This window comes from Anomaloglossus baeobatrachus, chromosome 9 (genome assembly GCF_048569485.1).
Source record: "Anomaloglossus baeobatrachus isolate aAnoBae1 chromosome 9, aAnoBae1.hap1, whole genome shotgun sequence".
NCBI lineage: Eukaryota > Metazoa > Chordata > Amphibia > Anura > Aromobatidae > Anomaloglossus > Anomaloglossus baeobatrachus.
Window position 1 is genome coordinate 21,282,570 of NC_134361.1, and position 65,155 is coordinate 21,347,724.

Genomic DNA, 65,155 nt, shown 5'->3' on the forward strand with positions numbered 1-65,155 from the left:
GTGGTGGGAGATATATGGAGAAGGGCAGTGAGGGGGGATATTATAGAGCCGAGCAGTGTGGAGGATATTATGGAGAGGAACAGTGTCGGGATATGGTGAAGGGCAGTTGGATATTATGCAGAGGGGCAGTGTGCGGGCATATTATGGAGTTGGGCTGTGTGGTGGATATTATGGAAAAGGGCAGTGTATGGGATATGCAGAGAAGAGGGGCAGTGTGGGGGGAGATATAAAGAGAGGTAGTGTGGGTGGGATATGATTTGGGGCAGTGTCTATGGAGAGGGGCATCACAACCCCAGATCAAACCTCGAGAGGGCTTTACAATCCCAGAACTTGTAGGGGCATCACACCCATGGACCAGACCTTATGGGGATATCACAACCCAGGATCACACCTCATGGGGGCATCACAACCCAGGACCAGATCTCGTGGGGGCATGATAACCCAGAACTATACCTCGTAGGGGCAGGACAATCCGGGACCACATCATGTGGGGGGATCACAACCCCGGTTCAGACCTTATGTGGGCATCACAACCCGGGACCAGACCTTGTAAGGGCATCATAACCCCTTATCCAACCTAGGACATTACAACCCCAGACCTCATGGGGGCATGCAACACGACCTCAGTCCAGACCTCTTACGGGCATCTCCATCTCAGACCAGACCTCATGGGGGCATCACAACCCCAGACCACAATCAGTGAACAATAACATTTTACACTCCTTATCTATGACCTGCACTATTTATGTCAAGGGAGGAATTTGCGTTGAAGACTGCTAATGGAGTCCTCATTTGGGATATCCAGAGACGGTGCCATATTAGCTGTATATCAGTGCCAATATATATATATATCAATATATATATATAAAACAAAGAACACAGACATGCTCTCTTTTCAGCCAGCGTAACTAACTGAACTAGTTTAATAAGATAGATCCAATTATACCGTAAGCATGAATAACCTTGAAGCTAACAAAGAGTGCTTTTCACTCCCCATTTTCTCACATTACATTGCCTGCCTCCCGTACATTCCTTCTATGTGAACATTACTGATAACACTTCTTACAGCTTTACATTTTGGCTTCATCATCTTTGGTTAACTCTTTCATGATTATACAACTTTGAATTATACTATAGGTTTGTGTAATGGCTACATAGACAGACAGATAATTATACAACTACATCTACATTTTGATTATTTATATACACAGATATTCTTATTACGTTTAAACAAACATACTACAGCTCATGTGACCTCCACATTTACTGCCAAAACTGTTTCTCTTCCCAGAATGATGTTAGTTCTGCTTCACATCACTTGCCTTAATTCACTATTCCTATATCCTGTTATATGTGACTCGTCAGATATTGTTTTATTATGCCTGATAAAAAGACTGGAATAGTCTTCAAAGCTGTGATTTGTTACCCAATTTACTGTCAGCCATTGAAAGATATCAACTGCTGAAGATTCTCAATTTTGAGTACTTTTCGATTAGCGTTCAGTCTTCATTGTAGTAGCTCAGAATCTGGACGATTGCGAGAGCATCTCCTGTGTACCGCACCCTGATCAGATCACCTGCAGATTTTCAATTGGATTCAGGTCTTAGCTCTAGCTAGGCCATTCCAGAATTTTAATCTTCTGGTGAAGCCTTCCTTTTGGTGTTTTTTAAGTCGCTTAGGGTCACTATTGTACTGAAAGGTGAAATTCCTCTTTGTCTTCAGCTTTTTCAGCAGAGGACTGAAGGTTGCAAAATTGACTGATATTTTAAACTGTTCTTAGTCCCCTTCTCTCCACCTTAACTAAAGCTCCAGTTACAACTATCAAAAAAATTGCTCCAAAACACAATGCTGCCCCCAAAATGCCTCACTGTGGTAATGATGTACTTCTGGTGATGCAGTATTGACTTTGCGCCAAACATACAGTACCTTTTGGAATTATGGCCAAAATGTTCAACCTTGGTCTCATCAGACCATAACACGTTTCTCCTCATTCGTTTGGCAGACTTGCTGTAGGTAGAAGTCTTTGCCGATGACACCAAACTATATAGGATATTAAAAACTGACCTGCATAGTACAATATTACAAAAAGATCTGGATAAGATGTCAGAATGGGCAGATACTTGGCAAATGAGATTTAATGTTGATAAATGTAAAGTAATGCACCTAGGACGGAGTAATCCTATAGCTGCGTATACATTAAATGGAAGTAAACTCGGGACTACAGAACAGGAGAAGGACTTGGGTATTCTCATTACAAATAAGCTGAGCAGCAGCACTCAATGTCAGGCAGCAGCTGCAAAAGCAAACAAGATTCTAGGGTGTATAAAAAGAGAGATTAGATCCCGTGATCCCAACGTATTGTTACCCCTCTATAAATCACTTGTAAGGCCACATCTGGAATATGGGATCCAGTTTTAGGCTCCACATTTTAAAAAGGACATTCAGAAGTTAGAGTCAGTTCAAAGGCGGGCAACTAGTGGGTAAAGAGGGAGGAAAGACATTGCATATAACGCACAACCCACAATGAAATATACAAGAACCTTTATTAGCAGTACAAAAATACAATTTAAAAACAATTAAAACATGTAGAAAAAACAAGATCCTGTACCCACAAGTGTATAATAATTATCATAATTCAACAGAGTACACTAGTGAAGCCAAGCCACAAATAGGAAATAAATTGCGAACTGGTAGAATATATATATACAAAAGGCCAAAAGACCAGGAGTATCACATGCAGTCAGGATGAAAAATGACTACAATCAGTCCTGGAAACAATAGCCAGAAACCATGCAATTTAAATAGCTCTATATAAGGCTAAATCACCTATAATACCTCTGGACCTGCAGAATAAATCATTGTATGAGCATAAGGGCATCATAGCCCTGCTGGGCAAGAAGCACAGGGCCCACAAGTTCCTGGCAATCCAGGGTTGAAACCTGTTCCCTGGGAAGGGAGGGAGGAGGGTTCACCTAAATAAAGCCCAAGGGAGTAAGAAGTGGAAAAACCTGTGCATGCCAATGGAGCAGCATAAAAGTATAGAAGATTGCTGCAGAGTCCAGTGGAGGAGAGCATAAACAGTGTGGCAAGGCACACAAGGGGTACAGGGATCACCCCACGCGTATCGCCGCCGCTGCGGCTTCGTCAGGGAAGGCGGGCAACTAGACTATTACAAGGAATGGAAGGCCTCCCATACGATGACAGGTTGAAAAAGTTAGATATGTTTAGCTTAGAAAAAAGACGTCTCAGAGGAGATCTCATTTATATGTATAAATACATGTGTGGTCAATATAAAGGACTGGCACATGACTTATTTCTTCCAAAGACAGTACTAAGGACCAGGGGGCACTCACTGCGAGTGGAAGAAAAGCGATTCCGACACCTAAATAGGAAAGGGTTCTTTACAGTTAGAGCGGTCAGACTGTGGAATACACTACCACAAGAGGTAGTAATGGCAGATATTATAACAGCTTTTAAAAAAGGGCTGGATGATTTCCTCAGTACACAAAACATTGTTGGTTATAAATGACTTAGTGACTAAATGTAGAACTGGTGGAGGAAGGTTGAACTAGATGGACCTAGGTCTTTTTTCAACCTAAGTAACTATGTAACTATGTAACTATGTTTTGGCAAAACAGCTTGGATGATTACGCAAGATTATTGTCACATGCCGTATACAACCACCACTTATCAGACACTCCTGCAGCTCCTTTTATTTTGCTGTACACCTCTTGACAGTTCTAGGGAATGTCACTGATGTGTCACATTTAAGCCACTTCTTGACAATGTCTTCACAGTGTTCCATGTATACCTAATACTTTGAAAGTTTTTTGTTCCCGTCTCCTGATAACTTTCAAAAATGAGATCCCTTTGCTGTTTTGTCAGCTGTTTACTGACCTAAACTTTTTCTGCTAAAATGCAACTAAGAAAATGGCAAGACAAGTCTCCTAGAGGAGTGAAACTTTCTACAGTGCTGGCCAAAAGTATTGGCACCCCTGCAATTCTTTCAGAGAATACTCAGTTTCTTCCTGAAAATGAATGCAATCACAAATTCTTTGGTATTATCTTCATTTAATTTGTCTTCAATGAAGAAAAAAAATAAATAAATTGTCATAAAGCCAAATTGGATATAATTCCACACCAAACATAAAAAAGGAGGTGGACAAAAGTATTGGCACTGTTTGAAAAATCATGTGATGCTTCTGTAATTTGTGTAATTAACAGCCCCTGTAACTTACCTGTGGCACCTAACAGGTGTTGGCAATAACTAAATCACACTTGCAGCAGGTGACATGGATTAAAGTTGACTCAACCTCTGTCCTGTGTCCTTGTGTGCACCACATTGAGCATGGAGAAAAGAAAGAAGACCAAAGAACTGTCTGAGGACTTGAGAATCCAAATTGTGAGGAAGCATGAGCAATCTCAAGGCTACAAGTCCATTTCCAAAGACCTGAAAGTTCCTGTGTCTACAGTGCGCAGTGTCATCAAGAAGTTTAAAGCCCATGGCACTGTGGCTAACCTCCCTAGATGTGGAAGGAAAAGAAAAATTAACGAGAGATTTCAACGCAAGATTGTGTGGATAGTGGATAAAGAACCTCGACTAACATCCAAACAAGTTCAAGCTGCCCTGCAGTCCGAGGGTACAGCAGTGTCAACCCGTACTATCCGTCGGCGTCTGAATGAAAAGGGTCTGTATGGTAGGATACCCAGGAAGACCCCACTTCTTACCCCAAGACATAAAAAAGCCAGGCTGGAGTTGGCCAAAACTTACCTGAGAAAGCCTAAAACGTTTTGGAAGAATGTTCTCTGGTCAGATGAGACAAAAGTAGAGCTTTTTGGGAAAAGCCATCAACATAGAGTTTACAGGAAAAAAAAAGAGGTATTCAAAGAAAAGAACACGGTCCCTACAGTCAAACATGGCGGAGGTTCCCTGATATTTTGGGGTTGCTTTGCTGCCTCTGGCACTGGACTGCTTGACCGTGTGCATGGCATTATGAAGTCTGAAGACTACCAACAAATTCTGCAGCATAATGCAGGGCCCAGTGTGAGAAAGCTGGGTCTCCCTCAGAGGTCATGGGTCTTCCAGCAGGACAATGAGCCAAAACACACTTCAAAAAGCACTAGAAAATGGTTTGAGAGAAAGCACTGGAGACTACTAAAGTGGCCAGCAATGAGTCCAGACCTGAACCCCATAGAACACCTGTGGAGAGATCTCAAAATGGCAGTTTGGAGAAGGCGCCCTTCAAATCTCAGGGACCTGGAGCAGTTTGCCAAAGAAGAATGGTCTAAAATTCCTGCAGAGCATTGTAAGAAACTCCTTGATTGTTACCGGAAGCGGTTGTTCACCGTTATTTTGGCTAAAGGTTGTGCAACCAAGTATTAGGCTAAGGGTGCCAATACTTTTGTCTGGCCCATTTTGGAGTTTTGTGTGAAATGATCAATGATTTGATTTTTGTTTCATTCTCTTTTGTGTTTTTTCATTGCAAGCAAAATAAATTAAGATAATCATACCAAAGAATTTGTGATTGCAATCATTTTCAGGAAGAAACAGAGTATTATCTGACAGAATTGCAGGGGTGCCAATACTTTTGGCCAGCACTGTAAATAAAAGAAAAATGACATGTTTGGTGTCTGTGATCTCGTACTGAGGAATCATAATGCCGGGGCAGCTGCACCATATAGAGAACATGGTAAGTAAATAAATAACTATTGTGGAATTGCACTTTTTTTTTTTTTTTTTTGCAATTTCACTACACATGGAATTTTATCCCAGTTTCTAGTAGAATATATAATAAAATTAATGTTTAATGCAAAAGTACAACTCATCCTGCAAAAAAAAATCAAGCCTCATGTGTCCGTGTTGACAGAGAAATAAAGTTATGCCTCTTGAAAATGAAAAATGAAAACTCCCCAGGAGGTGAAAAGGCTGAAATAACTGCGTTTTTAGTTTTCATGGCCCAATGTTATAAGATTGTGGACTTTGTGGTTATAAATGCTCCTCACCCCGGAGGAATTCATTATGGGGTTTAATTTGCCAAATCCAGTCATGTGGGGTTTCTGCTGTTTTGGCTCCTCGGGGCCCCTGTAGATGCAGCGCGGGGGCCACATCTGCGCTGCAGTAATTATATGTGCTCTTTGCTTTCTGAGTTTTGCCCTCTGCACATACCCCAATATGTGGTCAGATACTAATGTATCGCTGAGTGCAGGAGAAATTGCACAATGATGTGGGCTCCATTGTCTCTGCCTGTGCCTTGTATGGCCCTGTGCACACTGCATTTTTTTTTTTGCTGCATTTTTTTTTTTTTGCTGTATTTTTTTGCTGTAGAATTGGTGCAGTTTGTGGTCATGCATTCCTTCCCCAGCAAAGTCTATGAAAATTCAGAAAGGCTGTAGTTTTGGGTGCAGAAAAAAGCCGTGTGTCACTTCTTTTATGTGTTTTGCCATTGACAACGTAAAAAAAAATGCAGGGGCAATAACACGGTAAAAATGCATGGTTTGGGTTTTTTTTGGGTGCATTTTTTTGCTGGAGAAACAAATCTGCAGGGTGCGCACACAGACTAAAGGTGAAAAAAATTTGCCTAAACAACATTTTATAATAAATATTACTATTTTCGTCTTCTCTTTGCACTTTGCATTAATTCCTGTATGGCACCTGAAGAGTTAACACTTTCCTGACCGCCGTCTTCAAGTGTCTGAGGGGTGCGGGAAACTGGTGTCACTTTTGGGGCAGTTTCGAGTATATTGGCCCCTCACCGTTTACATCTGATCATCCCTAAAGAAACAGGATTTGTGAATTTATTTTTTATAAAAGAGAAATTGTTGCTGAATGTTTCATCCTTCTGTGGTAAAAGGATCATTTTTTTGTGTCCATTTGTGAAAATATCGTCCTAAATTTACCGCTGACATGAAGCGCAATGTGTCACGAGAAAAGTGAAATATTTGGCTCTAGAGTTATCACCACATGAAGTGACTGCGGTCAGATTTCTGAAATTGGTAATGGTCAGTAAGGGGTTAATGGCAGCCGGGATCGTCTCCCCATACAAGACTTGTATTTAGTGTTTATCACATGAAATCCCAATAATCTGTCTCTGGTGTAAGATGAGCGGATGTGGAGGAGCTCCGGGGTGTGAATACTTTCTCCAGGGTCTGTGCATTGTGTGAAACGTGTCCTGTGTTGTCTGCAGGTTTCCATTCCTTCCAGAGCATGTACGGCTGTGAGCGGAGAGAGGACGGATCCATCACAGGGTACGATCAGTACGGATATGACGGGAGAGAGTTCATGGCTCTGGACACACAGAACGGCATCTACATCCCCACCATGGCGCAGATCACCACACAGAGATGGAACAGTCCGGAAGTACAAGCGGAGGAAAGAGACAAGAATTATCTGGAGAATGAATGTATCGAGTATCTGCAGAAACATGTGGAGAACGGGAGAGAAGATCTGGAGCGGAGAGGTGAGCGCTCAGCACCGCAACCGCCGTCTACTGCCGACACCGGCCGCTCTGGGGGCAGCTGTAGAGGGAGACACCGCACACCGGGGAGAAGGAGGAGGGGCAGCTGTAGAGGGCGACACCGCACACTGGGGAGAAGGGGGGGGCCGCTGTAGAGGGAGACACCGCACACCGGGGAGAAGGGGGGGGGCAGCTGTAGAGGGAGACACCGCACACCGGGGAGAAGGGGGGGCAGCTGTAGAGGGCGACACCGCACACCGGGGAGAAGGGGGAGGGGCAGCTGTAGAGGGAGACACCGCACACCGGGGAGAAGGGGGGGCAGCTGTAGAGAGCGACACCGCACACCGGGGAGAAGGGGGAGGGGCAGCTGTAGAGGGAGACACCGCACACCGGGGAGAAGGGGGGGCAGCTGTAGAGGGAGACACCGCACACTGGGGAGAAGGGGGGGCAGCTGTAGAGGGAGACACCGCACACCAGGGAGGAGGAGGAGGGGCAGCTGTAGAGGGAGACACCGCACACCGGGGAGAAGGGGGGGCAGCTGTAGAGGGAGACACCGCACACTGGGGAGAAGGAGGAGGGGCAGCTGTAGAGGGAGACACCGCACACCAGGGAGGAGGAGGAGGGGCAGCTGTAGAGGGAGACACCGCACACCGGGGAGAAGGGGGGGGGCAGCTGTAGAGGGAGACACCGCACACCGGGGAGAAGGGGGGGCAGCTGTAGAGAGCGACACCGCACACCGGGGAGAAGGGGGAGGGGCAGCTGTAGAGGGAGACACCGCACACCGGGGAGAAGGGGGGGCAGCTGTAGAGGGAGACACCGCACACTGGGGAGAAGGGGGGGCAGCTGTAGAGGGAGACACCGCACACCAGGGAGGAGGAGGAGGGGCAGCTGTAGAGGGAGACACCGCACACCGGGGAGAAGGGGGGGCAGCTGTAGAGGGAGACACCGCACACTGGGGAGAAGGAGGAGGGGCAGCTGTAGAGGGAGACACCGCACACCAGGGAGGAGGAGGAGGGGCAGCTGTAGAGGGAGACACCGCACACCGGGGAGAAGGGGGGGGCAGCTGTAGAGGGAGACACCGCACACTGGGGAGAAGGGGGGGGGCAGCTGTAGAGGGAGACACCGCACACCAGGGAGGAGGAGGGGCATCTGTAGAGGGAGACACCGCACACCAGGGAGGAGGAGGGGCATCTGTAGAGGGAGACACCGCACACCGGGGAGAAGGGGGGATCAGCCGCCTAGTGCGCAGTCCAACATCGGAGGGGAGGGTAACTTGTTAAAACAAAGCAGATGCCCTGTGGTGGCTGTACTGCCAGCTGTGAATGACCAATCAGTGCTGCTCTATCGGATTGATCTAAGCACTCAGTGGTCACTCATTTGAGGGGGCGGTGGCTGCTGGGAGATGATAGGACCTCGCAGTCTGGGCAGTCAGTCTCCGCCTCCTGCAGGGTGAGATCTCCTCTCTGTGCTGTGGGAGGAGCTACAGCTACACAGTCATAGGGAGAGATAAAAAAAGGAGTAAAATGTCACCTATCAGTGAGCGCAGTTATTACAGTGATCGCTCTGTGTCCAGCAGTAAACTTCTCGTCCTATTCGCCGATCCTTCTATTTGGCTGGAGATAGTTACACCGGCCCCAGGCTCTGTTCTGCTGACGCGGCTGAACTTGGCTTCTTATTCCCCATTTTTTTTCCTGTTCTTCACAGGTTTAATAACAAGAATAAAAAATCCCAATAATAAGATACAAGTGCGGAGCCCTGATGTGATCACAGCTAAAGACAGCTTCAAAAGATATAAAACTGCACAAAATTAGGCATCAAAGAGTGAATGGAAAGGGTTAGATAACGTTGGGTCCCGGATCTTGCCACCAATACACAGATAGTGACGCCCCAGATCTAATCCCGGCCCCTCCAGCCGGGACCACACTGGCTCTGGGCATCAGTACTGGCCCCAATGTGTGAAAATAGTGACTGTCACAGATCTGAAGAAGTGACTGATTATAAAGGAGGGATATTCCCCTCTGATGCCCAGAACCGGGTTGGAGGGGCCTGATTTTTCTGCGGGCGTCACTATCTGTGCACTGGTGGTGAGTTCAGGGGCCCATCGTCATTTAACCCCTTCATGCCATGGACATTTTTTGTTTTTTCCTCTTTTTCCAAGAGCCATAACTTTTTTATTTTTCTGTCACTATAGCCATATCAGGGCTCGTTTTTTTTGGAGATGATTTATCTTTTGAATGACATCTGTCGCGGGCGGCGGGGCGCTGCGCTCGTTAACGCTCGAGTCCGGTGCTTCTGCTGGGCTGCTCGGTGGCTCGAGCGGTGGGCCGGATCCGGGGACTCGAGCAGCGCTCCTCGCCCGTGAGTGAAAAAGGGGATGGTTTATTGGTTTTACGGATTGTTAGTTCATGACGCCACCCACGGGTCATGGTGATAGTGGGCACCATCGCTGCTTGGTGACGGGGATCCCGGGAGCGATGGCAGGGAGCAGCTGGGATGGAGATTCCCCCTCCGTGGGTAGGGGTTGGTGATCCCGGGGCCCGGTGATGATACGGGGAGGCAGGGTAGCTGGGGTGCAGGGTTGCAGGGACAGCGCGGCGCGGTGCCGGATGGCACTGTTGTACTCACTCAGATACAAAGGCACGAAAATCATCGGTAAACCAAACGGCTGGATGGACGGGTCCCGCAGCCGGCTGCTGCGTTTGTGTTCTCCCTGGACAGGTGGTGGCGGCTGTCTTTCCCTGCACCCTGAAACTGACTTGACTATGATGGTTTCCCAACGGTAGTCCACTCCCTGGTGTATAAGCCCTAGGAAGCTCTCGTTGCCCGCAGGCACTGGCCCTTTGGATCTCTAGCCCTTGGCGGTGGCTCTTTATCCTGACTGGTTGGGCGGTGGCCTTTTGACGGGACTTGGTAGTTAGGGAACCCTGGGGGTTACGGTCACACTCGGATTTACTCTTTGCCGGCGGCTTCTAGCCTGATCGGGGTCCGATGGCCCTGCCCTTTTGTGCTGATGCAGGTTCTGCTTCCCGGCTCGGTACCGGCGGGTCACCGCCCGTCTCCGGTCCTTTGGTTTCACCGACCTGCACCTACTCCTACAGACGGCCACCACCGTCTGCCGACCTTGTGCGCCGTGCCTCGGCTCCTTCCCAGACACTAGCAGTGTCTCTCCTCTCCTCTTCCCTACTCCTCTCCACTTCAACACCCTGACAGTCACTGACTCTGACTCCAACTCTCTCTCCTTTTCCCGCCTCCAGGACTGTGAACTCCTCGGTGGGCGGGGACAACCGCCTGGCTCCACCCCACCTGGTGTGGACATCAGCCCCTGAAGGGGGGCAACAAGGATTTTAGTTTGACTGATGGACCTGTCTAGGGGAGGGGGTGTGGGCGGTGTCCTGCCTGTGACTACCTGGCTAGTCCAGGGCGTCACACATCCTTCATTTTACCATATAGTGCACTGGAAAATGGGAAGAAAATTCCAAGTGCAGTGAAAATGAATAAAAAGTGAAATTCTACAATGGTTTTTGAGGGGTTATTTACCTCCTCGCTATTATAGTCTATAAAACATTTTGCTTGTGTCACTATTTTAGAGAACTGTAATGTTATAATTTTTCGGACTCTGAGCCTATATGACATCTTGTTTTTTGCGCCCTGAGCTGATATTTTGGTAAATACCATTTTAGGACAGATACAAAGCTTTGATCGCTCTTTTATTGTACTAGCTGTACTACCCGGCATTGCCCGGGTTAATAACTGTTGTTAACAAAATAGAATGTACTAACATTCCCGGGATAGAATGTATAAATAGAATGTATTAACGTCCCTGTCTCTGTCTATCTATCGCTTTCCTTGACTGTCTATCACTGTCACTTTTCCTGTCTGTCTCTTTCCCTGTCTGTCACTTTTCCTGTCTGTCTCTTTCCCTGTCTGTCTCTTTCCCTGTCTGTCTCTTTCCCTCTCTTTCCCTCTCTTTCTCTGTCTGTCTCTTTCCCTCTTTCCCTGTCTGTCTCTTTTCCTCTGTCTCTTTCCCTGTGTCTGTCTCTTTGTCTGTCTCTTTACCTGTCTTTGTCTGTCTCTTACCCTGTCTGTCTCTTTCCCTCTCTTTCCCTGTCTGTCTATTTCCCTGTCTGTCTCTGTCTCTTTGTCTGTCTGTCTCTTTACCTGTCTGTGTCTGTCTCTAAACCTGTCTCTCTCTTTCCCTCTCTTTCCCTGTCAGACTGTCTCTTTGTCTGTGTCTGTCTCTTTGTGTTTGTCTCTTACCCTGTCTATGTCTGTTTCTTACCTTGTCTGTGTCTGCCTCTTTCCCTGTCTGTGTTTGTCTCTTTCCCTGGCTGCATTATGACATGCCAACATTCCATATAAAGGCGTGACTGCGCATTCTTTCTGAAGTTCTGGCTGCATTGTGGCTCCCAGCTCCATTCGCTTTAATGGAGGCAGGTTTTTTGGTGAATAACTGTAAAGAGCGGGGTTACAATTTTCCCTCAAAACATAGCCTATGATGCTCTCGGGGTCCAGAAGTGTGAGTGTGCAAAATTTTGTTGCTGTAGCTGCGACGGTGCAGATGCCAATCTCGGACACACACACACACACACACACACACATACATAGATACATACACACACACACACATATATACACACATTCAGCTTTATATATTAGATTCCGGCAAAACCCCTCATAATTCTGGCGCTTCAATTTATTTCTCATTACGCCATTAACTGATCGGATTATTTTATTTTATATTTTGATACATTGGACTTTTCTGATCGCACGGTACCACATATGTGTATTTTTATTATTTTACTTTTCATGTGGCAAAAAGAGGGGGATTTTCAATTTTTGTGAGGTTTTTTTTATTTTTTTTTTCCATACTGTTAAAAAAAGTTTAACTGTATTGTCACCAGGATTTTCCCTTATGAGCTGCAGCCACCACCAGTGAGTCCTTATATACAGCATTCCAGAATACTGCATATAAGAGCCCAGGCCGCGCTGTATAACATAAAAATCACCTTTATTATTATACTCATGAAGTGACCGGTGGTAGGGCCGCGGGTGTGTGTGTATGCTCTATTCCAACAAAATCCCCATACTCAGATTTTACCGGTAGTAACATTTCTTTACTAGGAAACATATTTATAATACAATCAACCGAACTATCTGCGCACATGTGTATAGTGGAGTCCCCGGATCTTCACTCCTTCCGGGTACGCAGCAAGAAGAAAGGAAAAAAAAACAACAAAGAAATGGCGGCAACTTTCCCTAACTTTCCCTACAATCACGTACCAGTCTATCCCGGAAGAAGATGCCGCTCCCACGTCGCAGGCCTGGAGTCTCACGATGATGGGTCCCGGTGCAGCGCTGAAGGGATGCAGCTCCTCGGTCTTTTCCCTTAATCTTCTCCCGCTGGTAACGGATTCTAGTCAGTCTTTTAGTCCCGGGGCACGCCGAGCAGAAGAAGGGAGGTCACAGCCCCTGCACTTGCACTCAGGGTGCGATGCTCTGCAGTCCGGTTAGATCCTTGGTGAAAACAAAGTCCTGCAGACCGGGAATGGCAGAAACCACTTCCACAGGGTGATTCCTCCAAGAATCCGGTGGCAAAAGAGCCCTCTGTTCAGGGAGAACACACGCAGCTCTCTCCTGGCTGAGCTCCGGGGCTGAACCACCTTCCCGCACTTTCTCTTCCTGGTTAGAACACACAAGCTGCAGCAGGGGATTTCCCACCTCTGTGTTTGTGATTGCACAGTCTGACACTGCCCCCTTGTGGGCAAGTGCTGAAGCAATATTCAAATCCATTTCTACATTAATGATGCAGTCTGAATTGTTGATCCCATTACACTCACCTAGGGGCGGTCCGGTTGATGGCTGTCGCTGCTCTCTCCTCCATCTTGTGCAATTGCCATTCTGCTTCTCAGGCCCGTGTGGATGACAAGTCCTAGGTCATCCACACAGGCCTCCATTGTAGTCCTGTACACGTTCACTTTGGTCTGACCAGCATGGGACATGACATGCTTACTCTGCAGGGTGGGGGGAAGGTATTCAGGGGTGCACCTTTTCTGTGAGCCAGAGAACACTGGGAGCAGAGGTTCCAGTGACTCGCCGGCACCTGCACAGAAGCAACGTAAAGCCGGAGCAGGGGCGGACACTGACTGTGGAGGGCCCCTGTGCAGGACTTGTGTCTGGGCCCCTCCTCTCCCCCATCAAGGTCCAGTCTGTGAATTACAGCTAAAGCGGGGAGGAGACACAGGGGAGTCCCCCAATGTCAGAGAAGGAAAATCTACATAGCAAGAAAGTGTAACCATCACCTGTAGTGCAAATGGCCCCCCTACCTCCTGGAGCCCCCTACAGGGTCCATGTACAGCTGAACCTTGTCCACCTCTGTCCTATATATATATATATATATATATATATATATATATATATATATATATATATATATGTATATATATATGTGTGTTTATTCGTCCTTTCTGCAGTCAGCAAACTACAATCCACGACTGCTATTGTGTGGTGGGAGCCGTCGACAACCGTGCGACTGACATCCTGGCGTGTGCAAGATGGAGGAAACAAGGGATGACATTGTTTTTAAACACATACATATATTGTATATAGCGATAATACGTAGTAAACAGTATTAAAAAACATAATAAATGCAGGATCAAGAAAGAATATAGTTGACAAAACAAGTGAAAATCCTCTTTATAAATATATACTGTATTTATTACTAATATTAAAAGAAAACCAATAGTGACACCATGAAAACACTAATAAATGAAGTGTTAGGAAGGGTTGGATTAGATGTGATACCGGCCGATAGTGTGCAAGGAGCAAATCACAAAAAGGGCATTAAAATAGTAAAATAGTGCGGCCCAAAATTATTATTTTATTATTATTATTATTTATTTATAGAGCACCATTAGTTCCATGGTGCTGTACATGAGAAGGGGGTTACATACAAAATACATATACAAGTTACAGTAGACAGACTAGTACAGAGGGAAGAGGGCCCTGCCCTTGCGGGCTTACATTCTATAGGATTATGGGGAGGAGACAGTAGGTGGGGTGTAGATGGGGCGGCAGCTCCGCACGGTGGTGGGGCGGCAGCTCCGCACGGTGGTGGGGCGGCAGCTCCGCACAGTGGTGTGCGGCAGCTCCGCACGGTGGTGGGGCGGCAGCTCCACACGGTGGTGAAGCAGTGAGGTCATTGAAGGTTATAGGCATTTCTGAACAGAAGAGTCTTTAGGTTCCGTTTGAAGTTTGCAAGTGTAGTAGATAGTCTGATGTGTTGAGGCAGTGAGTTCCAGAAGACTGGGGATGTTCGGGAGAAGTCTTGGAGGCGATTGCATGAGGAGCGAATGAGAGAGGAGGAGAGAAGGAGATCTTGGGAGGACCGGATATTACGTTTTGGAGTGTAGCGAGATATTAGTTCAGAGATATATGGAGGAGACAATTTGTGGATGGCTTTGTAAGTCAGTATTAGTAGTTTGAATTGGATACGATGGAAGATTGGGAGCCAGTGGAGGGACATGCAGAGAGGAGAAGCGGGGTGGTAGTGAGGCGAGAGGTGGATCAGTCGGGCAGCAGCATTAAGGATGGACTGAAGAGGGGCGAGCGTGTTAGCAGGGAGACCACATAGGAGGATGTTGCAGTAGTCGAGGCGGGAGATTATGAGAGCATGCACTAGCATTTTTGTAGATTGAGAATTGATGAAGGGGCGGATTCTGGAAATATTTTTGAGTTGAAGAGTGAGGGATTGAATGTGTGGTATGAAGGACAAGGCAGAGTCAAAGGTCACTCCGAGGCACCGAACTTTGGGTGCTGGGGAGAGCGTGATGTTATTTATTGTAATAGATAGGTCAGGTAGAGAGTGTAGGTGAGATGGAGGAAAGATGATCAGCTCAGTTTTGGCCACATTGAGCTTTAGGAAGCGAGAGGAGAAGAAGGAAGATATAGAAGATAGGCACTCTGGGATTCTGGACAGCAGAGATATGACATCTGGACCAGAGAGGTAGATCTGAGTGTCATCGGCATATAAGTGGTACTGGAAGCCATGGGACTTTATGAGTTGTCCCAGGCCAAATGTATAGATAGAAAAAAGTAATGGTCCCAGGACAGAGCCTTGAGGGACACCAACAGAGAGAGGACGAGATGAAGAGGTTGTGTGGGAGTGGGAGACACTAAAAGTGCGGTTGGAGAGGTATGAAGAGATCCAAGAGAGGGCGAGGTCTCTGACACCAAGGGAAGAGAGGATCTGTAGGATCAAAAGAACCAAATGGCCCCACACACCCTATAATAATAATTGTTAGTTATATTCCGCAGCGCTTTACAATTCAGAGGGGCCCTATAGCGGTGCCTACATGACAGCGGAGGGTATGACACCCTGATGTTAATTGTCGCCCCCACTCCCCATCATCTGACCCCAGATACCTAGACCCTCTCTATAAGCCCCACAAATGCTGATACACTAAGGCTAAGACCCCACTTTGCGTCGTCCTACTTGCAGTTTAGAACGCACGTTTTTGCCTTTAATTGATTTAGCCAAAGTTTCCTTTTTCAGAAATTTAGTGCTAAAAAGGCATGTGTATTTGCCGTGTATTTGATGCGTTTTCAGCGCTTTTTACCTGCGTTTTCACCTGTATTCTGATAGATGCGTTTTGAACATAAAGACACTGCTTAATAAAGTTTAAATAGTCAAACTCATTGAAAAAATGTGAAAAAAATAAACTATATTTTTAGGAGAATTCATGGAATTATATTTTTTTCATTAAATTATTGCGGTAATATGAGTCCAAAATGGCCGCCGATGCAGGAGGATGTATCTGACAGAGCTCTGAGACATCCAGAGACATCTGAGCCCCTGCCCGACTTAGATCCATCTGAAGCCTCCATATACCGTCCCTGAAAGCCAGCGGACCCCAGGAGACGAGTATTGTGGGACAGGACCCTACCTGAATCCCAGCAGACATCATTCTCAAGGGAGGCCTGGGACCACGCTGCAGACGCTGAGACCAGGAGCCTGGTGGAGGGAGAAGTGAAGTGACAGGCGAACGGCAAGAGAGAGGAGGCTGGTGAGTGGAAATCCCCCGTGCATAGGGGCGACAACCAGCCGGGTAACTGGCTGGTCCTAGGACGCATACACCCCCTGGCTCTAAAGCCAGTGCTACGCACTAGAGCACCATTACCCACTAGGGCTGTAAATTAACCCTCACCCCCGCAACACGAGTCGCATTGCTTTGATAAGAAGCACAGGGGTGACACACGGGTGTGGAGGAGTCTGAGGCTGGTTTCCCTGGAGGGGAGGGGGAAGAGGGAAAGCTAAGACCTCCAGAGAAGAAAGTAAGCCCTGAGATCTGATAACATCCAGTGCTCTTATAACATCTGAAGAGTTAACCCCTGACTCAAGTCTGATCCTGTGGCAGTACAGGGAGAGGGGTGCTATGGTTCCCTCTTCCATGATATAAGTAAAGAAGGGAGAAGGAAGAAAATTCGGGGCAGTGCTGCAGAATTGTCTTTTCAGAGCCCGCCTTTTCTCTATATAGAAAAATCCCTCACTTTCTGCACTGTACTCTGCTGCCATCTTGTGGACATTGGAATAATAGCTTGCTGCAAAGAGATTTTCTTGGAACGGAGCCATGAAAGAGATGTACACCCCTGTATAATGTCTGAGTAGAGGGGGGCTTGTCTTACCGCCCAGATAGAGGACATAAGTGAACAACTATAACTTTAACGGTCTTACATCTTTAAACAATATTGAAAGGTGACATAATATATTGTACAGACCAGGTGACGATCTGGCTGGGGTGAGGAGGAGAAGAGGTCCAAGCTGGTCATATAGATTGAAAGGGGGGCAGTCGTTTGTAACCCCTCTAGACAAGTTTCTTACTAAAAGAGACTGTGCTGTGAGTGACCCCATGCCACCAAAGTCACGACAACAATCAACCCATAAAAGCAATCAAGCGAAAAATAAAACTACGCGGTTGGGTTCCGTGGATATGGACCTAGACTCTACGCCTTCGCTGTCTGCTTTGGTGTCTCAACAGGAAGACGGAGGAGGGTCACGCGACTCCCCATCAGAATCTGAGCCGGGAGACATGGAACACCATTTTGACCACAGAAAATTAAAAAAGTACCTGGATCTCCTTCCTACCAAGGAAGACTTCAGATCCCTGATCTCGGAAGTAAAAGAAACCTGTAAGTCAGAGATTAACTCAATCCGCCAAGATGTTGGGCTACTAGCAGATAGAGTGGACTCGGTGGAAAGGGATCACGATAACACTAGACAGTACATCATCATATTACAAAAGAACGTGACCTCTTATGCTCGGGCTCTGAGTGAAACTAACAAACATCTGGAGGACCTAGACAACAGAGGGCGCCGTAATAATATCCGAGTGAGAGGCGTCCCTGAGGCTACAGGTAATGAAGACGTCCATGCCATACTTGAAACCATATTCAACACTGTACTGGAGCGCCCTACAACTCAAAGGATAAAATTGGACAGAGCACATAGAGCATTACGCCCCAGGGGGCCTCAAAATTACTCTCGTGACATTATTTGCTGTGTCCATGACTTCCAACTAAAAGAGTCTATCATGGCCAAAGCCCGCACTTCGGAGGGAATTGAATATAAAGGGACTCGGATCCAATTATTCCCTGATCTATCTTGGATCACCTTACAGAAAAGGAGACATCTGCAGCCACTACTGGCATCCCTAAAAGATAAGGGCATCCGATACCGCTGGGGGTTCCCGTTTGCCCTCATAGCCTCAAAAGATGGTCGTACGGCTGTGCTACGCTCTACTCAGGACCTCCCAGCCTTCTGCACTGACCTGGGAATCCCTTCGCCCTCCCTGGTAGACTGGGAATTAGAGATGCCATCCAATCCACCCCGTCTGATCTGGCAACAAGTGGACTCTAAGGGGGGTTCTCCCTCATCACGGCCTAAGGCACGACCGGCTCCGACCTGAGACGACAATTTTATTTTTTCTTTCTTCTAGGAACAGGAGCCTTGAGTTTGAGTCTCTGGTTTCAGGCTGTAGTCCCCCCCTTGGGGGGTGGCTTCATGCCCTCCCTGATTTATTATAAGGACTTTGGTTGGTCTTTTCTTTCATAACTAGTTGTTCACTTTCTTTTTTCTTTTCTGATATTGATATATCTGGTTACGATTCCTCATATCATTTGCATTGGTTTGCTACTAGGGCGGTGAGAACCGAATGCTCCCCTCTCTTAGATGTTTAGAATCTAGCTTTAGACACTGACTGTGATAGCAGTGTGTCCATAGCTACAAACTCCCTTTAAGGGTTAGAGTTACCCTGGTTCCTCCTACGGAAGAGTTGGTATAGGAGGTTAGGGTTTAGATATTGGTAAAGTTTTAAATTATGCCAATTTTTTCTTCTTTGACCCTGACCGGGGAGGACGGAAGCGGAGGTGAAGGCTTTTGCCTGCGGCTTCACTCCTCACCGGTAACATTTATGACATGTAAATGTTATGCTTTATATGTTATGTGTTTTGTCATTGTCTTTTACCATTCCTTATGTGTTTACCCTGATTGTGGTGAGGGAATCTTTTGTACCCCATTGAGAGCCATCCATCATGGGCCGTCAGGCAAGTTTGAGATGGGCAATACCCGGTTAGCCTTTGTATGTAATGCTAATTTTGCTTTATACCACTATAACTTAAAATATGGTTAAAATTTTAACACTAAATGTTAAGGGTTTAAACTCAAACATTAAGAGGCGAATGGCATTAGGTGAGATGCGGACCCAGCGAGCTGATGTGGTTTTCTTGCAGGAAACGCACTTGAATCTCAACGGGAACTGCAATTTCGCCAAACACCTTTACCCTACGATTTTTTTAGCCTCTCAGGAAAGGAAAAAAGCCGGTGTGGCGATCTTGATATCAAGGACCTGTCCCATTCAAGTTACTACCTCCCTGGCAGACCCACAGGGTAGATACCTTATCCTACAAGGGACATATAAGGAAGTTCCAATCCTTTTGTGTAACATTTATGCCCCTAACACCTCCCAGATCCTTTTTTTGAACCGTGTATTCCTCAAATTAACACGCCTTCCCCCCTCAGTGTGGATAGTGGGTGGAGATTTTAACACTATTTTCTCTGACTCTGTAGACAGGTTGACCATTAACAATCAATTGTCGAGCCCGTCTCAACGTAAATTGACAGCTGCCTTTCGAAGACTGATCCGCAGGTTTGCCTTATTTGATTTGTGGCGAGTTAAACATCCCTCAGAAAAAACCTTTACCTTCTACTCTCCCCCTCATGGTACACACACCAGGATCGATTTCTTCTTTGGCAACATTCAGGCCCTTAGATGGACGAGCAAAGTAGATATTGGTGCAATAACGTGGTCAGACCACGCGCCAATGACTCTCACCCTAGATCAGACAACCCAACGTACAAGAGTCTGCCACTGGAGGCTCAATGAGTCCCTTCTCAAGAGAACTTCCTACAGAGACAAACTGGAAGCAGGATTGATGGAATACTTTGAGAACAATGAGGGGTCAGTGCCCAATTTTTCTACTGTTTGGGAAGCCCATAAGGCCGTCTTTAGAGGGCAATGCATAGCTTTAAGCTCCCGCATCAAAAAAGATAGACTATATCAGAGAGATCAGCTCCTTAAAAGTCTCAGAGACTTAAGGCCCCGTCACACTAAGCAACATCGCTAGCAACATCTCTGCTAACGAACAACTTTTGTGACGTTGCTAGCGATGTTGCTGTGTGTGACATCCAGCAACAACCTGGCCCCTGCTGTGAGGTCGTTGGTTGTTGCTGAATGTCCTGGGCCATTTTTTAGTTGTTGCTGTCCTGCTGTGAAGCACAGATCGCTGTGTGTGACAGCGAGACAGCAACAACTAAATGTGCAGGCAGCAGGAGCCGGCTTCTGCGGAGGCTGGTAACCAATGTAAACATCGAGTAACCAAGAAGCCCTGTCCTTGGTTACCCGATATTTACCTTTGTTACCAGCCTCCTCCGCTCTCACTGTCAGTGCCGGCTCCTGCTCTGTGCACATGTAGCTGCAGCACACATCGGGTTAATTAACCCGATGTGTGCTGTAACTAGGAGAGCAAGGAGCCAGCGCTAAGCATTGTGCGCTGCTCCCTGCTCTGTGCACATTTAGCTGCAGCACACATCGGGTTAATTAACCCGATATGTGCTGTAACTAGGAGAGCAAGGAGCCAGCGCTAAGCATTGTGCGCTGCTCCCTGCTCTGTGCACATTTAGCTGCAGCACACATCGGGTAATTAACCCGATGTGTGCTGTAACTAGGAGAGCAAGGAGCCAGCGCTCAGTGTGCGCTGCTCCCTGCTCTCTGCACGTGTAGCTCCGTGCGGTGGTAACCAAGGTAAATATCGGGTTGGTTACCCGATATTTACCTTAGTTACCAAGCGCAGCATCTTCCACGCTGCGCTGGGGGCTGGTCACTGGTTGCTGGTGAGCTCACCAGCAACTTGTGTAGCGACGCTCCAGCGATCCCTGCCAGGTCAGGTTGCTGGTGGGATCGCTGGAGCGTCGCAGTGTGACATCTCACCAGCAACCTCCTAGCAACTTACCAGCGATCCCTATCGTTGTTGGGATCGCTGGTAAGTTGCTTAGTGTGACTGGACCATTAGAAAATAGGATGACCCTTAACCCATCAATACGTACCCTTAGAGGTATAGTAAAGACTCGTGCCCAACTGAAGGACCTAGAGGTCAATATAACAGAAAAATTACTACTCTATAGCAGGCATAAATACTATGACAAAGGAAATAAATCTCACTCTCTTTTAGCCCGCCAACTTAGGGAGGAGAGGGGGAACTCATCCGTTTATGCCTTGAGAGATTCGGGAGGGAATACGTTATATGACCCCACTAAAGTTGCAAAGATTTTTCAGGATTATTTGTCAAGATTGTATTCTTTGCCCAGCACCCTTCCTACAGACCCAGGAAAACAGAGGGAGCTAATCCACTCCTTTCTTGAGCAGTGTAAGCTGCCTACCCTTACTAAGAATGCTTTAAACACACTGAATAAAGAAATCACGTGTGAAGAGGTAGGAGAGGTGCTTAAATTACTTCCTAATGGAAAATCACCGGGTCCAGACGGCCTGACATACTTCTACTACAAGGCATTTGCGGATCGACTTACCCCCTATTTAGTTAAATTATTTAATACCTTCCTCACGGGCTCCCCTATACCCACAAGTATGTTACATTCATATATTACGCTTATACCCAAACCTGGGAAGGATGCTATGGAATGTGCCAACTATAGGCCCATAGCACTCCTTAATGCTGATTTGAAAATCTTCACTAAACTACTAGCTCTACGCCTTTCAGTTCTACTTCCTCACCTAATACATAAAGACCAGGTGGGTTTTGTCCCATGTAGACAGGGAGGGGACAATACCAGGAAGATCATTGACTTAGTAGAGGTTGTTAATAAGACAGAGAGTGAAGCACTCCTTCTTAGTTTGGATGCGGAGAAGGCGTTTGACCGTCTGGGGTGGCCATTCATGTTCAAAACATTGCATCACTTTGGAATTTCAGGTCCATTTATTACTGCCCTGAAAAGTCTATATTCATGCCCCTCAGCTTCGGTCAAGCTTCCTTATGCCACATCTCAACCCTTTCAAATACACAACGGCACTCGTCAGGGATGCCCTTTGTCCCCCCTTCTCTTTGTCATGTGTATTGAACCATTGGCTGCTGCTATTCGCAATGACCCTAATATACATGGAGTAATGGTACGAGATAAGGAATTTAAGCTATCTCTATATGCGGATGATGTCCTATTGATCTTGTCCCAACCACATATCACCCTCCCGAATTTGCATTCCTTGTTACTACAATTTGGAAGGTTGTCAGGGTATAAGGTCAATCAGAATAAAACGGAAGCTCTGCCTCTTAATATTCCACAGGTGCGGGTCTCCTCCTTACAGGAAAACTACAATTATAAATGGAAAAACATATCCTTGACATACCTTGGGATACAATTAACATCTAAGTATAAGCTCTTGTACCAGCAGCACTATCCTAGTTTATTTACTGAGATAAAAAGGCTCCTGCTCAATTGGAATAAGCTCCCATTGTCTCTGTTTGGAAGAATCTCTGCAATCAAAATGTCTGTTCTGCCAAAGCTCCTTTACCTGTTTGAGACCCTTCCGGTGTGTGTACCATACAAAGAATTGCGCAACATTCAGTCTAGTATACTTCAATTTGTTTGGGCCCATAAGAGACATAGAATCAAGAAAACAACATTATTTGACAGTAAACTGAGAGGAGGCCTGGGGGTCCCTGATATTACTAAGTACAATTGGGCAGCACACTTACGCCACATCCCTGCATGGTCTAATCGCTGTGCCTTCTCTAGATGGATGGAAATAGAGAAGTTATGGCTTGCCCCAATACACCCTAACTCCTACCTTTGGGGCACCTCATCTAATAAGCCTGACCCAAATACTCTGGGCCCGATAGCCTTCACGAAGAGGATATGGGACTGTTGTGTCAAGAAGTTTCCACTTAAATCTGAACACTCTCCATTGACTTCTTTTCTTTTTAATCCCAGAATGCCAGACGGTATGCAGGGTACAGCGACTAAAACGTGGTTTGACAGGAAACTCTTTTGCTTTGCTGACATAGTAGACGCACACTCCAGAGTCCTTCTCCCCTACGCCACCATAGCTGATAAATTTAATCTCCCAGGCAATTCCCAATATCGGTATTTACAAGTTAGACACCTGATGCATTCCCTTTTTACCTCATTAGAAGTCTCTATCCCTACACTTTTTGAGAGATTGTGCAGAGCTGGGGCCTCTACTAAAGGCCTCATCTCCGATATATATCGTATTTTAATGGCTCCGTGCCCAGAAGACAAGCCAAAGCATACATATATGAGGAAATGGGAAGATTTCCTTGGTGAGTCCATTCCCTTGTGTATGTGGAAGCGGATCTGGGATACGGCCTCTAAGACATCGTCATGCTATGTCTATAAGGAAAATAAGTATAAATTACTTATGTATTGGTATCACACCCCATCACTACTACATAAACTAAACCCAGCTATACCTGACAATTGTTGGAGGTGTGGAGCCACAGGAGGAGACATACCGCACATATTCTGGGTGTGCCCCAATATCCAGTGTTTCTGGAGGTTGGTGCAATCTCTTATTTATAAAGTAACTAACCTTCAGATTCCCCTGGATCCTAAATTCTATTTATTAAATATACCACTTGCTCAGCTGGGGAAAAGAGTGAAGCGGTTACTATTACACATGACCACAGCAGCTAGATGTCTAATTGCCCGTAACTGGAGGTTGGCCCATCCACCCTCACTTACAGATCTCCAATCTCGGATCCAAGATGTGAGGATGGAGTATTTATCTGCCCTGTCAAATAACACAGTAGATCTTTTTGAGAGTGTTTGGTCACTTTGGGATACTTATTGGGCCAACAAAGAATAACAGTGAAGTACGGCCTTGATGGAAGCCTGATATGCTCACCCTCCCCAATCCATCCCCCCTCCCTTATGTTTCCCTGTCTAGTATTGTATTGTTCGTCTTGTCATATTCCCTGTTTTCAGTGTATTAGTGGATAATATGGATACGGATTTCTGGTTTACAGTTATTAACAAGCTTGTGAGACATATCCATACATCCATGTATTTTTTTTGTATCTGTTCTAAAAACTTAATAAAACATTCAGTTATAAAAAATTATTGCGGTAATATGATATTTTATGGAAAAATACAATAAAGTCATACATTTATTTTAATTGTCGGACTATGTGTGTGTGTAAAGGGACATATGAAATCATTATTTTGATGTGTAGAAAGCATGCGTTTTTGAAGTCCAAAACGCATGTTTTCTGCACCTAAAAAGCAGGTAAAACGCTGGAATTTTGAAGATTCTTGGTTTTTGCCATTTTTCATTGACTTCAATGTTAACAAAATGCACCCAAAATGGGAAAAACAATTGACATGCTGCTTCTTTGAACGCATGTTTTTTGCCACAAAATATGCAAATTAAACGCTGCGTTTAGAAACGCAATGTGGGGTCGGAAAAATCACATTTGCGATTGATTTTGATGTGAAATGAAAACGCAAGCATTTTGGCAGGAAAAAGGTGCTTCTGAAAACGGACCTAAAAAGCACCTGAAACGCAGGTGGGAACGCAAAGTGGGGTCTTAGCCTTAGGGCTGCTTCTCACTTGCGAGTTTCTCGCAGTAGAGCAATGCGAGAAAATCTCGCATTGGAATCGGACACATGTTAGTGAATGATTCAGCTCTCATCTGCGATTTTTTTCTCAGTCCAAATCGGACTGAGAAAAAAATCGCAGCATGCTGCTTTTTTGCGAGTTTCTACTGCGAGTCTCTCCAATGCAAGTCTATGGGAGCGTGTAAATAATCGGATGTCACAGGACGGCACTCACACCATCCTAGTGACATCCGATTTTCTAAATACATTTCTCGCATGTTTCCTAAAACACTGGAAACGAGTGATGTCTCACAATGTCTATCAATCTCTATTCTGTCAGTCGGTCTCTCTCTCTCTCGGTCTCTATTCTCTCTCTGTCAGTCGGTCTCTTCCTCTCGGTCTCTATTCTCTCTCTGTCGGTCCGTCACTATCTCTGTCCCTCTCTCACAGTCTGTCGGTCATTTTCCCCTCCTCTCTCATACTCACCGTTCCCCGATCCCCGGCGCGGCGCTGCACGGCATTCACACTGCTCCGGCGGCTTTTACTATTTTGAAAAAGCCGGACGCTCATTAAACAATCTCGTATTCCCTGCTTTCCCCGCCCACAGGCGCCTATGATTGGTTGCAGTGAGACACGCCCCCACGCTGAGTGACAGGTGTCTCACTGCACCCAATCACAGCAGCCGGTGGGCGGGTCTATACTGTACAGCGAAATAAATAATTAAATAATTAAAAAAAACGGCGTGCGGTCCCCCCCATTTTAATACCAGCCAGATAAAGCCATACGGCTGAAGGCTGGTATTCTCAGGATGGGGAGCTCCACGTTATGGGGAGCCCCCCAGCCTAACAATATCAGTCAGCTGCCGCCCAGAATTGCCGCATACATTAGATGCGACAGTTCTGGGACTGTACCTGGCTCTTCCCGATTTGCCCTGGTGCGTTGGCAAATCGGGGTAATAAGGAGTTAATGGCAGCCCATAGCTGCCACTAAATCCTAGATTAATCATGTTAGGCGTCTCCCCGAGATACCTTCCATGATTAATCTGTAAATTACAGTAAATAAACACACAACGAAAAATCATTTATTAGAAATAAAAAACACTAACAAATTCCCTGGTTCACCAATTTAATAAGCCCCAAAAAGCCCTCCATGTCCGGTGTAATCCAGGATGGTCCAGCGTCGCTTCCAGCTCTGCTGCATGAAGGTGACAGGAGCAGCAGAAGACACCGCCGCTCCTGTCATCTCCACGCAGCAAATGAAGACAGCCGCGCGATCAGCTGAGTTGTCACTGAGGTTACCCGCGGCCACCGCTGGATCCAGTGACAGCGGGTAACCTCAGTGACAGCTCAGCTGATTGCGCTACTCACCTCAGTTGCTGCGTGGAGCTGACAGGAGCGGCGGTGTCTGCTGCAGCTCCGGTCACTTTCATGCAGCAGAGCTGGAAGCGACGCTGGACCATCCTGGATTACGCCGGACATGGAGGGCTTTTTGGGGCTTATTAAATTGGTGAACCAGGGAATTTGTTAGTGTTTTTTATTTCTAATAAAGGATTTTTCGGCTGTGTGTGTTTATTTACTGTAACTTACAGATTAATCATGGAAGGTATCTCGGGGAGACGCCTGACATGATTAATGTAGGATTTAGTGGCAGCTATGGGCTGCCATTAACAGCTTATTACCCCGATTTGCCAACGCACCAGGGCAAATCGGGAAGAGCCGGGTACAGTCCCAGAACTGTCGCATCTAATGTATGCAGCAATTCTGGGCGGCTGCTGACTGATATTGTTAGGCTGAGGGGCTCCCCATAACGTGGAGCTCCCCATCCTGAGAATACCAGCCTTCAGCCGTATGGCTTTATCTGGCTGGTATTAAAATTGGGGGGACCGCACGCCGTTTTTTTTAATTATTTAATTATTTATTTCACTGCACAGTATAGACCCGCCCACCGGCTGCTGTGATTGGGTGCAGTGAGACACCTGTCACTCAGCGCGGGGGCGTGTCTCACTGCAACCAATCATAGGCGCCTGTGGGCGGAGAAAGCAGGGAATACGAGATTGTTTAATGAGCGGCCGGGTTTTTCAAAATAGTAAAAGCCGCCGAAGCAGTGTGAACGCCGTGCAGCGCCGCGCCGGGGATCGGGGATCGGTGAGTATGAGAGAGGGCTGCTAACTTCAGTCACTCAGGGGATTAGTGGTCACCGGTGAATCCTGCACAGGTGACCGCTAATCAGGACGCGGCACAGACAGAGCCGCAGCATGACAATGAGGTCGGGTGAAGTTCACCCTAGTTCATTCTGACAGTGCGGCTCTGTCTGTGTCTGCTGTCATCTGCCATTCAGCTCTGCTGCATGGCTGTCTGTGTCTGCTGTCAGCGGCCATGTAGCAGAGCTGAATGGCAGATGACAGTAAAAAATACGCATTACACACGCATTACACACGCATTACACACGCTAGTAAAATCATTAATTTATTCAGAAAAAGCATCGCACTTGCGTTGCACTCGGACCTAACGTGAACTAAAATCAGCCGAGTTTTTTTCAGCCCAGTTGGACCGATTTTACTTGCATAGATGTGTTTCCAGCCTTATACTGCAACAAGCAGATTATTCCTGCAAACAGTCACTAACGTGAGAGGGAAAAGCAATCTACACTTATCAGTTATTCCAGATCCCCCTCCGGTTATAAACAGATACAGTGCAGGGTGCAAACCATTATAATAAAGTGCAGAGTATAATGGCCTCAATGTAACAGTTTGCACATAGGAAAAAGAACCCTCTTAATGGGTGTAAAGCCCCCACCCAATACCAAGATAACAGACCCACATAGAGGGCAATTAGTCCAATCACATGTGAAACTATTAAGCCGGCTTAATTCAAAGCTATAAGCAATAAACATGATAGACTATTGTAGATTGCCCAGTACAGATAGAGTAGAGACACTGCGCTGTAGAAGGTGCAGAACGGCTGGGTACTGTACAATAGTCTGTTATAATAATCTTTATCAGCAGAGTAACAGCCCCGCTCACTCCTCTCGTTCATATTAAGATGAGAGGAGTGTGCAGGCTGTGAAATCTTCTCTACGGCTCACAGCACACCTCCTCCCTCCCCCGCAGGCTGTGCCGTGTTACCTGTATCATCACTAGAGGAGTGGATGGAGGCCGCCTCCAGCGTCTTTTGCAAAGCAGCCGCCCCCTCTGTCTGCTATGACTCCGGTTTACTTAGTGTAAATGCTGCCTCTAGCTTTGTGATAGATTAGAGATTTTACCAGTCGTTCGGGCCCCCTACCCTTTGGGGCCATGGTGCATCTTCACCAGCGGTATGTCCATCCCTGAGCCAATGCCCAGAGAATAGTGATGAGCAATGGCGCTGGCGATGTGCAGGGGCGAGATCAGAAGACGAAAGCCCAATGTTTCAGGACACAGTGACGCGGTGCGAGGCGATACATCAGATATTAAGACATGGAGGCAGCAATATCTTCCAAGCAGCGTCCTCCCCATAGCCAGGAAGACCTCATTTACAAAGTGATGAAAGATGATTTATCCACAACAAGCATCTGATATGAGGCAGACAGGTAGGAGTTTTATCAGCACCATAACCTGTATGCCCAGATTCATAGGCTACATAGCTGAGGAGCGGAGACAGATTCCCTTATACCTGTTCACAACAGGAGAAAAAAGTGTTGAATAAGAACCATCCTCGGCCTCGTGCTTCGCTGTCAGGTATTTTCTATAAAACAATCACTGATCTCTGGGAGACCAGCCGGAGAAAACACTGCCGGCAGCCAGCAAAGGCACTCAACACAGTGAAATCCTAGGTGCATTGCCCCCTAGGAAGTATGCAAATCAAAAAAGGTCCCTGGAGCCTCTGTTAGGAATCTTGACACAGAAAATGTCTCGATACAGAATCCTAGGGGGCAATGCACCTAGGATTGCACTGTGTTGAGCGCCCTCGTTGGCTGCTGGCAGTGTTTTCTCTGGCTGGTCTCCCCGAGATCAGTGATTGTTTTGTCTTGTTAGTCTACTTGGCATTGCTCCTGTGGTGCCCTGGACAAGCCAGGGGCCACAGGTAACAACACACCCCACACTCCCGGTTAGGCAGACCGAAGTCAGACAAAAACCCTTGTTGCCTTCCTCCAGGGGCTGATGTTCACACCAGGGGGGGGCAGGCGGTTGGTTCCCGCCCACCAAGGAGTTCACAGTCCTGGAGGCGGGAAAAGGTTCAGTTAAGCTCGGGCAGAGCTAGAGTGAAGTGGTAGAAGAGCAGACTGAAGTTGGTCCGGGTGTGTGGCCCGGACGGAACAGCAAGGTTGGCAGACGGTGGTGACCGTCTGCAGGAGAGGCTTATTGGAGCTAGCCGCAAGGACCGTGGACGGGCGGTGGCCCGGCGGTACCGGACCGGTACGCAAAGAGAAGCCAGCACCAACCGGCAGGGGCTTGCGGACCCCGACAAGGCTAGGAGTCGCCGTGAATTTGCCAAATCTGTTAGAGAAGGGAACCTCCTGGCTTTCCCAGCAGCCAAGTCCTGACAGAAGGCAACAGTCCAACCGTTAGAGGGAAACACAGTCACCGCCAAGGCTAAAGTTCCCAGGGCCAGAGCCTGCGGGCAAAAGGGGCTCCTTCAGCAACCTTCAAGCTGGGGAGCGGGTTACCGGTGGGAACCCATTGGAACCGTTTACACTACACAGGTGCAGGGAAAGGCAGTCACCATCAACCTGCCGGGAGGAGAAACACCGCAGCCGTCTGTGGGACCCGTCCATCCAGCGATTTGTTTTACCGGAAACTTTGTGTACATCATTGGCTGAGTGAGTACCACCGTGCGGCACAGTGCTGCCCCCGCGACCCTGCACCTCACCAGGCCCCGTAACCCGCCTGCCATCCATCCCTACCTACCCCATCACCGGGCCCCGGGACAACCAACCCCCTACCCACGGAGGGGAGAACTAACATCCAGGCTGCTCCCTGTCACCGCTCCCGGGATCCCCGTCCAGAGCAGCGGTGGTGTCACCAAACTCACCACAACCGTGGGTGGCGTCACGGACAATATCCCTAAACCACAAACATTCCCCCCTTTTCACTCACGGGCGAGGAACGCCGCTCGAGTCCCCGGGATCCGGCCCACCGCTCGAGCCACCACCGAGCAGTAGTAGCAGCAGCAGCCGGACCCGAGCAATGGGAGAGCGCAGTGTCCACTCCTCCGCCCGCGACAACTTGGCGTCACGAACAGGATCTTACCGCTCTGCCGTTCTGTAGAGGTGCGCCTTGTGACCGCCGGAGGTGTCCGGCCGAACACCCGAAAAATTTGAGAAGCCGCCATCTTGGGCATTAAAAATTCCCGCTTGAGCATCTCCTCGAGCAGTGGAGGCGCGAAGGCCAAAACCCCGCCCCTGTAGAGGAGGAGCCGGAAAGAGACTAAGGGGGACGGAAACAAGATGTCTGCGCCCGACGAAGCCGCTGGAGGAGCGGCGGTCGCAGTCGCGGGGGCACCCGTAGATGGGAATGGGCCTGCCCAAGGCCCGGCCGCGCTGGCAGGGGGCGCCGCAGCCCCAGCTCTCGCTCAGGTGATGCCGTTCTCCTTGCCCTATGTGCCCGGAGCTGCCTGGCTACCGCAGTACGATGGGAAACCTGATGCCTTGCAGGTTTTCCGGAAGAAGCTTAGTCCACTACTAGAACTGTACCCCCTGACTGATAAGCAACGGGCAGCGCTAGTGCTGGGGCAGCTAACCGGCGCGGCTGAGCAAGAGGCGGAGACTTGGGTCGAGGGGGACCGGTCCTCTGTAGCCACCATCTTCGAGAAGCTGCAGACTGCTTTTGAGACCCGTACCGAGGTAAAGTTGCGGATGCAGCTCTACCAATCCCGGCAACGGCCCACAGATAGCATTCGGGACTATGCCCTGCGCCTGCAAACCGCACTCCGCACCCTGAAGCGGGTGGACACCATCAACAGTGTGGACAGTAACAAAATGTTGTGAGCAGTTTGTGCAGGGGATGAGGTCCTCAGAGGACCGCAAACAACTGCGGCTGTGGGCCTTAGAACACCCTGATGTGGACTTTGCCGTATTAAAGGAACGGGCCATCAAAGCTCTGCAACCCCCCGCATCTGAAGTCCCTGAGCCAGCCCCATGGCCGGTTGAGACTGCTCCCGTCGTGGTGGCCCCTACCCTACCAGCACCTCCAGCCCCTGCAGCCCCAAGCGGAACGATGGAAGAACTCGCCGCTCATGTTCGCCGCATGGATGGGGACCTCGCTAAGATCCTCGCCGCACTCCAGCCTCCGACCAGATCCCAGGCCCCGGCGAAGATGCAACTTGCCGACAGCCCTGAGGACGTCCCCTGGATGCAGCGGAGAAGGGCCAATGACTCACGGTATGGACCCCCAATCTGTTACAGGTGCAGCAAACCCGGCCACTACTTCCGACGGTGTCCGTTAAACGAGCAACCCCTGGGGCCACGGGCCAATCCTCAGGAGTAGAACCCCATGGCCCCCCCGACTGGCAGGACCCGGTACATCGGAGCCTGACCCATCATCCTCGTGGCAGTGGACGGTATCCCGCTGATGGCTCTCATGGACACTGGATCACAGGTAACCACCATACCATACACGCTGTATCAACGGTATTGGGGAAAAGACGAACTGGCACCCCCAGACGCCAGTATGACACTGTTCGCTGCTGATGGGCTCCCATTGACCCAAGTGGGGTACAAACAAGTGGCTATGACTGTGGGACGAGCTGAGCTGCAACACCAGGGTATGATTGTGATAATGAATGAATCCAGTGATCATAACCCGAAGGTAGTATTAGGGACTAATGTGATGGAGCACTGTATGAGTGACGTGCTGACCCTATTGCAGCAGCTGGCCGCCACGGCGGCGGGGAGCCGACAGAGAGCTGTGCAGCGTGAGATCTGGGCCCTGATGTATCGCCAGCATGTGAACTCGACAGGAGGAGAGATTGGTGGAGTAAGAGTGATGGATGCTGCCCCTTTGATTGTGCCTCCCAGAAGCGAGATGATGATTTGGTGCAGGGCAGCGGTAGGGCCCCAAGGGCGCGACTACCCCGCCATGATAGAGCCCATGTCCTCCGAACACTGGCCCACAGTAATGGCCGCCCGAGGGGTGGTAGATGTTAAAAGGGGGAGAGTACCCGTGCGAGTACTGAACTGTGGGGAGGAAGAGGTCCGGCTCCCCCGGTACGCCACCCTCGCCAAGTTGCTCACTCTAGATCCCCACACCATCCACGAGGCCGTTTCCCCAATCTCACCACCTACTGCCGACACTCACTCATCCCAAGGGGAGTTAGACGAGTGGTGCCGACAGCTACACGTAGGCACTGACGATACCCCTACACATCACAAAGAAGGGGTATACCGGGTGGTACGGGAGTACGAGCGAGTTTTTAGAAAACATCCCCTAGACTTTGGGCAGATTAAAGGGGTCCAACACCATATCCCCACCGGTGAGCACCCCCCTATCAAAGAGAGGTACAGGCCTATTCCCCCTGCACACTACCAATGTGCTAAGGACATGTTGAGGAACATGAAGGAGGCAGGGGTTATTAGGGACAGCTGTAGTCCCTGGGCCGCCCCGTTGGTGCTGGTTAAGAAGAAGGATGGCACCATGCGGATGTGTGTGGATTATTGAAAAATTAACCAGATAACGCATAAAGACGCTTACCCTCTGCCCCGCATTGAAGAGTCCCTGGCTGTGCTGAGATCCGCTAACTACTTTTCCACCCTTGACCTCACCAGTGGGTACTGGCAGGTGGCTGTGGCGCCAGAAGACCAAGAGAAGACTACATTTGCTACCCCTATGGGACTCTGCGAATTTAATAGCATGCCATTCGGGCTGTGCAATGCCCCTGGAACCTTCCAACGGCTGATGGAATGCTGCCTGGGGCATCTAAATTTCGAGACCGTCTTACTGTACCTGGATGATGTGATTGTGTACTCCCAGACATATGAAGCCCACCTGGAGCACCTAGCCGAGGTGTTCGCGTCCCTTGCTAAATATGGGATGAAGTTGAAGCCCTCAAAGTGTCATCTGCTGAAACCCAGAGTACAGTACCTAGGGCATGTGGTTGGTGCAGAAGGCGTCGCCCCTGACCCCGAGAAAATCACCGCCATCCAGGACTGGCCGAGGCTGACCACGGTGAGGGAGGTGAGGCAATTCTTGGGCCTGGTGGGGTATTATCGTCGCTTCATCAAGGGGTACACGAAGATGGCTGCCCCCATGCAAGACCTCCTCGTGGGACAGACCAAAGGTGGTAGACCCCTAGGAGCACCGCTGGTGTGGGAAGAAAGGCATGAGGAATCCTTCCACCAGCTGAGAGCGGCCCTGACCGGAGAAGAAATCCTAGCGTACTCTGATTACAGCCACCCCTTCATCCTCTACACCGATGGCAGCAATGTAGGCTTGGGGGCAGTCCTATCTCAGGTACAAGACGGAAAGGAAAAAGTGATTGCTTATGCTAGCCGAAAGCTCCGACCGACTGAGAGGAACCCTGAGAACTACAGCTCTTTCAAGCTTGATTGAGCTCCTGGCACTGGTGTGGGCTATCATCAAGCGGTTCCGCCATTACCTGGCAGCAGCTAAGTTCACCGCTATCACGGATAATAACCCGCTGACCCACCTGGACACAGCCAAGCTGGGCGCGTTGGAACAGCGGTGGGTGGCCAGGCTAGCCAACTACGATTTCACCATCAAGTACAGGGCCGGCCGTGCCAACGTTAATGCCGATGCACTCTTTCGGGTGCCCCACCTGTCGGAAGAAGGGCCCGAGGATGACGACCTCGAAGAGATTGAGTTGCCTGCATTTCATCGGCCGCCAACTGAGAAGGTGCATGTCTATCAACAACGGGTAAACCTGGACCCGCTGCCCAGCCAGGAGTGGCAAGAAGCTCAGGACCAGGCACCCGCTGTACGCCTAGTCAAGATCCTGGTGGAACAAGGCGCTACGGGGATGGACCGTGCCGCCCCAGCCGAAGCCCAACGTCTGTGGCGAGAACGGACCCGGCTGTATCTACACCAGGGGAAGTTATACCGTGAGCTGATTAACCCAAAGACCCATGAGAAGATCCGCCAGTTGGTGATTCCCCAAGTTAACGTGCCCACCGTTCTTCAAGCATACCATGATGGTGCGGGACACTTCGGATGGAAGAAACTAGAGATGCTGTTGAGAGAGCGGTTTTATTGGAGTGGAATGCGGGAATCTGTAGAGGCCTGGTGCCGAGAATGTGGCCCTTGCACGCTGAGAAGGAAAGACGAGGCCAGCCAGTAGGCGCCCCTACACCCGATTGTTACACATCAACCGCTGGAGCTGGTTTCCCTGGACCATGTAAAGCTCACCCCCAGCCGAAGTGGGTACACCTACGCTCTAATCATTGTGGACCACTATTCGAGGTTCATGGTGGTTGTCCCAGTCAAGGATCTAACCGGCCGTACCGCCGCTAGAGCGTTCCAGGCTTATTTCTGCCGACCACATGGGTACCCTGAGAAGGTGCTTACTGACCAAGGCCCGGCCTTTGAAGCGGAGGTATTCCAAGAATTTTGTCAGTTGTACGGCTGCAAGAAAATCCGGACCACGCCTTACCATGCCCAAACCAACGGCATGTGTGAAAAGATGAACCACCTGGTCCTCGGCCTCCTTAAGACGTTGCCGCTAGAAGAGCGGAACCTGTGGCCGGAAAAGCTACCTGACCTGGTTGATATGTACAACAATATTCCTTCCAGCTCAACGAAATGCACCCCAGCATACCTGATGAGGGCTTGCCCCGGCCGGCTACCGGTGGATCTGGACATGGGGTTGGAAGCCCCGGAAGCACTCACTTCAACAGCTGAATGGGACACTCAGTGGAGGGTGCAGTACCGACAAATCCAGGAGTACGTTGAGAGGAACCTGAGCCGGAGTCGAGAACAGCAGGAGCAGCGCTTCAATCAGAAGGCGTCTGCTGGTCCTTTCCAGCCTGGAGATGTGGTGCTGAAGCGAAAAAGGAGGACCCACAAGCTGGATGACCAGTGGGAACAAACCCCATATGTCATACAGCCCACAGGATGGGAGAATGGGAAGGCTTACCAGATCAGTCGTGACCAGGGGGGAACTCTGGCCACGGTTTCCCGAGACCATCTAAAGAAGTGCCCACCAGCATTGAGGGTGGCAGCTGAAGCTCCGGTTCCTAGACCGGCGGAAAAGGCAAAAGAGGTAATCCATACCATGATGGGTGATTTTCCAGCAGACTGGCCTACACAGAACGGCGCGGTGATTCTTCCAGTGATACTGTTCCCACAACCCGTGTATGAGGAAGTGATGGAAGTAGCCAGCCATGAGCCAGTGCCCAGGGATGAACCTGTACCCAGCTCCCCTATGCCTCCGCCTGCCCCACACGATAACAGGGAGGAGGAACTGATGGTTCCCTCTGCCCCACTGCCTGCCACCACTGACACCGGACCGCGGAGGTCCACTCGCCCCAACCTAGGTAGACCCCCACTTAGGTACAGGGAAACTACTCTGTAGGGGGGGGGAAACTTTGTGTGTTGAAAGTACCGTTTGAGAGTTGAAAGAATGATAAGTGAAATGATTACCGAAGAAATTACCTGATTTTCAACCCTGATTGGAACCAGTCGTTGCCGGCAACTGGTCCCCGTTGGGACCCCCTTACAAACCACTGCGTAGAAACTGCTACGGACAAGCCCGAGAACTGGCAGGGCAACCACGAACTTGTGGTCTGTAAATAAGTATGTTTTTACGGCTCACCGTTACCGCCTCCGGAGAGGCAGATTGGAGGAAGGGCCCGCAGCAGAGTAGGCTGGGGCCCAGCCACCACCTGAACCGGTGGCGATCCTCCAGTGGGGGTTTCAGGGGTTCCCCATGGACGTGGGTCCCCTGAAAGGACAGAACCCGTTCGGGTAACTTGTGCTGGACTGGGGTCAAGGGGTGCTGCCCATTTGCTTAGGGCCAGCATCAGGGCCAGGTTGCTTGGGTGGGAGAGAGCGGAAGCCGAAACCGTTAGTAACGTTTAAGTACACATGCCTCCCGATGTGGGAAGAAGTTAGTATACTTGTAATATGTTTACCGTTTATCTTTTTCAGTTTGTGAAAATAAAACCGGTGATGGACGGGCAGCCCGCGGACGGTCTGCATTTTACTAAGTGGGAATGTGGCGCCCTGGACAAGCCAGGGGCCACAGGTAACAACACCAACACACCCCACACTCCCGGTCAGGCACACCGAAGTCAGACAAAAACCCTTGTTGCCTTCCTCCAGGGGCTGATGTTCACACCAGGGGGTGGGCCAGGCGGTTGGTCCCGCCCACCGAGGAGTTCACAGTCCTGGAGGCGGGAAAAAATTCAGTTAAGCTCGGGCAGAGCTAGAGTGAAGTGGTAGAAGAGCAGACTGAAGTTGGTCCGGGTGTGTGGCCCGGACGGAGCAGCAAGGTTGGCAGACGGTGGTGACCGTCTGCAGGAGAGGCTTGTTGGAGCTAGCCGCAAGGACCATGGACGGGCTGTGGCCCGGCGGTACCGGACCGGTACGCAAAGAGAAGCCAGCACCAACCAGCAGGGGCTTGCGGACCCCGGCAAGGCTAGGAGTCGCCGTGAATTTGCCAAATCCGTAAGCGAGGGGAACCTCCTGGGTTTCCCAGCAGCCAAGTCCCGGCAGAAGGCAACAGTCCAACCGTTAGAGGGAAACACAGTCACCGCCAAGGCTAAAGTTCCCAGGGCCAGAGCCTGCGGGCAAAAGGGGCTCCTTCAGCAACCTTCAAGCTGGGGAGCGGGTTACCGGTGGGAACCCATTGGAACCGTTTACACTACACAGGTGCAGGGAAAGGCAGTCACCATCAACCTGCCGGGAGGAGAAACACCGCAGCCGTTTGTGGGACCCGTCCATCCAGCCGTTTGTTTTACCGGAGACTTTGTGTACATCATTGGCTGAGTGAGTACCACCGTGCCGTGCGGCACAGCGCGGCCCCCGCAACCCTGCACCTCACCAGGCCCCGTAACCCGCCTGCCATCCATCCCTACCTACCCAATCACCGGGCCCCGGGACAACCAACCCCCTACCCACGGAGGGGAGAACTAACATCCAGGCTGCTCCCTGTCACCGCTCCCGGGATCCCCGTCCAGAGCAGCGGTGGTGTCACCAAACTCACCACAACCGTGGGTGGCGTCACGGACAATATCCCTAAACCACAAACATTCCCCCCTTTTCACTCACGGGAGAGGAACGCCGCTTGAGTCCCCGGGATCCGGCCCACCGCTCGAGCCACCACCGAGCAGTAGTAGCAGCAACAGCCAGACCCAAGCAGTGGGAGAGCGCAGCGTCCCCTCCTCTGCCCGCGACACTCCCACCTAGCCAGAATCCTACTCCACACTGATGAGGGGCAATACCCCGAAACAGCTGTCTGTGGATGGATACCTGGCTTTAGTATTTCCCTTGTCATATCTTTAAACTCGTCAAAGAGTTGGATATTGACTAAAGGGCCACTTAATATGGTGGTCTCCTTAAAAAGAGCCACTGCTTGGCTAGGTCCTTCCCGGAGGGATATCTGGCTATTTTCTGTGTCGAGACTCCTAACAGAGGCTCCATGGACGTTTTTTGATTAAGTATTTTCTATAGACACTGAAGAAAGTAATCCAGCGGGGTGCAACAACAGTGTTTCTTTATTCGTGCGTAGACAGACAGTGCACAACTAACGTTTACGCGTTTCTGGTTTAACGCCCTCAGTCATAACTTATTACTAAGGGCGTTAAGCCAGAAATGCGAAAACGTTAGTTGTGCACTGTCTATCTATGCATGAATAGAGAAACACTGTTGTTGCACCCCGCTGGATTACTTTCTTCAGTGTTTACTTCATGGCCAGGGTAGGGCCGACTTCCGAGTCTGGGCAATGATAAGGTCAGGTGGCGGTGAGCTGGATTTCCAAGCATATTTTCTATAGACCCCAGCGCTTAACCAGCTCCGGCCCCGATCCATCATGTTTTCTTGTTTTCGCCTGGGTTTGTGCCCCCCCCTCCCCCTTTTTTTTCACCCAATTCATTATTCTTTTTGTGCCTGGTTTCTATGTTACCTGAGCTCACCTGTTCTGTTTTTTCCACATTTTGGGCAGTGTTTAGCAATTCCAGTTTTTTTAGCCGAGTCATTAATTGGAGCTTTCAAAAAGTCACAAAATTTCACTCAATCACTGACGTCCTTCCCCCTCACACCCCGGAGTGATTTCATGCAACTTTTTTGCACCATTTTAAAATAGATGCAGCTTTTTGCTCAAAGAGTTGCAAAAAAAGGTGAATAACAGGAAGAGACGCCCATTTTTTGACTTGGCACCAAATTCATGTATCATGTGCGCCATTTTGATTCCTTATTGAATGTTCTAAGTGAGAGGAACAAAATTATAATCTTGTGATACCTTTTAATGGTTTTGTTCCTCTCACTGAGAACATTCAATAATTTTTCAACTGGCTAACACGGTACCAAAACCTTTTCACTTGTAACATTTTGATTCCTAGCACTCAATAAATGTCAGCGACTACCACAAGGAAAAGAAAAGTGACTTAAGAAAACAAAATACACAAATGATGAGTCTGGGACGGTGTTATAGGACCGATAACCTGAGCAGCGCGGAGCACGACCTCCATCTCTGCAGAGCCGTGAAGCAGTAACGCTGTATGGCGGACAGAGGAGAAGAGGAGCTGCGATCACCTTCGGTCACTGGTGATGGAGGCGCTGAAAGGGAGATGTAACTGATCGTGATGCGCGGACCTGGACTGTAAAAGTCCGGACCTGCGCGGTTTCAAACGTGCCGGACCCAGGCCCAGAGTTCTCAGGGAACCCCAAGTAATGATTCATGTTCGGCAAATTAGGAAAGAAAGAAAAAAATAAAGGAAAAATAAAGAAAAAAAAATAAAGCAAGTGCTTCATACTTACTGAGTTTCTGGCGCAACTGTAACTGCTTCCAGCGCTGCTCATTCTACTTCCTGGGCCGCTCATTATCACTCATCCATATCCACTGCTTCTCCCGCCTACTGACAGCCCCAGCATTTGATTGGTTGCAGCCAGACGTGCCTCCAGCCTGTGTGACGCCATGTCTTACTGTTTCCAATCATGACCTGGTTTTCGGGTCCCTATCGTGGCTTAAAACTAAGTAAATAAATAAAAAAAATTGGCGTAGGGTTCCCTCTTATTATTATACCCAGCACAGATAAAGCCTACAGCTACAGGCTGCAGCCCCCAGCCGTGCGCTTATCTTAGCTGTGTATCTAAGTAAGAGGAATCGCATGTGGCTCTTTTTTTTTAATTATGTAAATAAATTTTAACCCCTTACTGAACAAGTACGTTCCAGTATGTCCTGGCAATCGCGGGGGCACAGGGGGCTGTGCAATCACCACCGGGTACTCTGCTTATCTGACAGTGAAGTCCCAGCCCTCACAGCCAGAGACAGTGCCTGCGCTGTCCCTGGCTGTTTAACCCCCCCCAATTTTGATACAATTTGAATACCCAGCCAAGATAAAGCCCGACAGCTGGGTGTATTGGGCCCCCTAGCCTAAAATTAGCAGCCTGCAGCTGCCCAGGATTGTCCCATCCATTATATGTGACAGTCCAGGAAGTTTACCCGCCTCTTCCCGATTGCCCTGGTGCAATGGCAATCAGGGTAATAAGGGGTTAATTGTAGCTCACAGCTGCCACTAAGCCCTAGAATAGTACTGGGAGGCATCTATGAGAACCCCCTTTGATTACTATTCTGTAAATGAAAAGAAATAAACACAAACACTGAAAGAATCCTTTATTTGAATAGAATACAAAAATGCACCCTCTTTCACCCTTTTATTATCCTCGCAAACACCCAGGTCTGACATAATCATCAGAATGTCCCACAACAATCCCAGCTCTGCTACATCTGAAGTGACAGCGAGCGGCTGTACAACATGACCACCCGCTGTCACTTCAGACAGATACTGAACCCCAGCGATGAGCGGGGATGTCACTCAGGTTAGTTGCGGCCATTGCTGGAGGTTTCCACAGTCCTCCACCTGTGACCGCAGGTAACCTGACCTCAGGTAAGGTCACTGAGTATACCGACCTGCATCTTTCTACACCTCCTGGCAAAACACAGCATCACTACCGCATCAGTTTTGATGTGAGTTGTTTTGCCATGAGGTGTAGATTGGGTGTAGGGATATGGTATAAAAGTTTTATTACCAAATTTGCATCTCTTAGCCCAAAAATACAAAAAACAAACAGTTTTGACGCTGTTTTAGTGTGGATTTTCTGCCAGGAGGTGCAAATTTGGGGCTAAAATCTAGTGCCTGTTGTAATTATACGTGTGGCTCATTTCTCAGATCTTTCCAGCACAAGTCAGGGAACCGGTCATGTCATAAACCTTATTATTGGGAAGGAGGAGGGGAGGGAAACATATCCAGCACCATGTCTTTAAAAAAACTTCAAATTTATTAATTCCAAGTAAAACAAATGTTCTCTTTATATGGACTAAAACAATCACTCCATATGCCTTACAGTGCCTTACATGTTTCAGAGAAGAACTCCTTAATCATAGGCAAATACAAAGAAATAAATCATATAGTGGCTTAAATAGGTTCCATAGACAACCGGATCTACATATAAAATAGTACCATTACAAGTATATCGATACATATTTTTTCTATATATATTTTTTCTACATATTTTTTCTACACATTTCTTTCATATATATTGTTTTCTACAGGTGGTTTTTCTGTGTTTTGTTTCCATGTGTGTGGTTTTCTTTGCATTTTTTCTACATGTCTGAGGTATAATTTATGGTGTTTTTAATTTTTTTTTTTGTGTATGTGTTTTGTCTATGTATGGATATACTTGTGATGGTACTATTTTATATGTAGATCTGGTTGTCTATGGAACCTATTTAAGCCACTATATGCTTCATTTCTTTGTATTTGCCTATGGTTTTATTTTCTAATTTTTCCTGGACAGAATCTGTCAGAGCTAAACTTGCTGCGTGTCTGGGTTGGTTCCGATTATCGCACTCAGCCATGCAAGTCAGTGAGGTTGTGTGGGAAAACATCAGAATGCACTCGGATGACATCTGAGTGCAGTCTAATTTCTGTGGACTGACACTGGAGAAGATGGAGAAAATATTTTTAATTTTCTCCTCATTTGAGAGAATCTGAGCATAGTCTGATAAATCTACAATCAGCGTTCTATTAGCATAATAGGCCTGATTCTCTCGAATGAGAGGATATACGCTGTGGTGCACCCGGCCACAGACGTTCTCCAGGGCCTCATTCACACCATAAGGCCTCTGCCACACTTCCTCAAAAAACACGTATGTGTCTCACTTTCCGTTTTTCGGGTTCCGTGTTCTGTTTTTTATGGGTGTTTCTCCGGTACGTGTGACATCCGTGTGATCACGTATGCTCGCAGTGTGTGCGTGTGGAATGTCTGTGTATGCGTGAGATACGTATGTGTAATGTCTGTGTGGTGTCCGTTTGAAATGATCCGTGTGTGTGGCAAAATGTCGTTGCTACATTCGCGCTGACAGCCGACACAGACAGAGACGCGCGATGAGAATGAACTCGGATGAACTTCACCCGACTTCATTGTCATACCACGGCTCTGTCTGTGTGTGGCGTCCTGATTAGCGGTCACCCGTGAAGGACTCACCGGTGACCGATAATCCCCTGAGTGACTGAAGTTAGCGGCGTGATTATCGCTGCCGTCACTCAGACTACACGCGGCTAGCTGGAGTCCTTCACCTGAGACCGCAACTCACCTGTGATTTTTTTTGATGATCGCTCAACTCACTTATGTCACTTGGGCGACTTGCTGTCACAGTTTGAGGATCCAGCGGTGGCCGCGAGTGACCTGAGTGACGTCATCGCTGATTGCGCGGCTCACCTCAGTTGCTGCGTGGAGCTGACTGAGAGCGGTCATGTTATGTGGCCGCTTCTGTCACCTTCATGTAGCAGAGGTGAGAGCGTCGTGGGACCTCCGTGGATTACGCCGGACCTGGAGGGGTATTTGTGGCTTAATAAAGTGGTGAAAGAGGGTGTTTGTTTTAGTGTATTATTCCAAATAAAGAATTTTTTGGATGTGTGTTTATTTTCTTTAACTTACAGGTTAATCATGGAAGGTATCTCAGGGAGACCTCTGTCATGATTAATCCCTTATTACCTCGATTGCCACCACACCAGGGCAATTTGGAATGAGCTGGGTAGAGTCACAAAAATGTCGCATCTAATGGATGTGGCAATTCTGGGCGGCTGCTGGCTGATATTGTTAGGCTGGGTGGCTCCCCGTAACGTGGAGCCCCCCATCCTGAGAATACCAGTTTTCAGCCGTGTGGCTTTACTCTGGCTGGTATTAAATTTGGGGGGGGGGCAAACGTTGTTTTTGTTTATTTATTTATTTTAATGCATGATATAGACCCGCCCGCCGGCGGCTGTGATTGGTTGCAGTGAGACAGCTGTGTCTGACTACAACCAATCATAGGCGCCGGTGGGCGGAGGAAGCAGTGAATACGAGATTGAATAATGAGTGGCCGGCATTTTCAAAAAAGTTAAAGTCGCCAGAGGTTTTTCACAGCTGTGCAGCGCCGCGCCCGTGATCGGGGATCGGTGTGAGTATGCGAGAGAGGGAGAGACCGACTGACGGACAGAGAGACAGACAGACAGAGTGACCATCTGACAGCGAAAGTTACCGACCGACCAACAGAGGGAGATTGACCGATATCGCATCCAGAATTTACCAAAAAAACGCACACGGACGGTACGGGTAGAACACGGACATGCTACGTGTCACATATGTGCAGACACGGACCCATTGACTTTAGCGGGTCTGTGCCTGCGTGATTCCGGAGAAAAACGGACATGTTGAGCGTGTGGAAAAACGCACACACGTACAAACGACACGGACACACGTTCCGTGTGGTTTTACATGTGTGTGCCTGTTACCATAGGGTAACATTGGTGTACGTGTCTCCGTGCCGCCGGTACGTGCAAAAATGTACCAAACACGTACCGGCGGCATGGATGTGTGTCGGAGGCCTCAGACTGTGTGCACATGATGTGTTTTTCAGGCAGGTCCCACCTGGAATCTGAGAGACATTTCAGGCATGACCTGCAGGTGTCTTCTGACAAAGCTCTATGGGTATGATGGCATCTACAAGACGCAATGTGCCCATATACTATTGGGAGATAGTGTCCAGTTTAAGCGGTTCTCCACTACCGTACATCCCCAGATACATCACTTTAGGACTATAATTAAAATAAAGGCAGAGGACACTCCCCTCCCGCAGAGGCGCCGGTCCAGCAATGTCAGTGCCGCTGATCGCAGAGTGATGGCTGCACTTTGGCTGCGGCTCATCAGTATTCTGTCAGGACAGACGTCTGCTTTGGTGAAATGGTGAAGATTGCGGCTGACACAATAAGTCCCATCACTCTCTGAGAGCCGCTTCTTGTGACTGGAGTATCATCTGCTGTTATTATAATTGGGGTTCCCTGAGGTGATTACACTGGGGATGTCCAGTAATTGAAAACCCCTTTGGATATCCGGCACATCTCCCTTTTTTCGAGGTGGTTGGACCAGTTAGTGCAGGATATTGGGATCTGCTGTAGTGGAGGGCTCTATAGTGGTAGAAATCCCCACTCTGACTTACAGCAACGCAGAAAGAGGCACTGAGTTTAGTAAAACCCAATTTTGGGTTTGACCTCTGTTTGTGGATGCGTTTATGGAAAGTTTGGAGAGGGCGGCCCTCCACTCTGAAGCCGCTCATAGTACAACTAAAAAAAACTTAAAAAAAAATGCTAGCTGCCAAAGTCATCTTAGAAAATGACCAGAATTGTCTTCTTCCTTTTTAATAACTCAGCAGGTTCGCACATGTGTAACAGATATTGGCTGTCTGTACACTCTCTAAGTGGTAAAATCAGTGTATCGCGGTTACAGCCACCGGTCCCTCCTCCCCCAGTGTCGTCCTCCGTTGCTTTTCCAGTTGGTGGCTCCCATCGAGTGTGATGTCTGCAGTCATGGAGGCCGGTTCTTATAACTGAGGAGCACAGGGGTCTCCTGAGTGTCATACACAGTACGGGGGGGCTCTGCTGATTACACAGACCCCAGACAGGAGGACAGGTGTAAACTCTATTTTACTCTTCTTCCCTCTCAGTTCGGCCCCGGGTGAAGGTGTCCGGTCAGCAGAAAGGAGACTCCATGAAGCTTCACTGCCAGGTGTACGGATTTCACCCCCGAGCTGTGGATGTAAAGTGGATGAACGGGAAGGACGAGGTTGCCTCATATGAGACCACAAACGTCCTCCCCAATCCTGACGGCACCTATCAGATCAGGGTCAGCGCGGAAGTGACCCCTAAAGAGGGTGACAACTACATCTGTAATGTGGATCACAAAAGTCTGGAGGAACCGCTGAACATCGTGTGGGGTGAGTAGTGTCCGTACTGGTTGGATGATGGGAGTAAAGGGGGCTTTACATGCTGCGACATCGCTAGCAATTGCTAGCGATGTCGAGCGCGAAAGCACCCGCCCCCGTCGTGCATGCGATATCGTGTGATCGCTGCCGTAGCGAACATTATCGCTACGGCAGCCTCACACGCACTTACCTGGTCGGCGTCGGCACTGTGACTGCCGAACAATCCATCCCTCAAGGGGGAGGTGCGTTCGGCATCACTGCGACGTCACCGCGACGTCCCGAAGCGGCCGGCCAATAGAAGCGGAGGGGCGGAGATGAGCGGGACATAACATCCCGCCCACCTCCTTCCTTCCTCATTGCTGGTGGATGCAGGTAAGGAGACGTTCGTCGCTTCTGCGGTGTCACACATAGCGATGTGTGCTGCCACAGGAGCGACGAACAACATCGATAATAAACTATGAATGATTTTTTGTTTTAGGACGACCTCTCCATGGTGAACGATTTTCACCATGTTTGAGGTCGCTTAAGGTCGCACATACGTTTTACACGCTGCGATATCGTTAATGAATAACGTGACCCAGACGATAAAACGTTAACGATATCGTAGCGTGTAAAGCCCCCTTAAGACTATAGACCACTGTGTGTCATGACTGGTGATCACTATTGTGACAGGTAATTATATAATCACCTGGGTCTCACTGATGGGAAACGACTGCACAGTTTTTTGTAAGTTCTTTTGACTTCGTCAGACATAGAAAGTGACCAGTGCATTATTCTAGTGGCTTCATCACTACAGCGGGGAAACTAATGTGAGTGATACATGACGCTCTCAGTATAATCTGCAGCTCATATTTTCCTTTCTGTTTTCTAACCAGAACCAAAAACGTCCCATCACTTGGTCATAATTGGTGCCATCGTTGGAGTGATCGCTGCTCTTGGCATTGGAGGATTTCTGTTATATAGAAGTATGTGAGCAAGGATGGTTGACCTTAGGGAGATCAACATCCACCACTGCGGAGACACCATCACGTGTTTCTCAACGCAGTGATTCTAGAGCAGGGGTCGGGAACCTATGGCTCGCGAGCCAGATATGGCTCTTTTGATGGCCGTATCTGGCTCGCAGACAGGGCTCCTACCTGTCTATGGGAAGGATGCATGCACCGCGCTCCATCAGGCCGCGGTGCACGCTGATATTGGTAGTTCTTTGATGGCTTGATAAGCATTGGTGGCAGTGGTGAGCGGCAATCTGCGGCGCCGTCACTTTAAGGCGCGCAGACATCCTGTTTTGAATTTCATCTGTGGGCGGAGCTACCACCTTCTCAGTCCCACAGATGAAGGAGGCGAGCTTCTGTCCGGCGCTGTGTGGGCCCCCTCTCCACCGTGACCTAATCGGGTAAATGCCCTCCCCGCCTCCCCATTATGGGCCCCGGTGAGCTGCTTCTAACCCCCCAGATGTATGCCCTGCCAATCCCCCCCCCCCCGCCGATTCCGCGGGTGCTGGCCCCACCGATTCCGCGGGTGCTGGCCCCGCCGATGCCGCGGGTGCTGGCCCCGCCGATGCCGCGGGTGCTGGCCCCGCCGATGCCGCGGGTGCTGTACCCGCCGAGCCGCGGGTGCAGGCCCCACAGAGCAGCAGAGTTGTGTGTATTTGTCTGTATGTAGCAGAGTTGTATGTGTTTGTCTGTATGTAGCAGAGTTGTATGTGTTTGTCTGTATGTAGCAGAGTTGTATGTGTTTGTCTGTATGTAGCAGAGTTGTATGTGTTTGTCTGTATGTAGCAGAGTTGTATGTGTTTGTCTGTATGTAGCAGAGTTGTATGTGTTTGTCTGTATGTAGCAGAGTTGTATGTGTTTGTCTGTATGTAGCAGAGTTGTATGTGTTTGTCTGTATGTAGCAGAGTTGTGTGTATTTGTCTGTATGTAGCAGAGTTGTATGTGTTTGTCTGTATGTAGCAGAGTTGTGTGTGTTTGTCTGTATGTAGCAGAGTTGTGTGTGTTTGTATGTAGCAGAGTTGTGTGTGTTTGTCTGTATGTAGCAGAGTTGTGTGTGTTTGTCTGTATGTAGCAGAGTTGTGTGTGTTTGTCTGTTTGTAGCAGAGTTGTGTGTGTTTGTCTGATTGTAGCAGAGTTGTGTGTGTGTGTGTTTGTCTGTATGTAGCAGAGTTGTGTGTGTTTGTCTGTATGTAGCAGAGTTGTGTGTGTTTGTCTGTTTGTAGCAGAGTTGTGTGTGTTTGTCTGTTTGTAGCAGAGTTGTGTGTGTTTGTCTGTTTGTAGCAGAGTTGTGTGTGTTTGTCTGTGTTTGTAGCAGAGTTGTGTGTGTCTGTTTGTAGCAGAGTGTAGTACCATTGTTTTAGTCCAGTTGTGGCTTTATACAGCAGGGAGGAGCATTCCTTGCTGTACTAAGTGAACATTAGAGCGATTGATCTGTCAATGGCCCTTTAAACATATTGTACGGCTCTCGCGGAATTATATTTCAAAATATGTGGCGTTTACGGCTCTCTTAGCCAAAAAGGTTCCTGACCCCTGTTCTAGAGCAATGCCCCCTGGGAAATATTCAAAGCAAGAAGGCCTGCGGAGACACCATCACGTTTCTCAACGCTGGCAGGAAACTAGCCAGGTTTTTCACCGGGAAGGAACAACCACGGGAAGGGCAGTCTCCAGTCAAGGAGACCACCTATGCCAAACATGGTATCCATCCACAGACAGCCGTTTCGGGGTATTTGCCCCTCATCAGTGTGGAGTAGGAATCTGGCTAGTGGGACATTGCCTAGTAAAAGACTATGTGAGCAAGGATCGTTGACCTTAGGGAGATCAACATCCACCACTGCGGAGACACCATCACGTGTTTCTCAACGCAGTGATTCTAGAGCAATGCCCCCTGGGAAATATTCAAAGCAAGAAGGCCTGCGGAGACACCATCACATGTTTCTCAACGCTGGCAGGAAACTAGCCAGGTCTTTCACCGGGAAGGAACAACCACGGGAAGGGTAGTCTCCAGTCAAGGAGACCACCTATGCCAAACATGGTATCCATCCACAGACAGCCGTTTCGGGGTATTTGCCCCTCATCAGTGTGGAGTAGGAATCTGGCTAGTGGGACATTGCCTAGTAAAAGACTATGTGAGCAAGGATGGTTGACCTTAGGGAGATCAACATCCACCACTGCGGAGACACCATCACATGTTTCTCAACGCAGTGATTCTAAAGCAATGCCCCCTGGGAAATATTCAAAGCAAGAAGGCCTGCGGAGACACCATCACATGTTTCTCAACGCTGGCAGGAAACTAGCCAGGTCTTTCACCGGGAAGGAACAACCACGGGAAGGGCAGTCTCCAGTCAAGGAGACCACCTATGCCAAACATGGTATCCATCCACAGACAGCCGTTTCGGGGTATTTGCCCCTCATCAGTGTGGAGTAGGAATCTGGCTAGTGGGACATTGCCTAGTAAAAGACTATGTGAGCAAGGATGGTTGACCTTAGGGAGATCAACATCCACCACTGCGGAGACACCATCACGTGTTTCTCAACGCAGTGATTCTAGAGCAATGCCCCCTGGGAAATATTCAAAGCAAGAAGGCCTGCGGAGACACCATCACATGTTTCTCAACGCTGGCAGGAAACTAGCCAGGTCTTTCACCGGAAAGGAACAACCACGGGAAGGGCAGTCTCCAGTCAAGGAGACCACCTATGCCAAACATGGTATCCATCCACAGACAGCCGTTTCGGGGTATTTGCCCCTCATCAGTGTGGAGTAGGAATCTGGCTAGTGGGACATTGCCTAGTAAAAGACTATGTGAGCAAGGATGGTTGACCTTAGGGAGATCAACATCCACCACTGCGGAGACACCATCACGTGTTTCTCAACGCAGTGATTCTAGAGCAATGCCCCCTGGGAAATATTCAAAGCAAGAAGGCCTGCGGAGACACCATCACATGTTTCTCAACGCTGGCAGGAAACTAGCCAGGTCTTTCACCGGGAAGGAACAACCACGGGAAGGGCAGTCTCCAGTCAAGGAGACCACCTATGCCAAACATGGTATCCATCCACAGACAGCCGTTTCGGGGTATTTGCCCCTCATCAGTGTGGAGTAGGAATCTGGCTAGTGGGACATTGCCTAGTAAAAGACTATGTGAGCAAGGATGGTTGACCTTAGGGAGATCAACATCCACCACTGCGGAGACACCATCACGTGTTTCTCAACGCAGTGATTCTAGAGCAATGCCCCCTGGGAGTCAACCATCCTTGCTCACATAGTCTTTTACTAGGCAATGTCCCACTAGCCAGATTCCTACTCCACACTGATGAGGGGCAAATACCCCGAAACGGCTGTCTGTGGATGGATACCATGTTTGGCATAGGTGGTCTCCTTGACTGGAGACTGCCCTTCCCGTGGTTGTTCCTTCCCGGTGAAAGACCTGGCTAGTTTCCTGCCAGCGTTGAGAAACATGTGATGGTGTCTCCGCAGGCCTTCTTGCTTTGAATATTTCCCAGGGGGCATTGCTCTAGAATCACTGTGTTGAGAAACACGTGATGGTGTCTCCGCAGTGGTGGATGTTGATCTCCCGATATTGCTAACGAGCATACCCGCCCCCGTCGGTTGTGCAACACGGGCAAATCGCTGCCCGTGGCGCACAACATTGCTTACACCGGTCACACGGACTTACCTTCCCTGCAACGTCGCTCTGGCCGGTGAACCGCCTCCTTTCTAATGGGGCGGTTCGTGCGGCGTCACAGCGATGTCACATGGCAGCCGTCCAATAGAAGCAGAGGGGCGGAGATGAGCGGGCGGAAGATGCAGCCCACCTCCTTCCTTCCTCATTGCCGGTGGCCGCAGGTAAGGAGATGTTTGTCGTTCCTGTAGTGTCACACATAGCGATGCATGATGGCGCAGGAACGACAAACAACCTCGCTACTGACCAGACAACGATTTTTAGTAAGTGAACGACCTCTCCAAAACTAACAATTTTTACCTCTTTTGCGATCATTTAAGGTCGCTCCAAGGTGTTACACGCTGCGATGTCGCTAACGACGCCGGATGTGCGCCACAAACACCGTGACCCCGACAATATATTGTTAGCGCTGTCGTAGCGTGTAAAGCACCCTTTAGGCCTAAGCCACACTGCATGAAAATCTTGCATTCCACTCAGGCCAATATTAGCCTGTGTGTCAGCACACATGAGCGATTATTTTCTCAGCCCTAATCGGACCAAGAAAACAAACGCAGCATGCCGCGGGTGCAATGCGATCCTAGTTTCTCTCGCACCCATTCCAGTGTATCGGGAGAGAACAAAAATCGCACTGTACTCGCATTACACTGGTGTACCGTGAGTGCAGGGCGAGAATGGCAATTGCCGGCTATGGAGGAGAGAGGGAGAGAAATCCCTCCCTCCCCTCCTCAGTGCCAGCCCGCCCCCGCAGCTGAGATCTGCTCGCATGGTCGGACCTCAGTCGCAGGGACACTTGCATGACATTCGGTTCTGCTGTACTTCCAGCGCGAGCCGAGTGTCATGCGAGGGGATCGCAGTAAAAACACATATAGTACTTGTAAAAGCCATTCCAACACACAGCGGTGTATCCAATCAGGATGGTCCCTAACTCTAGTAACTCACCTCGCTATGTGCCAACAGGCCTCACAATAGACGGGTGCAGAGCAGGACCTTTGCCGGACTGTGATCACCGGCCCATGAAATGGTGAGTAGATGAGGTGCACAGAGCAAGGAGGCGGCCACATAACATCCCGAAATGTGCGGAGTACAAGAAACTGAAGGAAAACACAAGATCCAGCACAGCTGATAGTATAAGTGTAAGGGGTGCTTCACACACAGCGAGCTCGCTGCCGAGATCGCTGCTGAGTCACGCTTTTTGTGACGCAGCAGTGACCTCATTAGCGATCTCGCTGTGTGTGACAATGAGCAGCGATCTGGCCCCTGCTGCGAGATCGCTGCTCGTTACACACAGCCCTGGTTCGTTTTCTTCAAAGCCGCTCTCCTGCTGTGACACACAGATCGCTGTGTGTGACAGCAAGAGAGCGACAAATGAAGCGAGCAGGGAGCAGGAGCCGGCGTCTGACAGCTGAGGTAAGCTGTATCCAAGATAAACATCGGGTAACCAAGGTGGTTACCCGATATTTACCTTAGTTACCAGCCTCTGCAGCTCTCACGCTGCCAGTGCCGGCTCCGGCTCTCTGCACATGTAGCTGCTGTACACATCGGGTTAATTAACCCGATGTGTACAGCAGCTAGGAGAGCAAGGAGCCAGCGCTAAGCAGTGTGCGCGGCTCCCTGCTCTCTGCACATGTAGCTGCATTACACATCGGGTTAATTAACCCGATGTGTACTGTAGCTAGGAGAGCAAGGAGCCAGCGCTCAGTGTGCGCGGCTCCCTGCTCCCTGCTCACACTGGTAACTAATGTAAACATCGGGTAACCATACCCGATGTTTACCTTAGTTACCAGTCTCCGCAGCTTCCAGACGGCGGCTCCGTGCAAGCGCAGCGTCGCTTGCACGTCGCTGCTGGCTGGGGGCTGTTCACTGGTCGCTGGTGAGATCTGCCTGTTTGACAGCTCACCAGCGACCATGTAGCGATGCAGCAGCGATCCTGACCAGGTCAGATCGCTGGTCGGATCGCTGCTGCATCGCTTAATTGTGAAGGTACCCTAATATGTGGGTTATAGTATCTACACAGCAGTGCCTCCCTGCCAATGATAAGGCCTGAACAGGAATATACCTACCTGGCATTGCTCTGTTAATGTTTCCGCTAAAGTTGATTAGATTTGTGCTGGCTCCTTAATCATGATCATAAACTTGTCATGTGGAAATACCCACAGCGTAGATATTACAGCAGTGGCCATACAAATGTACCAGACACAGTGCTGGTGATGCCGCACATTTCTTCCGGTGCGGTCCTGTACTTCTCTCTATATCTGAACCGGACATTAGGTCTGCAGCAATTTCTGTGTCAGCGCTGGAGACGTCCATCAGTCCGGAGCGATCCACGATCAATCTCTTTTATCCGGACAGATTTGTTTTGCTCTATCATGACGCTGGGAATCGACGACTGTCTCACTGAATCCGGTGTATGTAGTGAAAGTGAAATGACAAAGAAGGGGGGCGCAAATGGTGTCTTATCCGGTGTATCAGAAAGAATTTAATTAGGTGCACTAACCTAGTGCAGTTGTGTTATAGATACAACCACTATAACCATGTATTCAGGATAGTTGCTACAGACCCAGGAGGATAGTATTGGAGGAGATGGACGAAAAGGGTTAATCCGCGCTGCCAGAAGGTCACTGGAGATCGATGAGAATCAAAACATCTGACTTTGTTGTTTGACACGTTTCGAAGCTGTATGACTAAAATAATGTACATTATTGATGTCTTCCTGAAGCAGTCATACGGCTCAAAAATGCGTCAGCCAATAACGTCAGATGTTTTAATCCCCATCGATCTTCAGTGATCTTCTCCTGGCAGCCCGGATTAACACTTTTCTTCCATCTCTATCACTGAATCCTGGACAGTTTGTTTTGCCGTATGAGATTTTTTATTTTATTTTGTCCTTCTTGCTATTTTTTAAAAGGGAACAATTTTGGCACGGCACCTTCCATGAGAAATTGGCCTAAATTATAGTATAAATCTAAAACAGGTGTTGGTTGACTTCAAATTCCAGTGCAAGGACAGAAAAAGATGAGCCATATTTATTATGGGGCTTGTGCTTTTTTTTAATTTGGCGCACCTTACTCCTGTTTTAGTTGGTGGTTGGTGTAAGACTTTCCCCTCACTGTATATAGAGCCTGATTCACATTCATTATGGCCTTCTGTACATATCGGCATATACTACACCCACAGAAGGTGGCGGACGTCACCTATAGGACTATCCGTGCCGCGGATCTTCACAGCCAATCTATGGGAGCTGGTGAATTTTCAAGTTTGTGCACCTCTATAGGACTCCATATACCTCTATACGTCTCTGTACTGTATACCAACTCTATTAGGGTCTCACAAAATTTTCCATTTGCTGTTGGAGCTTTCCTGATAGATACAGTATTCTGAATATAGTACAAAGCCAAAGAGTGACCGGATCTGATGTATAAAGGTTTCCAGCTGTTCTTCCCCTTTTTCTTTTTGGAGATGAGCGGCTGCCGCACACCCCTGATCCCTGTCATCCCCACTGACATTTGGGCTCATGTCTGTGTCCTCCCCCCATCTATCCTCCATTACACGTATGATATTTATGTTGCACCGGTGATGATTTATCTTTCGCTTCCTGTTCCTAATTCCATTTTCTCTCATTATTACAGAAAAGAAAGATGGCTACAAGACGACCGGCAGTGAGTATTGTGTATATGTGACTGCGACTAATAGAGGCAACAGTATGTGACTGTATATAAGGAGGCCGGGACTGGGCTTTATGGTGTAAAATTATATAATCCATAGTAGGAGATTTTCTGCATCAAGGAAATACATGAATGTCTTGTGTCCAATAAAAGGATGGCTGCTATGTTCTGGCTCATAGGTGGGGTCTACAAAATTATTACATCCTAATGACCCTGTCTTAGGCTAGGTTCACATTTCTGTTGTTTAGGATCAGTCATAATCCGCCGCTCTGATAAACAATGCAATCCGTTTGGTTGATTCCGTTGTTTCCCATAGACTTGTATGAGTGGCGGATTGTGACTGATGCCCTTGCGTTGCATCCGCCGCGTGACTGATCAGTCGTGGAACGACTGACCGTCAGGAACGCAGCTTCTAATTTTTTTGAGCAGCAGAATCCTTTTGATTTCACTGCGCATGCTCAGTTCTTGTCTTTAATTATTAAAATCAATGTCTCTCTCAGCAGCTGAATGATCAGCTGATCACCCGGCAGCCGCCTTCTGTGAGCGATCAGCTGATCACCCGGCAGCCGCCTTCTGTGAGCGATCAGCTGATCACACGGCAGCCGGCTACTGTGAGCGATCAGCTGATCACCCGATAGCCGCCTTCTGTGAGCGATCAGCTGATCACCCGGCAGCCGGCTACTGTGAGCGATCAGCTGATCACCCGATAGCCGGCTTCTGTGAACAATCAGCTGATCACCCGGCAGCCGCCTTCTGTGAACGATCAGCTGATCACCCGGCAGCCGGCTACTGTAAGCGATCAGCTGATCATCCGGCGGCCGGCTTCTGTAAACGACGGCTGGCTTCTGTGAGCGATCAGCTGATCACCTGGCAGCCAGGCAATCAGCTGATCATTCATAATAGCGAGCCGCCGGTTAAACAGTAAAAAAATAACAAAAAAACAACGGATCGTTGTTTTGCAGCATCAGTCACATCAGTTGTGCCACTATCTGCAACGCATCCGTTTCATCAGTCACACAACTGATTGTGACGGATGCAAAATAACGGAATGTTTGAACATAGCCTACAAGAAACATGGCAGCTCACGTGTCCACAGGTTGGTGGAGAGCTCTATTTACTATGATAAAACTGTAATACCAGATACGACTTGTGGACCATGTGGTGCGGAGCTAGGAAGAAGGCGCCATGCTTTCCTCATACTGTATAATTTCTTTGTTAAGTTTCTGTAAAAGTTGTTCAGTATTTGCCTTCCTTAGGGGTACTTTGCACGTTGCGACATCGCACCTGCGATATCGTCGGGGTCACATCGAAAGTGCCGCACATCCGGCGCCGGTAACGATGTCGCAACGTGTAAAGCCTAGGAGAGAAGATGAACGAGCGTAACAGTCAAAAATCGGTGATCTGTGTCACGTCGTTCATTTTCATAATGTCGGTGCGTCCACAGATACGATGTTGTCTGTCGTTCCTGCAGCTCCACACATCGCTGTGTGTGAAGCCGCAGGAGCGACAAACATCTCCATACCTGCGCCCGGCGTCCACCGGCAATGCGGAAGGGAGAAGGTGGGCGGGATGTTTACATCCCCCTCATCTCTGCTCCTCCGTTGCTATTGGCCGGCCGCTTAGTGACGTCGCGGTGACGCCGAACTTACCTCCCCCTTGAAGGAGGGATTTTTCGGCAGTCACAGCGTGTATGTGCGTGTGAAGCTGCCGTAGCGACAATGTTCGCTACGGCAGCTCGCACTACATATTGCATGTGCAACGGGGGCGGGGGCTATCGCGCTCGGCTTCGCTAGCATCGACTAGCGATGTCGCAGCGTGCAAAGTACCCCTTACACATCAGTGATGGCAGAATATTAATAATCACTCTCTGGATGAAACAAAACCAGGAGGATGTTCTAGAGAGAACTGAAAACTACAAGACATGAATGAAGAAAACATAAACTACAAACTCATCCAATACTAGTAAAGCAAAGTTTTCCCAAAGTTCCTAAAGTTTCTATTCACATTTCATCTGTGGAATTTCACTTTCCATCATTTCTTATTTTCACAGCTTCGGACACCTCATCTGACTCTTCTAATGCTCATGCCAAAGCCTAATGGTGAGTATAAATGTGCTGCCATCTGTGTAGTTTGAATCCTGGGGTCAGGAATCAGGAGAAACGTTTTGGGGTGAAAAATCAAGTGGGAGTGGGAGGAGAGTTAGTGAAAATGTGGAAAAAAGGGTCATTTATTTTATGTTGGAAAACAGTGATCAGCATTTATTTTGAAAAACGTAAACTATATACCGTATTTTTTGCTTTATAAGACGCACCTGATTATAAGACGCACCCCCAAATTTGGTGAAGGAAAAGAGAATTTTTTTTTTTAATGTTAAATGGGGTCTGTCTTATAATGCCAGTGTCCGTCTAACAAATCATATAGGGTATATGTCCCTCATAGCCCCCATCCTAAAATTAGCCCCCTTAATCTGGATATGGCCCCCTTATATTGAATATAGCCTCCTTGTGTTGGCACACGTCCCACAGTGATGCCACATGTCCCCCATTGATGGCACACGTCCCCTATTGCTGGCACACGTCCCCTATTTATGGCACACGTCCCCTATTTATGGCACACATCCCCCTGTGCTGGCAAAAGTCTCCTATTGCTGGCACAAGTCTCCTATTGCTGGCACACATCCCCTATTTATGGCACACGTCCCCTACAGCTGGCACAGGTCACCTATTGCTGGCACAAGTCTCCTATAGCTGGCACACATCCCATATTACTGGCACACATCCCCTACAGCTGGAACAGGTCTCCTATTGCTGGCACACATCCCCTACAGCTGGCACAAGTCTCCTATTGCTGGCACACATCCCATATTACTGGCACACATCCCCTACAGCTGGCACAAGTCTCCTATAGCTGGCACAAGTCTCCTATTGCTGGCACAAGTCTCCTATTGCTGGCACACGTCCCCTATTTATGGCACACGTCCCCTACAGCTGGCACAGGTCTCCTATTGCTGGCACAAGTCTCCTATAGCTGGCACACATCCCATATCACTGGCACACATCCCCTACAGCTGGAACAGGTCTCCTATTGCTGGCACACATCCCCTACAGCTGGCACAAGTCTCCTATTGCTGGCACACATCCCATATTAATGGCACACATCCCCTACAGCTGGCACAAGTCTCCTATAGCTGGCACAAGTCTCCTATTGCTGGCACACATCCTCTACAGCTGGCACAGGTCTCCTATTGCTGGCACAAGTCTCCTATAGCTGGCACAAGTCTCCTGTTGCTGGCACACATCCCATATTGCTGGCACACATCCCCTACAGCTGGCACAGGTCTCCTATGGATGGCACACGTCCCCCTGTGTTTGATATGGCCCCCATGCTGCTGCCCATAGTAAAATAAAAAACACTTTACTTTACCTTCTCCAGCACTGTCCCTCCTCTGTCTCCCTCCATGCTGCTGAGCTCCTGCACTTCCTGTTTCTCGGTGACGGTCATGTGATCTGCACAGCAGAGTGACATCATCTCTGCGTGCTTGATCACAGCAGCAGCAGAGACACCGGGAGATCAGCACTGGAGGCGGTAAGTAAAGCTTTTTTATTTTAGGATGGGCAACAGCATGGAGGCCATATCTAAAACAGGAGAGGGCAGGTGCGATCAAAGGCGGGCGCAGGCACATATAATATGCGGCGCTCCCCCAGCCCATCGCCGCGGTGCGGTTTCAGCACCACTTTGATGGACACCGGCAGTGCATATTATATGAGCAGGAGATCTCCTGCAGCCTCTACCAGCCTCCACCAGCCCCCAGCACCGCTCCAGAGTTGCCGCCACCTCCCCTGGACCCTGCAGTATATAATACTTATATTCGGATTATAAGACGCACCCCCTACTTTCCCCCAAAATTTGGGAGAACAAAAGTGCCTCTTATAAAGCGAAAAATATGGTATATATCCCCGACACATGGACTGTGAGGAGCGACCTCATTACCCGCTGTTTATAAACAACGATAAAAAGAATAAATTGCAAAAAACAATCAGTCCTATTGGGCAAACGACTGTTCTTCCTGTGAATCTTGAGGGAAAGAGGACAACCTGGAAAAAGAGGGTCTCTACTGGCCTAGATGAGACCACCAGACCCAACCAATAATCTATAGATCTCCCCTCTCTCCAGTTATAGAGCGCTCCCCCTATATGCCACGGACTCTGTATAGTATTATGGTTCATTCTAATTATTAATGTAATAAACGATTGATATAAGAAGAAAACAGTTCCAGCAGCCGGAGATTCCAAATTATTACCGCGTCCTGGAAGGTTCTTTATTGCTCCATGATTAGAAAATGCCTTAACATTTTAAATCCTAGGTGCCAAAGTCATTGAAGATCGTCTTCTCCCCATTACACTGCTTGTGCTTGGTGATAATAGTATTTCTCGCCTGATCAGACAGATCTCTTGTCTTTGGTGCCATTGCACAAATTGAACAGGGAGTATAACTGACATTTTAACGCTTCTAAACCACCAATCATAGAGTAAATAAAGTCATGTTGACCCTGACAAGATACTGAAAAACAGGGTGCCTTTTAAAGGGAACCTGTCACCAGATTTTTCCCCTATAAGCTGCAGCCACCACCAGTGAGCTCTTATATACAGTACTCTAGAATACGGTATATAAGAGCCCAGGTCGCGCTGTATAACGTAAAAAACATCTTTTTATTATACTCACCTACGGGGAGGTCGGGTCTGATAGGCATAGCTGCTCTTGGTCCGGCGCCTCCTTTTTCCTTCCATCACCGTCCTCCTTCCCAGCTCCGTGTGGATGACGCATCCTACGTCATCCACACAGAGTCCTCCATTGCGTTCCTGCGCATGCACAGTTCTGTACTTTGATGAGTGCATTGCAAAGTGTTGTAGTGCGCATGCAATGGCGGTCTTTGACCTTTTCCCAAGCCTGAACATTACAGTACTTTGCTCTGCCCTCAGCAGGGCAGAAAAATTTGCGTTTGCGCAGGAGCGTGATAGTGGCTTCTGTGTGCATGACTTAGGAAGCGTCATACACATGGAGCTGGGAAGGAGGATGCCAATGGAAGGAAGAGAGGAGGCGCCGGAGCGAGACCAGTGACGCCATCGAGCCTAGCCGCCCCGCAGGTGAGTATAATAAAAGATGTTTTTTACCTTACACAGAGCAGCCTGTATATATGAAAGTTATATATAAGGGCTTACCGGTGGTGGCCACAACACTTAGCGGACAAATCTGGTGACAGGTGCCTTTAATCATATCTTGCATGGTTTCAATTTTTTCTGTTCTTTTTTTCCAAGCAGTTTCACTAAACATGTTATTTGAGGAGATATCTTACATGGTGGGCCTAATATCCAGGGGCGCCGGTAATAGTGACCACAACTGTGTATGTATTAATGTCACTTCCTCGGTTATAGAAGATAATTTTGCATTTTATAACACTAGACCGGTGTAACGACCTCTAATGTGACTGTCTTATACTTTGTCATTACAGAACAGAAACGTCTTCTGCTTCTATGTATCCAGACTATGAATAATTTCATCTGTCACAATTACTTTATTTCATTGCGTGCAATTGAAAAAGAACCTGCCATGTACATAATATCGTATGGATAATAAAGCCACTCACACAAATTCACCACATAAACAACTCACAAAGCTGAAGAAAGTTGAAGTCCCCGAATTCTTCCATTACCAAATTCAACTGCAAAGTCTATAATATCGGGATTTTTTGCAAGTCACAGAGATGGTTCAGATAGAGTATGATGTGTGATTGGTGACAACCTTAGAATAGTAGTACTGGCCACATTCAGGACTGGATGCTCGTCTCCTGACCTGAGCTCAACAATCTCATATGTTTATTAGGCTGTGGAGTTCAGACCAGGATACCTGTGGCCGGTATTAACATTGCGGTCTATACTCAGACCTTGTATTACAGACGTGTGCATTCAGCTTCACTATTTACTGGCATGGAGACCTGTATCTGAAGCTCCTGCTACCTGGATCTTGGCCATTTTGGACAGAACACATATGCATAGAGTTGACTAAGCAACCATTGGCTGCATGCTCTGTCAGGGTATATGGATGGTATATATGTGGCTGTTAGTTGACCTATATCAATTATAAGGACGAGCTAGAAATTGCTGCTACTGCAAGGGAAATGTGTGGCTTCCTGTAGTTTCCGAGCGGTAGTTACTGACCGCTCGTTTCAGGAGCTGAGCCGCAGACCAGCTTCTTATTTGATCACCTTTAATAAATGAACTAAATATATGTGTGTGTAATTATATATATATATATATATATATATATATATATATAATTACTGCCCCAAGTAAGTGGAATCTCCAGGTTGTAGATTAATTTTTTTAAATGAGTTGAATGTATTTAGAGGAGATCTCTTCACCGCCTCCCCCACCCCAGTGATGGACCGGCTGTAGAGTAATCTGACAGATCGGCTTATAGAGGATCCGAAAAGTGACGTAAAATACCCGACATTTGTGATGAATGTGTTATATGACAGGTTTCCTTCATGTGTATTATAAGACGTCTCACATACTACTCATTTTCCTTTACGTTTAGTCGGTAATTACAATAAGGTTTTGGGTTTTAGCTTTAACATTTCTCATCTTTCACAGTTATTTGCAATCACAGTGCTTTATATTGGAGGCCGGATCAGTTTAGATAACATTATATCGCTTTATGTCATGATTTATATGTACTTGTTTTCACTAGGGTTTTAAGTTTTATTTTTCCGTCATTCATGTTTTGTTCTAATTTTCGTGATTTATTTTCTGTTTGTACAATTGATATCAGTCTAGGAAACATCACAGCCGAATATTGTGTTATACCGGAGGCGTCATTATCCGTTCTTACATATAACACGAGGATACAATAAAGAATCATTCTTCCTCCTCCGATCATGAATCTGGAGTCACACTTCACAGCGCTCCCCATTATCCGAGTCATCTCACATTTACAATGCAGTAATAGAGCAATATATGCCTCATCTGATCTCGGCGTGAAGAGGACGAATGGCGTCAGTTACTGAATATCACCCGATAGTGACTGTAAAAGGGAATCAGTAAAAATCATTCTCTGAATCAGAGATAATTTGTTGCCAGTGACCGGGGTCTGAATGTGAGATCACATAACATCACTAAATCTTTCCAGTCACAGAAAAAAATAATTTAAATAGTAATAAAACTTATAATTCCCGTATGGTTTAGGTTTTTTTTAAAAAAATGGGAATAATAATCACTGTAGCAAATAAAAGCAGATGTAATGTCAGCACTTCTATTGTGTGGACCCGATGGAAATGGATCTTATAGTATTTTCTGATTATTGATCTTCTTATGATGTAATTTATCAATAAATGTACAATTAGACCAATATCTCAAGTGTCTTTTCTGTGTTACTTTTATTGTTGTGATTCTAATGATGAAATGTTTTCCATGTAAAGTCGGGATAAGTAAAACCTTGTAATGTAAGAAAAGTAAAATCCATGACACGAGTGATACAGAAAGTCGATGGGTAGTTTGCAAAAATATCTTCTGCTGCCAATAATGTCTAGAGTCAGAAGTTTATACACTGTGTGCAGAATTATTAGGCAGATGAGTATTTTGATCACGATACTTGTTATACATGTCGTCCTACTCCAGGCTGTATATTCTTAAGAGCCAACTACCAATTAAGTAAATCAGGTGATGTGCAACTCTGTAATGAGGAGGGGTGCGGTGTAATGACATCAACACCCTACATAAGGGGTGCATACTTATTAGGCAACTTCCTTTCCTTTAGCAAAATGGGTCAGAAGAGAGATTTTACGGGCTCTGAAAAGTCCAAAATTGCGAGATGTCTTGCAGAGGGATGCAGCAGTCTTGAAATTGACATACTTTTGAAGCGTAATCACTGAACAATCAAGCGTTTCATGGCAAATAGCTAATAGGGTCGCAAGAAGTGTGTTGGGCAAAAAAGATGCAAAATAACTGCCCATGAATTGAGGAAAATCAAGCGTGAAGCTGCCAAGATGCCATTTGCCACCAGTTTGGCCATATTTCAGAGCTGCAACGTTACTGGAGTATCAAAAAACACAAGGTGTGCCATACTCAGGGACATGGCCAAGGTAAGGAAGGCTGAAATACCACCAACCACCTTTGAACAAGAAACATAAAACGTCAAGACTGGGCCAAGAAATATCTTAAGACTGATTTTTCAAAGGTTTTATGGACTGATGAAATGAGAGTGACTCTTGATGGGCCAGATGGATGGGCCAGAGACTGGATCAGTAAAGGGCAGAGAGCTCCACTCTGACTCAGACGCCAGCAAGGTGGAGGTGGGTACTGGTATGGGCTGATATCATCAAAGATCAACTTGTGGGACCTTTTCGTCTCATCGTCTCTCTGTTACCTGAGATATAATGGAGGAGGCTCTACCTCTGTCAGTTACCTCAGATATAATGGAGGAGGCTCTATCTCTCTGTTACCTCAGATATAATGCAGGGCCGCCATCAGGGCATTACTACTGGGACTCCTGTACTGGGCCCGGTGAGCAGCAGGCAGGAGCGGGGGCCCGGACATGCTGACAGGCCCCTCCCCTTTCATTCCTCTGCTCACCGGGCCCCAGGGCAGGGGGCGTTGACAGTACATTTCGCAGGGCGGGCTGGTCGTGCAGTGAGCAGGAGGCGGGGCCCCGGACACGCTGACAGCCCGGGCACCTCCGCTTTCATTCCTCTGCTCACCGGGTCCCATGGGCAGGGGGCGGGAACGTTGCACTGACAGGCACCTGCAGTCGCACAGGGGCCCCAAGCGGAGCGGGCCCCTAAAGCCTGAAAACGTGTTAACCCCTTAGCGACCTATGACGTACTGGATACGTCATAGCACCCTGGTACTTAAGGACCCATGACGTACAAAGTACGTCATGGCGAGATCGCGGCCCCCGGTGGCTGCGATCATTGCAAATATCTTACATTCAGGGAGGAGGGGTCCTCTGCCTGACCTCAGGAGGGGTGGTGTCTCCTCCCCGGAACTAAGGAGGCTGTGATTGGCTAACGAACGCCGCTCAGCCAATGACTAGCCACTGTAATGTTTCAGCCATTGAAAATGGCTGAAATATTAAAATCCAGCCATGTTCAGTGCAGCTGTAGCACCGATCATTGGCTGGAGCTGGGTGACCTCAGTTTCACCTGCCCCCAGCTCTGATTGGAGAGACCGGCCTTGTGACCGATCTCTCCAATCACTGTGGATCTGGGACCGGTGACCGCTCCCCTCACCTTCACCCTAGCGTCTGTGGAAGCTGAGGGGAGCGACCGGTAAGTTTAAAGACACTGTCTCCTTTCAGCCACCACCATTGCCCCAAGCCCCCACCCATCAGCTGCCGGCTGTAGCAGTCACTGCCCCTGATCCAGCAGCACTGAACCCATCTGCGTCCCCTCCATCTGCCACCGCCTCCCCCATCAGCCGCTGCTCCCCTACCTCATCTGCTGCCCCCCTCCCTCATCTGCTTCCCCCTCTCCCACCTCTCACCTTCCTCCATCTGCTGTGATCTCCCCACCTGCTGTGACACCCCCTCCTGCTGTGACCCCCCTACCTGCTGTGACCCCCACCTGCTGTGACCCTCCCACCTCCTGTGCCCCCCTACCTGCTGTGACCCCCCCACCTGCTGTGACCCCTCCCACCTGCTGTGACCCCCCACCTGCTGTGACCCCTCCCACCTGCTGTGACCCCCCCCACCTGCTGTGACACCCCCACCTGCTGTGATCCCCCCCCACCATCTATCCGTCCCAATGTCTATCCGTCCCTCTGGCCATCCGTCCCTCTGGCCATCCGTCTCTCATCTACAGTATCTGTAGCACCTACGGGGCAGGGGTTAAATGTTACTCGTCGCCGGGCCGGTGATGTCGGGTCAGGGATGTCACAGGTGGCCCTGCCCGGCTTCGTGGCCCCAAGGTGTACAATAAAAGATGATTTGGATGATGGTGGGGGAATGATGAGGATGATAGTCTCGTGACGCCACCTGTGGTATGTGGCCAGGGATTACCCACTGCTGCTGTCGCTGTCCTCCGGGGCGGATGGTGTTGCAGCAAGGATGGTTCTGCTCCCCACAGGTGGAGCGGGGCCCCGGGGAGGATGATGAGAGTAGTGGCCGTTGGCGCCGAAGCGCGGGGCGACTGCAATCAAAAGGCTGAATCAGCTGCTGTGGTTCCAGCCGTGTTGGGCCCCAGCCGATCCCAGATCCGTTGGAGGTTAGAACCGATACGGTGGTCGATGGGCCCTTCCTTCTTGCGCCTTTACAGATGGATCCCGTGACCTGATGCTGCTTGGGACCCCGGTTTGTGTAGTGTTAGCTCCTGTCCCGTGTGTAGGTGACGCGGGGCCGCTGTGGGGTTTCACTGTAATTACGACTCCGGACCCTATGTGGCACTGTGTTCCGGGATTTCGTGGTGGTCAGAGGGACATGCAATCCCCGTCCTACAGATTCTGGTGATACAAGGTGAAGTATGTTCCACCCTAATGCTCTGCACCCCTGAACGGCACCGGTCCAACTCCTGTTCTCTCCTGCTGGAGAACACCCCTAACTGTTGTGTAAGCTCCTAACTCCCCCTGGTGGCTGCTCCTCCCCCGGTTCCGTCACTTGTGGGTGGCTGCCCCCCCATGTTTGGTGACCTACCTTAAGACCCGACCCTAACCTGGTCCCTAATGGGGAGGGCAACCTGGTTGTGTATATGAGTTTGTGTTGTGGAACTGGTACCGACCTCCTCTGGATCCAGGAAGAGTACTGCACCTTAAAGAAGTTGTCCAGTTACCAAAACTGATTTTTTTTTTTTCTGATAAATCTTGCCTAATATGTGCCCCTCAACACATCTATTATGTTTTTTCAGCAAAATTACCTTTTAGTGTGCACTAGCAGCACACGGTCATTGCTGGCTCCAGCTCTGATGGGGTTAATCTCTCCTCTGACTTCCTGTGTTCAGTTCCTACAAGTCCCAGAATTCTTTGTGGCTCTAGGGCGGTGACTGGCTTATCTAACACCACCCATTGTGTCTAATACACCCACTCTGCTCCCACCCAAACCCTCCTCCCTGCCTCTTCCCTGTGGATGCACTGAGATCAATCATACAGAGACAGCAGCAGCTCTGCACAGCCAGGGGAAGAAAGTGTGTGTGCGCGTATATACAGTGTATGTGTATATACAGTGTGTGCGTATATACAGTGTGTGTGTATATACAGTGTATGTGTCTATATACAGTGTGTGTGCGTATATACAGTGTGTGTGTGTATATATACAGTGTGTATGTGTGTGTGTATGTCATACTCACCTGTCTGCAGGGTCCCGGTGCCATGCCTGCTTCCAGCCCCTGTCTCGGTAGCGCCGCTTCGGCTGTGTGCAGTCTCCCCGGGGCACGCACGAAGCTTGCAGGACCTGGCCGTGGATCACCTGATGCAGTCACCTGACGCATCAGCTGATCGTAGTCTCGCCTGGCTTTTTCGCGCCCGGCCGGCTATCAGCTGATCCTGCCGTCAGGGGACTTCATCAGCTGATTACGGCAGCTCCTGCAGTGATGGGCCAGGATCAGACTCCGCTCCAGGCGCTGCCGGTAATCATCACAGACGTGAGTATTTTTTTTTTTTTTGCACTGATGCATCAGCTGATTGTATAATCGGCTTTTATACAATCAGCTGATGTATGATGTGATTCACGTAGTTTAACCTGACACATCATATGATCGCTTTACCTTCCAGCAAACCGATCAGATGATATTGGATCCTGATTGGACGGCGCGGGACCCTAACCTAGGATTACTGCGGAGGGGGGTTTATTTCAATAAAGATGGAGTCACTAATTGTGTTGTTTTATTTCTAATAAAAATATTTTCTGTGTTGTGTTTTTTTTTTATCATTACTAGAAATTCATGGTGGCCATGTCTAATATTGGCGTGACACCATGAATTTCGGACTTAGGGCTAGCTGATAATATAACAGCTAACCCTAACTCCATTATTACCTAGCTAGCCACCCGGCATCAGGGCAGCTGGAAGAGTTGGATACAGCTCCAGAAGATGGCGCTTCTATGAAAGCGCCATTTTCTGGGGTGGCTGCGGACTGCAATTCGCAGTGGGGGTGCCCAGAAAGCTTGGGCACCCTGCACTGTGGATTCCAATCCCCAGCTGCCTAGTTGTACCCGGCTGGACACTAAAATTAGGCGAAGCTCACGTCATTTTTTTTTTAAATTATTTCATGAAATTCATGAAATAATTAAAAAAAAAAGGGCTTCTCTATATTTTTGGTTCCCAGCCGGGTACAAATAGGCAGCTGGGGGTTGGGGGCAGCCCGTACCTGCCTGCTGTACCCGGCTAGCATACAAAAATATGGCGAAGCCCATGTCATTTTTTTTTCTTTTTGGGTAAAAAACTGCATACAGTCCTGGATGGAGGATGCTGAGCCTTGTAGTTCTGCAGCTGCTGTCTGCTCTCCTGCATACACTAGTGAATGGAGGATGCTGAGCCTTGTAGTTCTGCAGCTGCTGTCTGCTCTCCTGCATACACTAGTGAATGGAGGATGCTGAGCCTTGTAGTTCTTGTAGTTCTGCAGCTGCTGTCTGCTCTCCTGCATACAATGAACATTTTGAATAAGGAAATGACATCAGACCTTTTTTTTTTTTCATCAACAATCTTTAATGGCATTGTGCACTGATTAAAAACGCAGTGAGCAAAAACGCAGCAAAAAAGGCACCAAAATCGCGGCAAAAACGTGACATGCAGCACGACAGGAGCATGTCGAGCAAG

At 48.6% G+C, this 65,155-nt stretch overlaps 1 protein-coding gene across 4 annotated transcripts; it reads left to right on the forward strand.

Moving 5' to 3' along the window:
- Positions 1-7,083: 7,083 nt before the first annotated feature.
- LOC142250910 (class I histocompatibility antigen, F10 alpha chain-like) lies at positions 7,084-59,754 on the forward strand. 4 transcript variants are annotated; one of them, XR_012725277.1, is made up of 6 exons: positions 7,084-7,457; positions 43,770-44,039; positions 52,324-52,353; positions 54,410-54,458; positions 57,675-57,760; positions 57,869-59,754. XR_012725277.1 is itself a non-coding variant. In XM_075323236.1 (5 exons), the coding sequence occupies exons 1-4, from the start codon at positions 7,205-7,207 to the stop codon at positions 54,454-54,456; spliced, it is 600 nt and encodes a 199-aa protein (XP_075179351.1). In that variant the 5' UTR covers positions 7,085-7,204; the 3' UTR covers positions 54,457-54,458; positions 59,188-59,754. The 4 variants fall into 4 exon arrangements, 2 of the variants coding, with proteins under 2 accessions (XP_075179351.1, XP_075179350.1); XR_012725276.1 differs by having other exon boundaries at positions 7,085-7,457; positions 57,678-57,760; XM_075323236.1 differs by lacking the exon at positions 57,675-57,760 and having other exon boundaries at positions 7,085-7,457; positions 59,188-59,754.
- Positions 59,755-65,155: the final 5,401 nt, after the last annotated feature.

Coding starts and splice junctions, on each gene's coding strand:
- LOC142250910 (XM_075323236.1), top strand. CDS start 7,205: ATGTACGGCTGTGAGCGGAGAGAGGACGGATCCATCACAGGGTACGAT. Junction 7,458..43,769: donor AGAAGATCTGGAGCGGAGAG/GTGAGCGCTCAG, acceptor CTTCCCTCTCAG/TTCGGCCCCGGGTGAAGGTG. Junction 52,354..54,409: donor TGGCTACAAGACGACCGGCA/GTGAGTATTGTG, acceptor TTATTTTCACAG/CTTCGGACACCTCATCTGAC.